The sequence below is a fragment of the Marmota monax genome, unplaced genomic scaffold (genome assembly GCF_021218885.2).
Source record: "Marmota monax isolate L192 unplaced genomic scaffold, Marmota_monax_Labrador192_F-V1.1 WCK01_AAM20220418_F8-fsc00076, whole genome shotgun sequence".
In the NCBI taxonomy this organism is placed as follows: Eukaryota; Metazoa; Chordata; class Mammalia; order Rodentia; family Sciuridae; genus Marmota; species Marmota monax.
The window spans coordinates 2,044,756-2,102,466 of NW_026692843.1; the positions used below are offsets into that span (position 1 = coordinate 2,044,756).

General features: G+C 45.0%; 2 protein-coding genes across 3 annotated transcripts; both read right to left on the reverse strand.

Moving 5' to 3' along the window:
- Positions 1 to 9,314: 9,314 nt before the first annotated feature.
- On the reverse strand, positions 9,315 to 30,144 carry Oat (ornithine aminotransferase). 2 transcript variants are annotated; one of them, XM_046448830.2, is made up of 11 exons: positions 30,059 to 30,135; positions 25,351 to 25,437; positions 22,939 to 23,166; positions 19,010 to 19,234; positions 18,811 to 18,906; positions 16,580 to 16,707; positions 14,659 to 14,781; positions 13,809 to 13,937; positions 12,798 to 12,911; positions 11,829 to 11,973; positions 9,315 to 10,445 (listed from the first exon to the last, which is right to left on the reverse strand). In XM_046448830.2, exons 3-11 carry the CDS (start codon positions 23,135 to 23,137, stop codon positions 10,285 to 10,287), a joined length of 1,320 nt encoding a protein of 439 aa, XP_046304786.1. In that variant the 5' UTR covers positions 23,138 to 23,166; positions 25,351 to 25,437; positions 30,059 to 30,135; the 3' UTR covers positions 9,315 to 10,284. The 2 variants fall into 2 exon arrangements, with proteins under 2 accessions (XP_046304786.1, XP_046304787.1); XM_046448831.2 differs by lacking the exon at positions 25,351 to 25,437 and having other exon boundaries at positions 30,059 to 30,144.
- A 15,241-nt stretch (positions 30,145 to 45,385) lies between these two features.
- On the reverse strand, positions 45,386 to 47,830 carry Nkx1-2 (NK1 homeobox 2). The gene is made up of 2 exons (XM_046448731.1): positions 47,617 to 47,830; positions 45,386 to 46,086 (listed from the first exon to the last, which is right to left on the reverse strand). Exons 1-2 carry the CDS (start codon positions 47,828 to 47,830, stop codon positions 45,386 to 45,388), a joined length of 915 nt encoding a protein of 304 aa, XP_046304687.1.
- Between the last annotated feature and the right edge of the window lie 9,881 nt (positions 47,831 to 57,711).

Consider the following 57,711-nt stretch of genomic DNA (forward strand, 5'->3'; position numbering starts at 1 on the left):
CCCGGTCACCCTCTCTGTCCTGGGCAGGTCCAAGATACATGGCTCAGCCCAGGGCCTAACTAAAGCAGTAGCTGCTCGCCTCTTCAGCCCAGCCCTTGGGACCATTTACCAAACAAGCCCAGGCAAGTGCCACTAAGGGCCGGGCTCCAGGCCAGACACAGAATGGAGTGGGCACAAAGTCCGATGACCTCACATGAGCCTAAGGGTTCCACCAGAACTCATCCAGACCATTCTTTTTCTCTTTCCACGTTTTTTATTGGTGCATTATAGTAGTACATACCAGCGGGATTTGTTGTTACCTATTCGTGCATGCTCACAATATAACAATCGAATTTGGCCAGTGTCACTCCCCAGCCCCAACATCACTTCCCCCTCCCTCCCTATCCCCGACCCCTTGGTTCCTTTTCTCTACTGATCTCCCTTTGATTTTCATGAGGTCCCTGCTCCTCCCCCACCTTTCTTTCCCTTTTCCTCTAGCCTCCACATAGGAGAAAAACATGACCCTTGACCTTCTGAGTTTGGTTCATTTTGCTTAACATCATGCTCTCAAGTTCCACGTGTTTTCCTGCTAATGACATAATTTCATTTTCCTTTATGGCTGAATAAAACTCCGTTGTGTGTGGGGCTGGGGATGTGGCTCAAGCGGTAGCGCGCTCGCCTGGCATGCGCGCGGCCCGGGTTCGATCCCAGCACCACATACAAAGATGTTGTGTCCGCCGAAAAAACTAAAAAATAAATATTAAAATTCTCTCTTTCTCTCTCTATCTCTCTCTCTTAAAAAAAAAAAAAAACTCCATTGTGTGTATAAACACTTTCTTTATCCATTTATCCATTGACGGACACCTAGCCTGGTTTCATAGCTTGGCTATTGAAACCGCTGTAAACATGGGTATGCAGGTGTCACTGGAGTGTGATGACTTTAGTTCTTCAGGATAAACACCCAGGAGTGGAGTAGCTGGATCCTATGGTGGTTCCATGCCTGGTCTGTTGAGGAGCCTCCATACTGATTTCCACAGTGGCTGTACTAACTGACAGTCCCACCACCAGTGGAAAGTGCTCCTTTCCTCCAGCATTTACCACTGTCTGTGTTCCTGATGGCTGCCATTCTGACTGAGTGAGACGAAATCTCAGTGTAGTTTTGATTTGCATTTTCCTAATTGCTAATGCTTTTGAGCATTTTTTCATAAATTTGTTGGCCACTTGCATTTCTTCTTTTGAAAGGTATCTGTTTAATTCATTTGCTCATTTATTAGGCTATTGGGGGGGGGGGTTGGTGTGAAGTTCTTTGAGTTCTTTATATATTCTAGATATTAACCGTGTCAGAAGAGCAGCACAGATTTTCTCCATTCTGTAGTTTCTCTCTTGACATTCCTGATTGCTTCCTTTGCTGTGCAGTAGCTTTTTAGTTTGATGCCATCCCGTTTATTAACTCTTGGCATCATTTCCTGAGCTCTAGGGGTCCTGTGGAGAGGGTATTGCCTGCCCCTATATGCTGGAGTGTTGACCCTACATTTTCTTTTGGCAGTTGCATGGTTTCTGATCTAATTCTTATATATATATATATATATATATATATATATATATATATATATATATATATATATATTAGATGTAGTTGGACACAACACCCCCATTTTATTTATTTATTCCTATGTGATGCTGAGGATCGAACCCGGGGCCCCGCACACGCAAGACGAGCGCTCTACCACTGAGCCACAACCCCAGCCCTGGTCTAATTCTTAAGACTTTAATTTTGAGTTGACTTTTGTGCAGGGTGAGAGATAAGGGTCTAGTTTTATTCTACATACGGGTAACCAGTTTTCTCAACACCATTTGTTAGAAATGCTTTATGTTTGGGGATCCTCTGTAAAGGGTCAGATGACTGTAGATGTGTTGGTATGTCTCTGTGTTTCTATTTCTCCCAGACCATTTCTAAGCAAACAAGCCAATACTGGGAAGGATCTAGAAAGGACTCTCAGCTGCCACCCTTGCCACATGGGACAATGATGTCATGGGCAGGCCTGGATGTGCTACAGAGTAGGTCCCTTTCCCAGAAGCCCAGGGCCCCTCGTGGTCCTGACTTCATGCTATGACTTTAAGGGACTCTCCCTCCCCACAGCCAAGTGACCCCACATGTAAAGGCCATGTGGAGTGGTGGCAAGAGATTATCTGGGCTGTGGCTCTGAGGGAGTCACACAGTCCAATCCCTGGGAGCTTCTCATAGCATCATGTGCATGGGCCCCACTCACCCCCAAGAAACAAAATCCCAGGCCAAGGCTTGTCCCCAGCATGCGTGACCTGTGTGAGCCAGTTAACCCGCCGAGCCTCAGTTTCCTTGACTGTACAGTGGGGATAATAACAGCGCCTTCCAACATGGCACAGGGGACTCATGATGGGGTAAAGGGAGGACCTGAACACACTTACTAGTGTGCTGCACAGGGGGAACGACTGCCTCCAGCCAGCCACAGGAGTTGAGGGGTTCCACTGCAGGCAGCAGGACATTGAGGGGGCGGCAGTGGGAAGGCCGGGTAGGGGTTTGGCATCCGCGAGGTCCCCGCTCAGTGCTGGCTTTGCGGTCTCATCAGGAATCCAGAGAGGGCCTTGCACCACTGACGTGGAGCTCCCAGGGTTCCACAGCAGCTGGTCTGCAGAGCTAGGGGTAAACTTCCAGTTCTGGCTGGTCAGAAGCAGCAGGCTCTCCCCAAGCAGGGTCACTAGCTGCCCCACCCTTCCTGCCCCCTCCTGCAGCCCACACACCACTGGGGTACTCCCTGCCTGATTAGCAGGCGAATCCTGTCCTGGGAGAACTGAATGGGCCCTTCTGCTCCCAGGGCAGCCCTCACAGTGTGGCTTTGTGGCTGGGCAGCCAGGCCAGGCCTCAGCTGTTTACTCTCCCTGCAATTTTGACTTCATCCCCTGGCTCCCACCTTCAAGGCACAGGCAGGGCTGGGGGGTGGGTTCCAGGGTTTTCCTCTGGAAAAGTGGCTGTCCCTGGATGGGGACTGCTCTGGCCACCACAAGCAGACCTCGGCTGGCTGTGCTCAGGGTCATGCGGACCGCAACACACGCTGGAAGGAGGATGCCCAAATGACCCACCAACAGGGAAAGCTCAGTTCTGGCAAATGAGGGCAGAAGCAGCCCAGCCGCTCCCTAGGGAGCCAGAGTCTCCTGTACCCTGGAATGAAGCAGCCTAGAGAAGGAGGTCTCTTCCTCCCTCCAAATGTCCAGCAAGGCAGACACTTCTCCAGGCAGGGGAACATGTCCCTGCCCTAGTACAGAAGAGAACACTGGCCATGCCCACAGGCAAACTGGCAGATCCCCTCTAGAGACAGTGAGCCTCCAGAGCAGGCAGGGTAGAGTCATGGCTCAGGTGGGGCTGGGGCTCTTCCCGTGTGCCAGAAACAGGCGAGGATGGTGAGGGAACCAGAGGAAGAAGATGAGCATCCCTCAGCCCCCTGCCCCACACATGCTGGCCCAGTCCCACCCTCAGCCATACTTACTAAGCCAGTTGGGACACTCTCGGGGTGGAGAATATGAGGCTGGGAGCTCTCTGAGTTCCACAGGACAGACTGCGCTACCTGGGTAATAGCTCCATGACGTGAAGCCTCCGATCCCCACATTAAGACTGTGGCCTGACTGCTACCAACTACTTACTGCTTTGGAGGGCTGATAACCAGCCTCCTGTACTAGGAAGCAAGCTTCTACCTGCAGGAGGAGAAAGAGAAGCACCTTGCTCCTGCCTGGAGAGAGAGGCACCCCTTCAGGACCCCCATCCAAGAAGTCCTGCCCAAGTCTGAGTGTGGGCTGAAGGCACTGGCCTTGGCCTTAGCATTGATAGGGTTCAGGATATGCCACCCCAACAGGTGGCACTTCAGCATCTGAGAAAACAGCTGGAGCAGGAAGTCAGCTCACCTCCAGTCCAACTGCCCTCTTCCTGAAGTAGGCCAAGGGCCTTAAGGAAGGGAAGTCCTCTGAAGACCCAGGGACACAGAAGAACCTGAACCAATGGGCCTTGCTAGGCTCCCCCAGAACATCGCCATCAGATCACAGGCTTCTACCCCCATCACACTTCCCCAAGTCTGTCCACTTCCTTTCCAGGCCTTGTGTAAAAATATACAGTTTCTTTGGGTCTTCATTTCCTTTGAATTCTCCAAGCCCCATAAAAGGTATATGTACACTTTTCTCTTTGTTGCTCTGTCTTCTGCTAAAGAGGCCTGGGCCATGAACCAAGATGGGCAGGATCCACACACCCTGCCAGACCCAGCTGGCCAGGATCATCATTTCAAAGACCCTTGTCCAGAGGTGAGCAAGGCTACACAGACCAAGGCCGGCCACAGCCAAGCCAGCACCAGGCCCCACATCTACCCACTCTGCAGGACGCCCCTCCCCCCCACCAGGACAAGAGTAGTAACCCCACTGTAGGACCACCCCCGCCTTCAGAGCCCTGCAGGCTGCAGATCCCTCCAAGAGCGGTCCCCAACAGCTCTGGGGGACTCTAGAAGGCCCCAGCAAATAGAGATGGAGGGCTGCCCCCAGCCCCTCGGTTGCACAATCGTAGGATGCCCAGTCAGTTCCCCCACACCACCACCACCATCCCCTACCCCGTTCTGAAGAGGGCTCCTCTGCTTGGGGAACCGAGAGGGGGGCAGCGGCAGAGTTGGTTGCGTAGTAGTAGTAGGGCCCAGAGCCCTAAAGCATTAGTAAGCGAGAAAGGCAGGAACCCTGCTCCGAATGGCCACCGCAGCCCGAGGGCTTGTTTCTGCATTTTCAGACTGTTTACGAGGAGGACCTTTAATCATCACAGTAATAAACAACTTGTTAGAGTGCACTGCACTGCAGCGCGGGGGACACCGGTCCTGCAGAGAGAGAGCAAGCTGAAAGCGCAGCAGAAGGGCCCGCCCCCAGGTCCAGAGCCCGCTCCCGGACCCCGGTCCGCCCTGCGCATGCGGCTTTCAGGCCCCGCGTGAAGCAATGCTTTGCCGGCAGCGCCCCCTGCCGTCCCAGTGCCGAGGCTGCGTGGGCCAGAACCCCCTGTGCTGGCAAGTGAATCACCTGGGGGCTACCGGCCTTGAAGACCAATGGCACCTCGAGAAACCCCTGTCATCCTCCCCAGACCCCGAAGCCCCTCTCCGGGAAAATGGGGCCTGTTTTTCCCGGGAATCGCTTTGGAGGAAGCAAAATCACAAGAAGATCTTCAAACCCAAGATGGGGAATGGGAACCTTGCTCACAGAAGGTGGTGGGCAGGTTCTTGTCCTTATGTAAAACCTCCTGCCTGGGCCCTGGGATGGCTTCTCTGTGGGTTCCCAAGGCTGTTGAAAGACCACCTGAGTTGGATGCCCACTGATAGGGGGTTCAGGCTCATGGGGTTAGCCCAGGCCACACCTCCAGAGGCCACTTGACCAGATCACACTAGAGGTACTCCCTGGTTAAGGATGTGGCCCAGTGGTAGAGCGCCTGGCAAGCTAGAGTCCCTGAGTGCGATCCACAGCACATGGGGGGGGGGGGGGAGCAGCACTGGTCTATTTTGACTCCCTTTATGTAAAGAACAGAGAGGCATGGACTTGCCACTTGCATGAGGTCACCCAGCTCCTCCAACAAGAGCAAAACTGAAGCTGCCACCTACCTCCATACTCATGGGCACCTGCCAGGTGCTATCCCAGCAGTGCATCCTTGGGCAAGTCCCTTCCCCCTCTCTGTGTCTGTCCCTGCATGCTCCTCCATGATGCTAGAATTCCTGGGGCAGAAGCAGACCCTCACTCAGGGTTCCTGCCCCCAGGTCACCCCACTGAAGGTGTGCAGCTTTGTGTGTTGTTTGCCTGCATATCATGAAATGACTACAGGGTGATTTTTCCCAGAGTGTTAACAGGTTTAAGACTTGGCCCCCAGGAATCACAAACAGTGGTTTTGTGATGAAAAAGAAGGCACTGGGGTTTGAACCTAGTGGTCTACCACTGAGCCACATCCCCAGCTCTGTTTATTTTGAGACAGGGTCTCACTAAGTTGCCCAGGTTGGCTTCTAACTTGCAGTCCATCAAACCTCTCAGCCTTTGGGGTGGCTGGGGCTAGAGGTGTACCACTCACTGTACCCAGCAGGAGCTGGCATCTCACTAGCACGTTTCAACCCCTACCCCAAGGAAGAAAGCCCTGTAGTGCCAGATTTGTGGAACCCCAATAGATCTCCAGGAACCGAATCCGATGCAATTACACAACAGTCTTTATTGCAAGCTCGAGCCTAGACTCACAACCGTTTCTGACTCAGTGGTCCCAGGGAGTGAGCCCCAGTCCTTTGTTCAGTGAGATTTTATAGGTTTTGGGGGATTTTATAGGTTCTATGTGTCACAACATCACACAGCAAATCATTTCATACCGCGGGAAAAATCAAACAACAACTCTTAACATTGATTAGCACATTCACTGGTGGGAACAAATTGGGTAAGGGTGATTGGTGAGTTCAAGAGGTAGATACATTTGAACTGATTGGTTTAAGCCGGGAGGGGTGTACTGCTAAACTATAGGGTTTCCTAACATGTTATCAATCACCGAAACTACTGGGAGGGTCACCTGGCATTTCAGATATTTTCCCTGTCTCATGCTGATTGGTGGTTACTAGGGTGTTGCTGTGGGTCCTCACCTAGCGAAACTGAGTCAGGGACACCTGGCACTGCAGATCTCTCCTGTTAAACAACTCAGCAGGGTATGTGCCTAGGAGAGCTCTGTGGGTTCTTCCAAGGACAAGGGTCACACCCCCTCCCTCTGGACAGGCCTTAAGGTAGAAGCTGGTTTCTCAAAAATGGAGTCACATCAGTTTCTCACCCCACCCCGCAGGCCTGAGGCAAAGCCACCAAGACCAGCAGGCCCCTACATCCTCCACAGCCCATTTACACAGCAGTACTCATACTGAACCTCTGCTCTGAGCCAGGTTCTGCTCTTGGAGCCCAGAAAATGAAACCCTAAAATATGGTTTGGAGCACGCTAAACAAAGTGAATTGCTTCTGCCCACCCCAGTGTGGAATTCCCTTATCTGCTTTTAAGAGCAGACTGCAAAAGATGCCTTCCATCCCCACCTGAAACCATGTGACTCCATGTCTCAGAAGACTGAGGAATGAACCACACCTGGTCACTCCACGTCTGCCCCCCTGGCTTATTCAGATTCCAAAGAGAAATTTTACAAACTAATTTCTATCCCAGAAACCATTCCCCCCACCCCCAGTAATCATTCACAACCCCTCAAAATTGTCTACATCCCCCATTCTCCCTCTCCCCGGCTTCTGCATAGGGCTGAGGCAGCACACTCCTGTGACTTCTCCCAGAGCTGTGATTCCATTTCTGCACACCTGCTGTCCTATTTAATTTTTGTCAGTTTATTGCAACGAACTTTCACAGGATGAAGGGAAACGACCCTCTGCCCTGACAATGCCCTCCACCCAGGCTCTTCTCCTTAGCTATCATCTGCTCTACACTTAAGTACTGTGATGCAAATTATGAAAACCATATTAGCTCAGCTATTTCATGAACAATTTTTAGGACTGGACTGATGCAAAAAGGGGAAAAAAAAAAAAGTCTCATTTTCAAGTTAATCAAAATAAAGGCCAGTTTAGCCTGCAGCCAGCACAGGCTTCATAAATGAAGGTTCAGCTACATGAGAAATCAAAAAAGGGAGTTTGAATTAAAGAGACAGACTCTAATTACCTTTAAACCAGCTCCAGGACGGCTTCTCCTACCTCCAGCCTCAAGCTACCTATTATAGTAGCGAGGTTTACTGAAGAGGCCTGCGAGAGAGAGAGAGAACACGGCAGGAAGTGGACTTTTATTGGGGAACAAAAAATTCTGGGGAAAATCCCATCCAATGAAGATTAAGGTGGGCAGTGTCCCAAGGTCAGGTGCAACAATTGGGTGTTCAGGGGCAGTGGCCAGACACACCGCCACATGGACAAGCCCTCAGACCTGAGAAGGGTGGGGAAAGCTCTGGACACAAAGATGTGCCTAAGTGCCTCTTGCCCAGCCAGGGAGATAACTCAAATCAAGTGCGAGGATGGCCTCCCATAGGCCAGGGAGCTAATAAAACTCCTCAGAGCCATTATGCATCAAAAGTCCTGAATTATATTTTAAGAATTTTTTCCTAAAAGCAGTAAGCTGTTTTGTGTATTTATTATTCACTCCAATGATTCCCACTAGTATTTTTAAGAATCCCTCCCGAACGTTGGAAAAAATTGAAATGTTTTACACATACCAGGGGCATCTCAGCCATGCTCCAGAGACAAAAGGAGGAGCTAGCCCGAGACACCTTCTGTCTCCCTCAAAAAATTTGTCCTGCCTACCCAGGGCTCTCAGGTAACACCACTTACTATTTCAATGACCTCGGGGAAGTCTGTCCTTCTAAGCCTTGGTTTTCCCATCTGTCAAGGGGGATAACAGTACATAGGGTGAGACTTAACATTTTTGAAATGCCCAGCACAGGCTGTTTTTAAAAAGCTATTTCTTTGAACCACTGCCTATGCTCAGGGCCAGCCCACGTGGTACTCAATAAACAATTTTTCCAATAAATATACCTCCTAACAAGCCCCATGAGGTCAGAACCCATGTGTTTCCACCAATGGAACTGGGCACAGGCTCATGCCTGGCAGGGTAGAGTGGATGACACCCTGTATCTATTCTCAACACCCATTCTACAAAGACAGGGTGCAATACAGTCCCTTGGGAGCATTTACCATACAGACACCAGGGCCCCACCCCCAGAGATTCTGTCCTATTTGATTTGAAGTAGGCCCTGGATATCAACTTTAACTTTTTAAGTAAGAAAGCCAGAAGATTCTAAAAATGCAGCCAGCATGGAGAAGCACAGATCTAAACCTACAAGTGTCCCAGTGGGATGTCCTGTGGGGCTGCACAGCAGAACAGGAGGGGAATTTGAGATTCCTGGCTCAGGCATCCCCAGGAGCTGAGGGGAAACCGACTCAGGTGCATACCCTGAATCAGGCTGCCTTTTAGCACCATTTCAAAGATGGAGGTCCTCGCCCTTGGCTGTACACCTAGCTGGCCCCAGCGCCACCCAACTGCAACTGGCCTCCCTGTAACTGCCCACACGTTTGAACCTCCTCTGAAGTGACAGGACACCACCCAAGAACCAAAGACCCGTTCCCATGCTAGGACCTGAGGGAGGTAAGGAACAATGACACCACTGAACTTTAAAAAGTCCATTCCCTTTGAATATCGAGCACCTTCTAGGGATTTACTCCACAAGAATGCTCACGCCAAAAAGAAAGTCAATAAGATTTAATGAAAAGAAAAAAAACACACACACTATGTGACAACATGAAGTAGTCACAAGCTTTATTTAAGAAGCGAAAAGCCTGTAACAAGCTAAAAGGCCCCAATATGAGATGGAATTGTAACACATCCACACACACAGAATAGATGAATTTATAATGACCAGAAATACAAAACTCTGGGTAAAAAGAAAAATAGTAAAGTTGTAAAACATTACATACAGAAAGGGTAACTTTAAGAAAAATGGTATCTATGCACAGGAAAAAAGCCACTGTTCTGAAAGGGGTATAGGAGAGTCTTGTATTTTCTTTTTCTAATTCCTATCTTTCTACAAGTCACCAAAGAAAGCTGAAATGCTCTTAGAAAACACAGGAATAAAGCAAGGTAAGAACATTCCCCAAGAGGTTGACATTGTAAATAAAAGCTTTATTTTAAATTTAAAGAAATATTTAAAACAAGCAATATTTTTACAAATTATCATCAAGGACTTAAAACATAATTTAGGAATGAATTCTTAATTAGAAATGATGATATCCGTAGAATACTCTGGTGTTGGCCAATATGAAGTTTACTTCAAACTAGTTTTAACATTAATCATCCTAATGTTCAGTGATTACAATGATTCAATGTTATAAAGTCAAGCAAGTCTTTTGTGTAATATCTCAGATAACTTTTTCAAATACAAAACATTTATGCCAGGCAAGGAAATTATAAAACGTATATAAATTATACTGAAGGACTTGATTTGAAGGCTGTCTCTATGCAGATAGATGCAACTCACCTTAGAAAGCACATATGCCTCAGAACACTAAACCACATGTAGATGCCATTCATTCTCTTAGTTGTGCCACAGAGCCACCTGCAGTATCTCTACTAAGTATCAACTGAAAAAAATATATGTCCCAAAACAGTCTCTGAAGGCATGTGGGAGTAGAATGTGCTGGCATTCAGAGCTGGGCTGTCTCAGGACCCCCATCTCCAGCCAGCCCCCAGGAGCCACTAAACAGGTCCCACCCTCAGAAAGACAGGATGGTCTTGTTAATGATCTCCACCGCCTCCAGGATCTCGTCCTCCTTGATCACCAGCGGAGGAGCAAGCCTGATGATGTCGCCATGGGTGGGCTTAGCCAGAAGCCCATTATCTCGAAGCCGCAGACACACCTTCCAAGCATCATAATCTACAAAAAAATAGTCACACACATGTGCTCATCAAAGACAGATGTCTGAACATCCCCTTCATGTACATGGTGACAGCTGGCAAAAGAGAATCCCAGTGCCTACTCAAGAAAGGACGCACCAAGCTGCAAGCTAGCTTTATTCTGATTGTTTAATTTTTGGTGCCAGGGATAGTACCCAAGTGCTCTACCACTGGGCTATACCCGACCCTGCTGTTATTCTTAAAAATTAAGTTACTCCTGGCTGGGTGCGAAGCTCACTTGGCTAGCATGTACAAGGCCCTGAGTTCAGTCCCCAGTACTGTCAAAAAACCAAAACAAAGCAAAAAATTAAAATTACATGAGCAAATAAATTCTTTCCAGGTGTGCTTGCACCCACCTGTACTCACGGTTACTCAGGAGATTGAGACAGGAGGATCAAAAGTTTGACATCAGCTTTGGCAACTCAGCAAGACCCTCAACAAATTAGAAAAAACCCTGCCTCATAATAAAAAGGGCATGAGGTCAAGTGTGGAATTTTCCACCTCTGGTGTCATGCTGGTGCTCAAAACCTTGAAATTCTGGGGCATTTCATATTTTCAGATTAGGAATGCTCAACCTGATTATATAGGAACTAACACCAGAAACCCTGGGTGTGACACGCGAAGTTCACTCAGAACGAGCAATACCCAAAACCCAGTGACCACCACACATCCCTAAAATGAACCTGCTGCCCGAGCTGTGGGATGAGACTCATCCCTTCACGGCATGTTCTGAACCCTGACTGCACATCAAAATCACCAAAGAGCCACTGCTGATGCCAGTGCCCCACCCTGACCCATCAAATTAGAAATCTCTGGGGCGAGGCCAGGCTTTGACTCTTTTTAGAAAGTTCCCCAGGTGACTCTATAAAGTGCAGTCGAGCCTGGAATCACTGCTTTAAAAGGAAATGTTATCACAAGAAAATCCAAAAAGGAGCCCTTGAAGGTTATTACCAACATACTCTGGAACATTGAACCCTCCATTAAGTGACAGCTGGCATTATTTTTATTATCAACACCATCCTCATTGCTATTATCATTTCTGCTCCGACAGGATCTGGGTGAGGGATAAAAGAACAGCAAAGAGGAAACTCCCAAGCACAGTGTTCTGTCCAGACTGACAGAAAATAACTCAGAACCTCCAAGTGCTGTGTGACTCCCTGAAGGCAGAAAAACTGATGCCTCAGAGGAGTGGCGGCAGGTCAGTCAGTTAAATGTGTGCTCGCACTACTCCATCTGGCCAGCGGACAGTTCAAGCAGAGGGTCCCTATACCCAACTACAGTAGCATCCAGCTAACAAGTCACACATACTCTAGGCTCTTCCTTTAAAGAAAAAAAAGAGGAGTAAAATGTGTGCTTGACATACCTTTGGTTTCTCTAATGACAATTGCATTTAATAGCCCTTTCCCTCTCACAGCAGTCACAATATCAGAGGGCAGCTTCATGAGTTCATTTCTCAAGACAATACCCATCTTCTCCGCATTTGCAGTAAGGTTTTCTTCTTCCAAAACCTATAATTAAAGAAAAATTTGAGGAATGTTAAGAATGCCCTTTTCTGGTTGTTGAGGTTGAGGCTCAGGGGTAGAGTACCTGCCTAGCACATGTGAGGCACTGGGTTGATCCTCAGCACCACATAAAAAAGTAAAGTTATAAAAAAAAAAAAAGAATGCCCTTTTCTAATTGTTGCTTGGAGGGCAACATGGACTACAAGCAAAGGAAACATGACTACAGAGTAACTGAGTTTTCTTTTTTTTTTTTTTCATTTGTTGTCTAATTAAACAGACATCATCAGCTCAGAGCTGATGATATCTGTTGTCAATCTGATTTCAAGGCAAAATAAAGATGTATTTCACATAATTTATGATATACTATCATTTGGACACAATAATTTGTTGTTAATTTGAAGACTTTAATTTTTAAATTGCAGAGTTTCCTTTCTTTCCTCCAAAAAATCCATCCTCAAAGACTAGGTAATGATTTTATGCCTAAGTCTAAAAGCACTGAAATTCTACATTTTGTGTATGGAGCTGAGGACTGAGCCCAAGACTTCAGGTATGCTAAGCACGGGCTCTATCTACCTCCAGACCACAAAATCCACACTGGGGGGTACCCTTGCTTGCTAAGCCAAAAGTAGATCAGTAGATTGGCATTCTCTCGGAGGCCCCTGTGACTGGTAACCCAAGGCAACAGGTTAAATTTACCTTTGGAGAATGCTGTGCTCTTGAAATCTTTCCTCTGTACTTCATGTTCTCTAATATTTCACAATCTTATTACATCATGGGCCCAAATTAAAAATCACTTCAACACTACCTAAAGAAGTAGTTAAGTGTTTTACCTCAAGAGCTGCAATGGCCACGCGGCAGCCTAGTGGATTGCCACCGTATGTAGAGCCATGCTCCCCTGGTTTAATGGTCAGCATGATTTCATCATCACACAACACCGCGGACACCTAGAAGACAGTGAGTTCTCCCCGTCATTTCTCAGACTAATAAGTATTCTCATTCTTAGCATACCAGGAACACGAATATTTTTACAAATTTGATATTAAAGATACACAGAACCTTCAACAAACAACAGTTTATATCTGTCACCCTACCACCAGCCGAGTGATAACCGAATACATTGCAAATACACTCGGTGCACTTCAATGGCACAGAACGAGACAACTTTGGAACTAAAAGTGAAAAGCTATTTCTGTAAGATATAACTTAGATCTCCTCCAATTTCAAGGGGAAATGCTCTGTCTGGGTGCTTAGAAAAAAAGCTACACATCCCCTCAGCAAGACAAGCCACCAGTGACTCCTCTCCTCAGAGCCTTCATCTAGACCAACTATTAGTTCTAGAGAGTAAACCCAAAAACTATAACAAAACACTACTGTTTTCAATCTCTGTGTTCATTAGCCATGGTTCTAAACAATTAGTTATACCATATTTCTACACACTGGGAAAAAAGGACAGACATCTACAAAAGGAGGTTTCATGTAAAATGCTTCCATCCAACCAAATGCCATGGCAAATTCCAAGGCATGCTCCACTCTTTAGGCAAAATCAACTAAGACAGAAACAGAAAATGTTTACTACAAATATTCCAGGTGGCCCACAGTGCTGTTGGTAAAACCAACCACCTATCCTAGTAAGTTATATTCCGTGTATGTATAATATGCCAAAATACACTCTACTGTCATGTATGTCCAAAAAGAACAAATAAAAACATTTTAAATTTTTAAAAATTTTAAAACCCCATCATCTGAAAGACACGAATTGCTACAATCAGTAATGTGAAGGTATTTTAGAGGTATGCTTCAGGAGAGCAGAGAATGGAAAGAAAACTCAACACTAAACTTACAGGGTATAAGCCACCAGAAAGGGCCTTTCCAAGAAGAACCAGGTCAGGCCTGACATTTTCATGATCGACAGCCAGCCATCTGCCAGTCCTGGCCAACCCTGTCTGAATCTCATCAGCAATAAACAGGACCTATTGGGAAACAACACAACAGCATTAATTCTCATTTTTCATTTCCACAGAGAAGATAGTGAGAACTTATTTCATTTCCCTCTCCCAGCAAATGTATAATTCCGCATGCCCTCCAATCTGTGAAAATGTCTTAATTACCCACACAACTTCAAGAGTACCCTATGAATCCAACACACACCAGAAGTCTGCGGCAGGGGGCCACTACCTCCCCAGGAGGCCATGGGGTACTGCTCTAAACAGTGGAGAACACTTATGCAAATATGAGAGAGTTGGACGACTTTTCTGGCGGTAGCTACCCTATGGGAAAAAAATCACTTAACTGTCCCATAAACATTCCTCAGATAGCTTCCATGTGACAGAAACTGTCAATGGCAAACAAAATACACTAATATCAGCCTTGGTGGGAGAAGGGGTTGGCCATAACTTCTGGAGCAGAGGGACTCAGCATAGGGTTTGGGAGACATTAAGAGTGCAAGGCTCCTGGGGAAGAGAGGAGGGAAACAGTGAGGGCCTGGAGGTCTGCAGCTCTGCCCACAGCACAGGCTCTGGCCTAGGGTTCCAGAAACTGTCAAAAATTAGCCTCCCATGCAATCTCTAAGTACGTTCCTAAACTCTTGGATTATGTCTCCCTCTAGTGGAAAGGCGATTTAATCTCCACACTTCTCCCAACTGAATTCCACAGAAGTCAGGCAGGAGCCTCTAGATCTGTTAGGGAGACAACCTGGTGCCTGGTGCAGAGTTCTCTCACTCCCACTAGGTAGCCTGGATCAGGAACAACAACGCCAGCTTCACCCTGAATTGGTTCTACCATGAAGGCAGCAACATCGGGATCCTGAAGAGCACGCTACAAAAGAAACAGGAGTAAGTTTTAACAACTTTCTTTCTACCATATTTGGAAATCTAAAAGCATATACTACACATTTTCCTGTCAACAGTTTTAAGTATGCAAATCATGTTATGATCAATATGGATAAAAGAGAGTTCTACTTGGGAAAACCAAATGAACAATGATTATATTTCCAAAACCAAAAAGTAGGAGTCAGATAGGGGCTCGGGTTGTGGCTCAGCAGTGGAGTGCGCTCGCCTAGCACGTGTGGGATGCTGGGTTTGATCCTTAACACCACATAAAAATAACATAAAGATATTGTGTCCAACTACAACTAAAACAAAATATTTTTTTAAAAAAGTAGGATCATTCTCTCTCTGTCTATGGAACAATGTGCCTTTATTTGTCAACTCTGACAAATGAACTCTCATGTGTAAAAAAAAAAAAGTAGAATCAGATGGTCTATGAACAAAACCAAATATCTAAAATTAGGTTCATCTCAGAGAATCAGAGACATATGGCCACAATTCTATGCTAATAAAATATTGCTATCTAAAATGCACCGGGTAATAGGTACGTTCTTCCAGGACAGGACTTACTACCCATTATTAGACTACTGTGAAGGACAAGTAGTATTCTAACTTACTTTTCATTAAATAGGAATACAGGTGACTTCCAGAAGACATCTAGAATTAACACCATTACATATCTCTTCTTGATATTCTTATAGACCTTAAAATCAACTTCTTAGCAGACAAACTCGTCTCATTTTCATTTTTCTTATATTTATTTTATTATTTTTTTAGTTTTTCAGCAGACATGACGTCTTTGTTTTGTATGTGGTGCTGAGGATCGAACCCGGGCCGCACGCATGCCAGGCGAGTGCACTACTGCTTGAGTCACATCCCCAGCCCTCATTTTCATTTTTAAAGCACACAGTATTTAAAGCATAAATTGTACTGATTATATTAGTTATCTAAAAAAAATATGAAAACTAATTAGAATCTGGAGGGAAAAGTGAAAACGATGAGGGAAAGAAAGAATAAAGTATCCAACCTCCAAAGTGAATAAACAGATCAGCCCTTTCAAAAAAAAAAAAAAATTAAGTATGTAAATCAAGGTTTTTTACACTTATATTCTACTTCACAAATGTAACATTTCCCACTGGCGTTCAATTCCCAGACACTCAATAAATACTTCAGATTTAAATTATACTATCCTATATTTTTCCAATATATAAATATATTATAAATAAAACCTACAGCAAATGGCATTTTAAAGCTATTTTAAGGCTTTTTTACTAAAGTACTCCACTTGGGAGCCAGGGATGTGGCTTAGTAGTAGAGCATGTGCTTGGCATGGGTGAGGCCCAGGGTTCGATCTCCAACATCAAAATGAAAAATAAAAAAGACCCTATTTGATGACTTTAAAAAGCTGGCTGAAAACTGAAATTTTATCTAGGAATTAAGCAGGTAATACCCAAGATATTAGGAAAGATACAAACCTGAAGAGGCTGTTTGGTTGGTTGGTCCTAAGGATTAAGACCACAGAACTATTGCAAAGTACTGATCATTACTGAGAATGAGTCTGAAACTTTGACCCAACTTGAATAAGACAAATTTTCACTAAAGTCACATAACTTGTTGATTTGCAGTGCTGAGGATGGAGCCCAGGGCCTCACATATGCTAGGCTAGCACTCTCACTGAGCTATCTTCTCTGCCCTCATAGCATATTTTTAATCCACATATTCAACAGAAAATCATTCAAAATAATTTGTATTCACTATGAGCTAAGCACCATGATACACTGAAGTACCTCAAGTGCAGGAAGATCATTATATGGGATAATTTCAAAACCCGGCATAAAGGGTCCAAAGCCATCATAACTGGTTGGGTCTGTGGAACTGGAGATAGCAGATAATGTTCTACCCCAAAAGTTTCCAGCTAGAAAGGAGAAAGAAACAGTGATTATTCCAAAGAAACTCACAAATTTGATAAGTATTACCCATACAAAATACTTTGGGAATTCTGACTAAAAAAAGAATTCACTTTGGAGAACCTCTGATGAGCTTCTACTATTACAACTAGTCCAATATTAAACACCTTGGTTCATCTGACCTAAGGCTACTAGGTCTGGCCTTGGAATTCCTACTGAATTCCTCCTACTGAGGCCTTCCCCACTGAGCCTCCTGGCTGTCGTATAAAGCCCTAAGGATAAACTCACTCACTTTACCTGGACTCCTCCCAACCCCAATCTGCAGTGCATGTTTTCTAGAGAAGGCACATTTATGATACTGATATGAGAAAGAGAATACCTTCCATAGAGAATCAGTAGTTTACCTTTTAAAACCCTAATACTCCAGGGTAACTACCAACAGAATGCATTTTCAATTTCATTTGTAGAAAAGATCCCAAGGCAACCAATCACTTTCCATTTTGCCTTCCTTGCTATTACAGTACTTTATCATCTAAATGACAGACCACTGCCTTTCTTCAGGACCACTATTCTACCCACTAATAAATGTGACTGAGGACCTACTAGATGTCAGGCACTATTCCAGCAGCAGAGGATGGAGGGAGATCACACTAGCAAGCTCCCTGGCCCTCAGGGAGCTTCCTTTCTAGTAGGGAACTAACACCATAACATATGCCAACAAAGTATCTCACTAGTTAACTTCAGATGGGGTAGAATTCCAGAAGGAAAGGAATGTAGAATAATAGAGAGGTTAGGGGTTCACCTACATTAAGGATGTTTTTATATCTTCCCACCACCTCTGCCAGCAGCAATGCCATTAACTCAGTATTGGATTATTTTCTCAACCCTTCTTGGCATCTCCAAGTGCTACTCTTGCAAGGGCCTCCTCCTCCTCCTCCTCTTGCCCACAAGTAACCGTCTTTTGCTCATCTAAAAACAAGAGTGTTTTGATTCTGACCAGGCTTATGAAAAAATGCACTGATAAGACCGGGAGCCTATCTGTTCTCTGCCTAACCTCAGGTGTCTCATCCTCCACAGCTCACCCTGCAGGTATAGGGGACTTACAGTTGGGGACAGTCTTCCGCTGTCTCTCCACCCCACAGACTCACCAGCTTCTTTCAATACTCGGGTGAAAATATCTTTGCACCCTTTGCTAATATGAAAGAGACTGGAAACAGTCTGTAAGAATGAAAATCACCAAAAATACTATTTTTGTTTGAAAGAGACAGTTATGTTGTCCTACAACTAAGGCATAAGACTTTAAAATGGCAAGTTACAGAGTTATATAAAGATTTTTTTCTTTGGAAATACTAATCTGTCACCTCAAATACCAATTGCCTCTGTCCATCAAATGAACTCTGGCTTATACTGTGTTATGGGGTTTATAATTCAACAGCATGTGTTCACAAGGTAAAATATTAAAGATTTCAATTATTAAGAATTTACACAAGAATAATTTTGACCAGAGTGACAAATCAATATATACTTTTTAAAATTAAAATCAAACCTTAAAAAGTCAAAACCTGTTATTTGAACATCATATAAAGACTCCTAAAGTTAGATGACATCACCTCAATTCACTGTTAGCTTCCCCAACCAGAATTCAAGTTGTTCCTCTCATTCTCAGGAGTGTAATGGGGCAACCCCAGGCCTCCTCTCCCTATAGCGTCTAAGAAGGACGTGACACAATGGTACATCCAATATTAAGACTCAAGAGTCACACAGTACAAAGGATGTGGCCCTGATAACATATCCTCACCCCAAAACATGACAAAACCCCTCCAACATAGGCCATCTAACTGGAAATCTTCTATGGAAAAAAATCTGATATGCAGATGAGAAATTTAATCATAGGGTCACTCACTTGGGGGAGGAAGAGTAGGAATTAAGAAAATCTCATATATGAAGAAATAACTCAAATCCAACAAGAGGAAATTCCTCATTGATTTTTATGAAACATTCAGCAAATAACGTATCATGTACCAAGCAAGTACATTAGAAATATTTCATCAGTAATAAAATGGAAAATGAAATTGTATGTTGAAATCATAACAGCATTCAGTGTTGCATACCTGCGAACACAATCTTGGCCTTGTATTTCTGAATGCCCTTCACAGAGTAGCCCCACCGGCGTGCAAGTTTGCAGGCAGTCTCCCCGGCCTCCACTCCTAGTTGGGGGGAAATGCTCAGATTTAAAAAGGCTTTAAATTATCAGGAATTAAGATGATTTTCTTGGGGATTTCACAAAAAAAAAAAAAGCAAATGCTTTACCTGTATTCATGGGAAGAACTTTGTGGTAATTGAACAGTTTGGTAACATACTCCTCATATTCACCAAGTATGTTATTGTAGAAAGCCCGCGATGTTAAGGTCAGCTTGTCCGCCTGACTCTTCAGAGCATTCACGATCTTGGGGTGACAGTGCCCTTGGTTGACAGCACTGTAAGCACTCAGGAAGTCAAAATATTTTCTTCCTTCTACATCCCACACATAAATACCTAAAATATGTCAGGAAGGAAAACAATTTTAGAAAATGACTACATGACATGAAGTCCAAAAATTAAGACTGCTAGCAAGCCCTCTAATGCCTACGTGAAAACTCTACGTATTTTTTTATTGTTAAAGTTATTTTATTTTATTTTATTTTAAGAGAGAGATTGAGTGAGAGAGAGAGGGGGGAGAGAGAGAATTTTTTAATATTTATTTTTCAGTTCTCGGTGGACACAACATCTTTGTTTGTATGTGGTGCTGAGGATTGAACCCGGGCTGCACGCATGCCAGGCGAGCGCGCTACTGCTTGAGCCACATCCCCAGCCCCAAGTTAAAGTTATTTTAGATCAAGCATAATAAACTTCAGTTTATAAGGAATTATTAAGGATATATTTTATCTATCCAGCTTCAAAATACACATTGAACAAGAACAGCATGAAAAGGTTATGAATTCTGGAGTGATACCTTTACCTAATTTTAACATTTAGCAGGCAAAATTAGGATTTAAGAGTAGAGAAGTTAGCCAGGCATGGTGGCACATGTCTGTAATCCCCATGAGACTAAGGCAGAAGGATAGTGAGTTCAAAGCCAACCTCAGCAATTCAGTGAGGCCCTAAGCAATTCAATGAGACTATTTATAAATAAAATATTTAAAAGGACTGGGGATATGGCTCACTGGTTTAGTGTCCATGGGCTCAATCCCTGTTACTAAAAAATAAAAAAAGTAGAGAAGTTACACATGATAGACAATAATTATTAAGGGACATATAACAACGCATAGGAATGTTTGGCTGGGTTAATTGGTACACACCTGCAATTACAGCAACTCCAGAGGCTAAAGTAGGAGGATCACAAATTTGAGGCCAGCCTCAGAAATTTCATGAAACCCTATCTCAAAATAAAAAGTAAAAAGGGCTGGGGATATGGCTCTGTGGTAAAGTACCCCAGGTTTAAATCTCCAGTACCGAAAGAAAAAAAATAGGGATGTATTTGCAAATCATGTATCGGTAAAGATCTAGTATCCAGAACTCTTTTATACTCAATAACAAAATCCATTAAAAAAAAATAGACAAATAACTTGATAGATATTTCTCCAAAAACAAATGGCCAACTAGCACAGGAAAAGACTCTCAGCATCACGAGCCATTAGGGAAATGCAAATCAGGACCACAATAAGATACTGTTTCATGCTCCCTAGAATGTTGATAATCTTTAAAAAAGAACAAGTTTGGGCAAAGATGTGAAGAATTTGGAATTGTCATATATTGCTTGTAGAAACATAAAATGGTAGAGCTGCTATGAAAAAGTTTGGCAGTTCCTCCACAAGCTAAGCACACAATTATCACATGACCCTGCAATTCCACTCCTAGAGTATACCAGAAAGAACTGGAAGACAGGTGTTCAAACATAAACTTGTATGGCATTCATAGCAGCCCTATTCCATAACAGTCAAAATCTAGAAACAATCCAAATGTCATCAGCTGTTGGATAGTAAACAAAATGTAGTACTTACAATCAAATATTATTCAGCCATGAAAAAGAATGAAATTCTGCCACAAGCTACAACATGGATGAATGAACCTTGAAAACATTAGGCCAAGTGAAAAACTGGACATACAGGGCCACGTAGTATAGATTCCATTTACATGAAACATTCAGAATACACAAATCTATAAAAAGGTGGAAAACAGCTCAGTGGTCACCATCAGCTGTGGGAAGGGGGAAAGGGGATGAATGTTTAATGGATGTGAGCTTTCCTTTGAGGTAATGAAAAAGTTCTGGAATTAGACCAAGGTGGTGGCTACACAACATTGTAAATGACATTTTATGCCACTGGATTGGATGCTTAAAATGGTAAATTTTACATTAGGTGCATTACAGTTTTTTAAAAAAAAAAAAACTTGACTGTAGATATTAATACTCGTCTTTTACCATGTGCCACACTGTGTTATGTGCTTTCACACCTTATCAAAAACCCCCTTATGAGAGTTACCATCTCTATTGTACCTAGAGCTAAACAAATAGAAGCTCATGTCATAACTAGCCTGGGCTGGCACAGGAAACAGGAATTAGAACCCAGGCAGCCAGACTTTCAGGGTCCACACTCTGCTAATGTATGTGAAGAAAATTTTTAATAAATTGTTTCCAAATATGTAATACATAAATCTATATTTTCATTAGTCAAAAGAAAATATGTCTATATTATAGTACTGGTCCCAAATAATACTGGTAATGACAAAATATTTAATATATTTTCATCTTCTGGCACAAAGCCAAATAATAAAGTTTGGTCTAATTTGTTAAGGCAATTATCTGAAAATGCAGATTAAGTCGCCATTTGACAATTATCACTGTAATAGTTTATTTGGACAAGAATCATGGGTGTTAAAATTAGAAGTAAAAGTTTCATGAGTAACAGGATACTTTACAGTCTCAAACTATGTCCCCAGAAAATTCTTAATACAAAGGGAGAAATGTAACTTTGCACTGGAGAAGCCTGGCAGACACCACCTTGTCAAGCGAAGCGATGGAAGTCAACACCGGCAGTAAATGGGCATCTCTTGCCGTGATGCACTGTGAAGGGCAGGACACCACTGCACACAGGTGTCTGACCTGACTGCCATCATAAGCAAACACCAGCACAAACTGCAGTGCACTACAAAATCAGCCAGTGTACTTCAAAACATAACAAGATCAAAAAGATAAATATCGAGGAACTTGTTCTGGATGAAAGACAACTAAACCTGCCAGGCACAGTGGCACACACCTAGGATCCCAGCGACTGGAGAGACTGAGGCCGGAAGAATGCATTCCAGGCCCCCTTAGCAAGGTAGTAAGACCCTGTCTCAAAATTAAAATTAAAAAGAGCAGGCAATGTAGTTAATGGTAGAGTCCCATGGGTTTAATCCCAGGACCAAAAAACAAAAAAGACAATAAACCTGACACCTGGATGTAACTCATAATCCGAAGTTCTTTTGTTATGAAGGACAACTAATGGATCTGGATCTTTTGATTAATAATGGTGTTATACTAGTGTTAATTTCCTGATTTTAGTAATTACACAAGATAAAAGTAAGTCCTATATCTTAGGAAGACACACTAAGTATTCAGGGGTAAAGATACATCGTATCTGCTACTTGCTCTCCAACAGCTCAGGAAAAAATGTACAGTACATAGATAGGTTGGGAGGGGGAAAGAGAGCATTCCAAAAGCAGTAAAATGTTAGCACTCAGGGAATCTGAATAAGAATAAAAGTAAAAGAAAATATTTAGTATTGCTGTTACAACTTTCCTTTATGTCAAAAATTAGACCAAAATCAAAGCTAACAGGGAAAAAAAAGACAGCGATATTATGGTACTTTCCGTATTTCTCCCACATTCCCTCTGGTGAGGCCCACCATGAGGAAGACTAGCTGCTCATTTTTGTGGACCCATGGAGACACTGGATGCCCTGCAAGGCTGAATGAACCTCATCTACAACACGGGCATTCAATGCATCTGGGGAAATAGAGAATATAGAAGCAATTCATTTTTATAAAAAGTTTCAAGCAGGGCTGGGATTGTGTCTCAGTGGTAGAGTACTTGCCTAGCATGTGTGAGGCACTGGGTTCAAGTCTCAGCACCAAATATAAATAAATTAAAAATAAAAATAAAGTCCACTGACAACTAAAAAAAAATATTAAAAAAAAAAAAGTGAACTACTCAATACATACCTCTCCCTTTCTCCAGGGCGACAGGTAAAGGGTGGTAATTATGTGCACCATATTTAGATTCCCGTTCAAAAATATAATCCGAGGATGGAGGTCCTTGGACTGTCTTTTTAGTTGCAACAGATGTGGCAGAAGCCACTGAAGAATGAACTCCACGGCGAAGCACGGCAACAGCCTGCAGATGCGCTAGCTTAGAAAACATTATGTCCTCCAAGTAGGAAAACCACAGACCTGCCAAAGAAAAGACAAGGCATTGAGGACAAGCCTTCCCAGAGTCAGCCTCTGCTCACTGAGCATCTGTTGAGCATCTAAAAAGGGACACAATCAGAGAAGGCTACTAGAGAACACACTGGGGCAGGAGCCAGGGCCCAGAACGATTTTGGGGTTCGGAGGTTTGTCTGTTCTGAGACCTGGCATCATCTGATCTCTCTGTTCCTTGCCTTGGAGGGGGTTGAATTCATGGGCTCAAGTGCTCCTCCCACCTCAGCTTCCAGAGTAGAAGGAATTACAGACCTCAGCTGCCACCACCACCCTCCCCCAGCCCACCCTACTCAGCTGGCTTCTTTTTTGTATCTGACTCTACTTTTCTGTGGGGAGTGAAGCAATTAAGAAAGAATTTAGTTTCTACGAAGATATTAGGGATCATCCTAAAGGAAAACTAAAAAATGTGGAGAGGAAAAGTTGACTTTAGCGGGATGGGAAGAGTTTATACCTAAAGAAAGAAACTACAAAAAGTAAAATTTTTATTAGCCACAAATATATAAAAATTCTGCAGGTCAAATTTATCATAAAACAAAGGTGAAAGGCAAAAAGACTAAGGAAAATATTCTGTAATTTAATTTGTGAAAGTTTTAAACAGCCTTTTATAGTCAGACCAAAAAATAATATAAATGAAGGAGAAAAAGACAATTAGGGCCTAGAAAACATCAAACTACAATTAAGTTAGTTGTTTGAATTTTAGTACTAAAACCTGATCAGGTGCATGATGGCATACTCAGTACCTATATCCCAGTTACTTGAGAGGCTGAAGCAGGAGGATTGCAAATTTGAGGCCAGCCTGAACGACACAGAAAGACCATCTCAAATAAATACATTAACTGAATAAAGCCTTAATAGAGAAAGGGGTACAGCTCAGTGGTCGACATTTGCCTAGCATGAGTTCCTGGGTTCAATTACCCAGCACTATTTTTTAAAAAAAAAGAAAGAAACTCTGAGCATCTCTGAGCACATACTATTCACTCACATGTATTTCTGCATATTTCAGAGTCACGCTACTGTCCATTCCCTACCAGTCCTAGTGTAGTGGCACCCCCTCCTCCACAGAAGATCTTCTTCAGAAATCTTCACCATAATTGATTTTAGGACTATCAGCAAGAGTCTCTACAAAAGAGTTCAATGTAAGCAAACTTCCTATTTTCCTGTTATTCTATTTTACTTGGCCACTGGCCTGGAAGAAATCAGCACTCCAGGTGCTGAATGCCCCTTTACTAGTTTTTCACAAACATTTACCCAGTATAGTAGTTTGTAAAAGTGTGTTTGCAAATGCAAAATGTGATAATAAAAAGACAAATCCTTTAACAAGGCCTCTGGCCTTGAACTGGGCTTCACAGAGATGTCTACATTTCTAAGATAAGAGAAGTTACCAACTGGGCTCCATGGTAACAGCTGGTGTGTGTGTGGGGGGGGGGGGGCAGGAAAGAAAGAGAGAAAAAGCTCTCCCCTTCTCAGGTGTTGTCCTTGAAGGGTTAACTTGCCCAGAACTGTGAAAGAAAAAGCTGCTTTTATGTGAGCTTCTGCAGACTGTGAACTTCTAAGCCCCTCTCCTTATGTGCTGGGTATAAAGTTCTGAAACTACCTGAACTAGGGGTTCAGGGGATTAACTGATTACAGCAAAAGCTGTACCCTCTGAACCTGGCTGCAGCCAAATAAAACTATTTCGTGCTATCTTCGGTGTCCTGTCTCATCTGTCCCCTACAACAGTAATACCAGACCCACCCACCTCTATATACAGTTTACCATTCAGGATTGTGACAAGTCATGAAGTAAAGACTAAGGTACAGAAGAAATTAAGAACAAAAAGGAAATGCAAAAACATGGATAGAGATCATGTCTGGGGGAAGTTTTCAAGATAAACTCAAGATTAGGAGAAAGCTGCCAAAAACTAGGCATACTTAGTATGCCTATACATACTTATTTTTTTAAAGACTGGTTAATTCATGTTTCAACAGAGCCTGTCCATGACAAGTCAAACTATGCACAATCTTACAGCATTCGTGACATGAGCTGCCAAATTAGCAAAACACGATCCTTGGGTTGGCTCACTTCCCTTTCAACTTGGCAGTACCCAGCAAAGCTAGTGTTCAGGAATTTACAAATGGTAAGCAAAATCAGAGGTCTGGTTTGCCAAAGACTCACCAATGATTCTTATTTCTCACTGTTCAGACTAGAATACAGATTTTCCACCTGAGATCCAAGGATGGCTTTCAGAAGGTCCAATAACTCCTAAAACACAATGCAGAATTTTAGGCAGAGGTTTTCATTTTTCTAAGGAGAAGATCTATAACTTTCTCAAAGGGGTCTGTATTAACAACCAAAAAAGTGATATAAGAATCATTAGACTAGAGGTGGCTGCTTACAAAAACATCCACTTGTATGGACAGTACTTCCCAGAACACCACTAAGCCTAAAATGCTCAGTTTCCATTTCTTTATGCAGTTCTTTATGTGCTCCTCAGTACAATTATTTCGCCTACTTGTTTCACCTACTAAAATATTTCAATGACATTAATTTTTGCCTATCAAATTAATAATAAAACAGCAATGTATCCTCTCAAGCAATACTTACTGGCACTCTAAACTTGGTGCAGCTTTCTAAAGAGATCTACAGCCAGAATAAAGCCTTAGGTGTGTTGTTTCATTATGAGGCCATGTTGAGAATGGGGGGACGGGGGCAGAACCACTCTTGGAATGTTAATGTCCCCAAGGCCCAGAGCCCATCCCAAAGAAGTATTAATGAAACAGCTCCCAGCAAACTTGAAGATGCTGACCCAAAAGTCCTTCCTGCCCAGATTACTCCTTTGGCCCACCTGTGCCCCACCCTTAACAGGACAGGAACAAAGGACAGGAATGTGACAGGAATGTGGGAAAGCTAAAAGAAGACCTTAGCTATAAAAAGGGGAATACATTTGCCCTTCCATGGATTTCACCTCTTGGATCCCCTTCTTCCTCGGGAGAAGTCTTTTCTGCTGTCCTTTAATAAAGCCTCTACTTTCCACTCTAAACTTGCCTCGGTGGCATGCTTCTCTTGTGTTATACTTCAACATTGGGGAAGCAAGGACTCGTCACCGGTAGACAACAACATTATCATATACATAAAGTGTAGCCACCTAAAATAAGCATTGGATGGTACATTGGGGTTTCTCACATCAAATGAAGAAAATAAAATCACACATGTGGGATACAAAAGATAAAAGGAAAAAAAGGTCAGGACAGGCACAAAAAGGTCACCGTGGCCAGTTTACACTATTCTGTGCCTTTCACATTTTCTGCAATGACCATGAATTACATTTATAATCAGAAAAAAAAAAAAAAACACTATTGAGAATGAAATTGAATGTCCATCTGGTTTTTACATTAGACAAAGAAAAAGCTTAGGCCACAAACAAAGCTAAACTAGAAGATAGGGTTTCATAAAACTTTGAGAAAACAGCATGGTTAAAAAAAAGGTAGAAGGCACTACTCCTAGGATGTGCAACCTTGATTATAATTAAGTCCAAAGGTTCCTTGGGGACAGGGTCAAATTCTAAGAAACTATGCTATATGATGATTGAGCTACCAATGACGGCAACTGTGACTTTACTAGTAGCAGACAGAGAGGCACTCAAAAACAGGCCAGGGGGGTTAGATGGAGGGGTTGTAATTTACAAAGCATTAAAAACACACTGAACAACATCATTTTTAGTTAACAGACTGCAAGTGAAAAGAATCTTTGTGATTATAGAAATTCCACATTCTTTTGTTATACAACAGTTATCTGTTCAACTAATTCTCAACCGAAATGGGATCAAAAAATCCATTTATGAGCAGAGTTCAGGTAGTTTTATTAAAGGGTAATCATAAATTAGTGACATAACATTAAAATCATCCTTAAAGATGAATTCTGGATTCTTAGTTGGACTGGGAAAGGTCACAGGGCACACACACCATGATATACCAGAATCCTGTAAACACGTTTCTATTAAAGAGCCTTCTGTGTTCAGGTTACTGTGCTTGGCACTATATAAGAAATATTAGAAGAGAATTAAGATGACCTTAAAAATAGCCAACATCAATAATTCCCCCTTCCAAATGAGTCTGGAAAAACCAAAAGAGTCAAATGTCCACAGGTTGGTGACCAGGATTTAAATTCTGTGATTCTGAAGAGTTTCTCTGGGTAATTTTGTCAATCCTTCTAAGCTTCAATTTCCCCATTTGCAAAATGAGGCTGAAGCCATTCAAGGTCACCACTGAGGATTAAGGCGTTCACATGCCAACTCAAAGCCTGGCACAAAATAGCCATTTAGTTCCCTTCTGCCCTAAATTCACAAGGAAACTAGCCAATTTCTACAATATAAGTCAACAATGCCATATTTTAGGTCTTATACTGGATTTTTTTTCCTCTTAAAAAAATAAAATTTTCTTGACAAAAATTTAGAAAACACAGACAAGAAACTTACCTGTAACCCCATATATACGAGACAGCCATTATCTTTTTTTTCTAAAAACACTATATACACATTGTTATTATTGTTTTCTACCATCCCCTACAGAATTTACCACACAAGTCCCTCCAGAAGGGTCCCAGAACTTTGCAGACTTTTGTCACAGGTCCTAACACTTCAGGACACTTGTTTTCATGCCTATTCCCCTGCTGGACTCTTGTTTTTTAAAAGGTCAGTAACGTGTCTTAAAATTTACTTAGCCCAGGTTGGGGCATTCTGTTGGCATTCTCTGCCTGTCAAATGATCCAGGTTATTCCTAAATAGACTCAGCACTCCTAAAGTGGTCAAGATGGCAACAGAAAGTGACTGAGACTACCAAGATGAGACTTAAGTCACCCATCCCTGACCAAGCTGAGGTAACTAAGGAGGCCTTCACTCTCTGCATCTGAAGAAACTAATATTTTCACCAAGAATCCACCCTACTAGATTTAATGGCCTTCGAAGATCAAAATAATGTTACAAACTATTGTTGTGCATTTCATCAACACTCAGAATCTGGAAATGAGAACAAATTACTAATGACAAGCTAAACACTTTTAACACTTCATGGTTTAAGTAATCTGCCTAATTAACACAATCCTTCAGGCTACCATTACTCACTCCCCCTTATCAGCCATTTCATCTACAGTAGATCCTTCCTACAACAGAATTTCCATAAAAGGCCACATTCTGGAGTTAATTTAACCTGCATTATTAAATATGATTTTCTTAAATTACTCTGAAAGAATCATCAAGGTAAAGTCATCAAAAAGCCATTGAAAATATTTACTTTTCTGAGGTAACCATTCACAAACACAGGCCTTTTTTTTTCTTTTTTAAAGTTCTGCCAACAAAAGCTTTTTAATGCAATCGCTATTCTGGCTAAAATTCAACTCAAGTACGTCAATGGCAAACAACTAAAGCATTACTACTGAGAAAAGATTGGGTAAGCCACACCGCACCCTTCACACACCTCCAAAATCCACCCATTCTCTGCTATTTTAAGATGGGACATTCACCATCCTCAAGAAGGCATAAAATGTGCACATAGATAATTGTAGTCAAGACTGTGCAGGAAAAACATATGAAACAGCCTCTTTGAGAAAAAAGTACCTTTTTAAGAATTTTGAGTACTTATGTTGGGAGGAATGCAAAATTAATCTTAAACACCATGAAAAACTGCAAACCCCAAACAATAAGTTCTGTATTTAAATCTTGTTTTTATGAAAAGATTCTACTTCCATCTTCTTCAGAGTCAAGAACTAGATTCTCTACTGCCAGAAGAATCCGGATATTCTAATGAAAAACATCTACAGTTTATTTCAAAGTAATAAGATAAAGATTTGGGATCACAATTTAAAGAACTACTAAGGGTTCAAGTTATGGAACTAATTTACCTACAGAAACTCTTATAACCCCAGTAGGAGAGACTGAGAATGGAGAAACTGGAAGTTAGTAATGTAAGATAAAGCCAGTTCGTTGCAAACTCGCTCTCCCTGTCCCTTAGTTTATCTAAAACACAAAGCTGAACGCCAAGAAGGCAAAATTCAGCAGGCCCAAGGGGACACAGTGTTCACCAGGAGCAAGCGTTCCGCTGAATGCAGCCCGAATGCACCATGCTGAGCAATGTTTGCAAAGGACCCTGAGAATGGGGTCTTCACGCTGAAAGGCCGTTGGCCCCCAGCCCTGGACACCACCCAGCAAACGCGCACGTTACTGCACTGTAACGACCTACTTCCGTAATTCTTATATTTGGACAAAGGCTGAAGGGGGAAAGAACTGAAGAGGGGAGGGATGGGGGGCAGGGTTAGCGGCGGGGCGTGGGGGCTGCTCGAGAGGCGGCGGACCCGCCCGTAGGTTGCGTCAGCGACCCCGCCCGAGACCAAAGTCGCCTGCCGCTTGCGCCGTCGCCGGTACCCACGAAGCACCCTGCTCGTCGCCCGCAGGAGCCCAGGGCGCCCGGGTGCCCGCGCCCCCAACGCCTCCTTCCCGGAAACCTCGAGTCCGAGGGCCCGGGCGCTGGGACCAGGAAGGCGAAGGGCGGAGGCCCGGCCCCCGCGGGCCGCGATCCAGGGCCGGCCGGCTCCGCCCGGTGCCACATCCACAGCGCGCCCAGCCCGCCCAGCCCCCCTGCCTCCCGCCGCCCGGGCCGAGGATGCTCCGGCCGGGTTCCAGGCCGCCGGGTCCGAGCCGCCCGCGACGCCAGCGGGCCGCGGAGGCTGAGCCTGCCCGCCCGCGACGCCAGCGGGCCTCGGAGGCTGAGCCTGCCAGCCCGCGGATGCCCAGCATGCCCGCGGAACCCGGCCCGGAGCCGCTCCGGAGGCGGCCGCACGCCCGGGCCCCGACCTCAGGCTCCACCCCAGCCCCGCGGCACCCGCGCGGTACCTGGGAGGCCGGAGCCGGACACGCGGCAGCGGAGCGGGTCTAGCACAGTAGCGCCGCACCGCGCGTCATCCAGCCTTAAGGCGCGGCGTCCGCCCCGCCCCGGGACGCGCTCGCCGCCCATTGGCTGGGGCCGAGCGCTGGGCACCAATCGCGTGGGCCTCGCCCTCGCCCCGCCTTCCGCTGCCGCTTATTGAGACTGGTCCTCGCTGCGCAGGTTCGAGCTTCGCCTGCATCTGCTGAGAGGGCTCTGGACGCTGAGCATCGCTGCCCGCCCTTGCTGGCAAGAAGACCGAGGCCCGAAGGAAAGGAAAGACTTGCTCTCCGCTGCTCTTGCGCCGCGGAGGGACATGAGGATGGCTGTTGGGTTCTACCTGGCTCCCGGCAGGCTCCCATTCCACACCTCGCGGAGCCTTAACGGGCCACCAACACCAGCTCTGCCCCAGATGCTGGGCCCCATGCCCTGGTGTGCGGCACAGCTGAGTTTTGCTTCTGTACCCTCCTCCAGAATCATCGCTGCGGCCAGCTAAGGCACTGCCCCCCTGTTCACTGCTGATGTTAGAGACTAAACCGATGGCACCGCTGAGCACGAACTGTCCTGCGGGGCCCTTCTCATTCCACATGTGCCATGAAACTCAGAACTCAAAATGGGTCTCCCGAGATACTCTCATGTTGGAATCAGAAGAAATTTGGTTATCGTTTAGTTTACAACATTTGTTGTATACTGGAAGACAAAGGCCCAGAGAGGAGAAGCCAGTTACCCAATAAGTGAGGAGCAGTCCAGTCCTGTGTCTCTCTGAGGGTTGTGGTGACAACTACAGGTGACAAGATTACATGTCAGTACCATGTTCCACTGGCCTACAGTAATCAGTCAGGGTTTCAGTCGCTAACACACAGCACACTCTAATCCAGGAAAAGTTATGTGCATGTGAGAGAGTGAACCTCAGGGGTGGAGTAATCTGGGTCTTATGCACCAGGGAGGGCCATTATCAGTCCTTGAGCTTGTGGGACTAGAAGTAGGGTTTCCAGAACCCAATGAGTGCGGGGAGTGTGAGGAGAGACAACCTGTCTGGGGTGAGGTCACCCATGACCCCACTGGAAGAAACTGAGTGCTAAGCATCCCACCTCTCCTCTTCTGCCAGATTCCATGTGCACAAATCATTTAGCAGCCAGAGGCCTAAGGAGTCCCTTAAGACAATCCCTACCTGTCAGTCTCATGGAAAACAGATCAGGGTGGGAAATGGAAGTAGAGGGGAAAATGGAAAACATTCTTCACATGTAACTGGCTAAGTCTTGGCTGAACAGAAGTCATGCTATCTGGGAAGCTCAGGGAAGTGGTGTGGGCTCAGAGGCAGAGCTGCGAACAGTAGAGCCAACGTCTACAGGTGTACAGAAAAAGACACCAAAAGGAGTTCAGTCTTCCTAGTTCTAATCTGCCCTAGACCAAGGTCACTTGCTTAGATTGTTATGGCTAGTCCCTCTTTGGAATTCATTAGGAGCAGAGCTTTGCCTTTTATTTCTTTGACATTCCTTCCCACCACCAAAAACAGCATGATTAACTTCCTGGAAGCTGGGTCATTCTGCCCCAAGGGTCAGAAAATCATTCTTTTCTCTAGGGGTCCTGCCCTGCAAATCTGGGCCAGTGTGGGAGGCCAACTGCAGTTCTTAGAACTCTTACAGAACCCAGAAACTGAATTCAGGAGAAGGGCTGAGTATAACACCAAAATATGTTGCAATGCTTAGGACTCAGAGATAAGGCACTCTTTAATGAAAAAGCTTTCGTATGCAAGAATCTGCTGAGAATGTCTGGGTTTTATCTCTTCTCTCTTATCAGAAATAGGTACAAAGAACATAATAGTGTTTTATGATTTCTCTGCAGCTGTTGTTATTTTAGCTTAGTTGTAGGCTGGATAGAACAACCCGCACTCAAAAGTTGCTTTTATTCCACCAATAAACAAAACCGCTCTACTCATATGCATTGTTTGTGCAGTGTAGAAATATCCAAGAAAGCAGCGTGCATGATAAAGATGTTTGAGCTTTTGAAACTTAATAGATTCCAGCAATTAAGTCTATAGGAACCATAAAACCTGGAGAGATAAAGACCCACCCTCATAGCAGATACCACCTAAGATCTAAATTACTTCCATCAGTTCATTCAACCAATGTCCCTTGCATGTCCAGGTGCCTGATTCTGCGTGGAGTTTCACATGAGGTGAGACCATGTGAGACTTACAGGAAGAGAGACAATCAGAAAATGTTCCTTCAACAGATGTGAACAAAAATCTTGCAATTTTGACCATCTGAAAAAGCTGCAGATCAAGAATAGACAACAGTCAATTACTGAGGACCAGAAAAATAATTTACAGGTTAAACAGACTTCTTGCTTTTCCTTCATCACCCACCTTGTTGTTATTTGTTATTATCATAGTCTGCATATACTTGGGCTTCGTATTTTTATCATTTAGAAAATCCACACTGACAACCAAGAAGGAAATCTGATAATAAGCCTCAGAAAATAAGTTTTGGTGATTATTTACCCAGTGGGAGCAATTTTGTTTGGCAAAGTATATTCACCCTAAAAATGTTAGGCAGTTATGTCAGGGACAGAGTAAGTCACCTCCAGTCCTCAATGGCAGGGATCTGGCAGGAGCAAGTTAAGCAAAGCGGTGAGGAGAGTGAGAGAGGGACAGCTGGGGCAAGTTCTGAACTGACATCTGGACTAGGAACGGAACTAGACAGACTCAGGAATTTTTCAGTCAAAATACTGTCCTAATAGGAGAATGAACCTTCCAGGAAAATCTGTTTCCTCTTCCCTGAAGCTGAACTTCACCGTAGAAGTCTAGCCACAGCTCTGTCCTTCCCCCTGTGAGACCCGCCCTACTCTGCAGCTGCAGGGTCTCCTCCTTTGCTTCCTCTCTCTGCTTCTGTCCACTTCTCACCTCCTGCCTGCAGTCCTTATTCACCTTCTAATGTCTCTCTAGCTCTATCTACCCACCCGTCTATCTGTGTTTTCTGCCCAACCAGACTGCAGTTTCTTGAAGGGAGAGCCTGTCTTGCAGGATTTTTACAGCCTTCCAATACATCTCTGCGTCACTTCACATAGGAATTGTTATTTTACTCTTGTCACTGTTCATCTTTTTCCCCCTTGGCAGAACAGGTGACTATGGAAGTATGGTCCTTGGATTCTAAAAGCCCAGGCACCCAAAGCCCTCCCAACCCTAGAGAGTAACAGCCATTTAGATCAAAGCCTTAGAGACTTGAAGGAGGTGGATAGTTTTAAAACACTGTTGTCCATTAACATTTCCCTACTTGTCCTTGTTGAATGACTGTCACATGCTGAAAGACTATCATGTGCCAAAAGAATGTCACATGGGCCAGATAAGTTTATAAAGTCGTGTGCTAGAGAGATGACAATGGATGAATTCTTAGCTTGGGGCGTGAGACCTGGAAGAGAGCCTGTGAGAGTCTTGGGAGTTGGGTGGCTATAACTGGAAGACAATATATACCTGGAAGACAGGATAGGGACAGAACAGAAAATTCTAGAAAAGAAAAGGAGGAGGTCAGTTCAGGTCACCAAGCAAGAGGTGAGGCCTATTTGAATCAGTTCAACTGCAACATTTAAAAAGTGATTCAGTTTGTGCAACTGTAAAAGTCAACTACTTCTTAATATTAAATAATATTGAAAAATAATAAATACATTATTCCAAACATGTGCATTAGAGATGTAATTGCAGGGCTTGGGATGTGGCTCAAGTGGTAGCGTGCTCGCCTGGCATGCGTGAGGCACTGGGTTCGATCCTCAGCACCACATAAAAACAAAATAAAGATATTGTGTTCACCTAAAAAACTAAAAAATAAACATTTTTAAAAAATTTTAAAAAGAGAGATGTAATTGCATAATAGATTTTTAAAGCTGAAAAGAACCATAAAGCCCCGACCTCTGCACTAGGGATCAAACGCAAGGCCTAGAACATGCTAGGTAAGGCAAGCACTCTACCACTGAGTTATATCCCCAGCCCTGTTTTCAAAGACAGTGTCTTACTGTGTAGCTCAGGTGGACCTCAAACTTGTGATCCTCCCACTTCAACCTTTGAAGTAGCTGGGATTTCAGGCATGCACCACTGCACCCAATTTAAAGATTTAAGTTTTTTTTTTTTTCCTTTGTAGTGCTGGGGATTGAACCCAGGGGCCTCCTGCGTACTAGGCAAGCCCTCCACCACTGAGCTCTTTAACAGGTATATACCACCACCCATCTTTTTTGGTTTTGTTTTGGTTTTTGGTACTGGGAACTCAGGGCCTCACTATGCTAAGCACATGCTGTTCCACTGAGCTCTACTCCCAGCCCCAGAATCTACCACTTTTAAAAGAAAAGCAAGATTCCAAGATAAAAGGCCCTGCCAGTGCTAGGACAGTTGAGAAGCCAGCTATTCCACTCGTCAGGTTCCATGTTTGAGACAATCCAAAGCAAGAATTTAGACTAAAATTCAAAAAAGTTAAAGAAAAATGATAGACAAAAATTTAAAGTAGTGGGATGCCATGTCTGATGGCACATGCCTCCCAGTGACTGGGGAATGGCTGGATGGCAAGTTGAAGGTCAGCCTCAGCAACTTAGGAGGACCCATACTTAAGAGACCCTGCCTCAAAATAAAAAAAATAAAAAGGTGTGGGAATGTAGCTCAGTGGTAAAGCACCCCTGGTTTAATTGCCAGTACCAAAACAAAAGAAACAGAAAAATAATCAGCAGCAATGTTTATTTAGAAAATATTATATCATTCATTAATTTAAAAATAAGATAAGCTTCAAATACTAGTTAAATATTGACACCCTTATCAGCTTAGGTACTCAGAGGCTCAGAGTATTTTGCAACAATTTTTTATTGATTCCATGAAGTGAAGGCTAACTCTGGATTTGGAAGCTTGGATTACTTTTATTACTTTTCTTTTGAGGATTTTAATTCTGAATCTTTTTAATTGGGACTCTAATTTTTAAAATCTTTTAAATTCCATGATTCATTCATTGAAAATAACTCAGACTTTTTTCCCTCATTAATAAATGTAGTTTTAATATTCTTTTAATTACAAAGTTAAATGTCATTAAATAAATATAATATGGTATTATAAGCCATTTTATCTTTGCTGAAGACGTTTGCAATTTTGTCCTCAGAATTTTTTGTTTGTTGTTTGTTTGTTTGTTACAAGGAATTGAACCCAGAGGTACTATACCACTGAGTTATACCTGAGTCCTCTTTATTTTTTATTTTGAAACAGGGCCTTGCTTAGTTTCCCAGGCTGGCCTCAAACCTACACTACCCCCTGCTTCAGCATCATGAGTCACTGGGATTACAGGTGTGTACCACCACACATGGCTGCTCAGAATTTTGCTGAGTCAATGTACCATTTTACAAAATCATGCCATGGACAGCAAAGCCAGTCCTGATATTTGGGTCACCAATAAGCTCTGCATTTGTGTCTGTCCCATCCTTAATAATGATATGTGTCCTTGTCCTTCTTTTGCCCTGGATTTTCCCCAAAGCATTCAGTGATGAAGACGAATTAAATCATTAAAGATGAGAAATTATATTGTTTCCTGATATCTTGTTTGACTTATTTCATTGATTAAACAAATTACCATGTTTTCTGACTTCTATATTAGTTTAAACATACCATAGAGCACCAGATGATGTCCAATATGTTGATCTCCCCATTTTTAATTCAACTTTGAACTATTTTTACACTGTCTTCCAATTCACTGGGCACTGTGCAGAGCTCCCAGAAGAATCAAAGACACCAAATAAGTTGCAGCTCCTGCCTTGTGAGTTGAGGCAGGTAAATGCTGTGTTCAGCTAGACTGGCATGAGTCTGACTATGGTCAGTATTCTAAGGAAGGTATTGACTAGATGCCAGAGCACTGAACTCCAAGTCTTGTGGTGGTGGGCAAGCAGAGTCTTCAGTCAGATAGTTCTGCTGGGTCACCTGAGATCCTGAGGCTCATGTGCCCTGTAACATGGGTTGTTCTGAAGATCACAATAGATGCAGCACTTCTAAAACACCCAGCCACTTTGGAGCCACCTAGCAGCTCAATCCATGATGCTGTTATTAATTTTATTTATAGTGATGAGTAAAAGTTCTATTGCAAGTCCGCATGAGTATCATCCAATTTTGAATCTTCTTCTACAGAGATTCTTATTGAAATCTCAACATAACATGTATATTTTTAAAAGCTTAAAATGTGCCCCTTAAAAAGGCAATGATGACACACCTATAATCCCAGCAGCTCGGTAGGCTGAGGCAGGAGGATCACAGGTTCAAAGCCAGCCTCAGCCATGGTGAGGCACTGAGCAACTCAATGAGACCCTGTCTCTAAATAAAATACAAAATAGGGCTGCGGATGTGGCTCAGTGGTCGAGTGCCCTGAGTTCAATCCCCTGTACCAAAAAAATGAAAAAATAAAATAAAAAGGCAATGATGTCTTATTACTAGGATCCTGCTGGAGTAATTTTATTTAGAAAATGAAACTGTTTTGATCTGTTGGAGGAAGTGTGGAAAGGGTAGCTCAGGAACCTGCTCCTACGTGGAGTCCCTTCTGCTGCTCCTTGGAGGAGGGAAGTCCACATTGCCAGCTTCACCTCAATTTGGCCTTCTTTTGCTACTGGCCAGATTTTAGTAACACCTGTCTTGTTACCTCCCAAGGAAGCTTGAGTTCCATCTCAGGAGGTAGCCCAGTGCCCCACCGGCCAGATCATCAAAAGAGAGCTGCAGTTCCCTTCCAGATTTCCAAAGGTTGATGCTAGAACATTCTACCTTAAATTCCAGCACCACTTTCCTCTTTGACATTTTCTGTCCCAGGCAACTTTTTCTTTTTGTTTTGTGAATAATACACTTGCTTCCTTCACAAATCAAGGTAAATCAGAAAGCGCACCTGGGAAGTCCCTTCTCTGCTCCAACCCACTCAGTCCACTCTCACCCGCAACCCTTGATATTGTTTTCTTATATCCTTCCAGTGGTTCTTCACGCAAAAGAAATAAATATAGTCATTGTTTTCTTCACCCAAGATAGCAGGTTATGTGTGCTCTTTGTACCTTGCCTTTAATATGCCCGACTCTGTCTGGGTCAATGTGACGAGGAGAACTATCTCGTTTTTGTTTATAGGTATGTTAATAGCCCCAGATTGTTGGACACTTGGGCAATTTCCAATCTTCCTATGACCGTGTCATACTAGGTATCCTTGTCTCTGACATATCGTGCAGGTATATCTATAGGATAAAGTCCTAGAGGGAGAGTGCTGGCTCAAAGAACTGGCCTACAGCCCTGTCAAGGCAAAGACATCTCACGCCAGGGCTGGGAAGACAGCAAAGCTGAGGGCCCAGTGTGTGGCCTGTGGGCGGGGGCCAGCCTCTCAGTGAGATAGTGCAGAAATTGATAGTAGCCATATCTTGTTGTTGTGATGATCATTTTTCTAAATATTTCAATTTTATTGTTTTTTAGTCTAGGGTAACTAAAAGAGATAAATTACTTCTTTTTAAAAAATATTTTTTAGTTGTCAATGTACCTTTACTTTATTTATTTATATGTGGTGCTGAGGATCGAACCCAGTGCCTCACACATGCTAGGCAAGCACTCTACCACTGAGCCCCAGCCCCGGCCCAAGAAATTACTTCTTATTGCTATGCCAAATCCATTCAAAACTGCTCATAAAGGAAGAATGTTTCCAATGTTAAAACAACTTCTTTATTAATGTGGGAGGGTCTTTCAAATGATTTTGAATTCAAAAGATTTATCATCCAGACATGTTGTATTTATTTATTCATTTTGGTACTGGGGATTGAACCCAGGGATGCTAAACCATTAAGCCACATCCCCAGCCTGTTTTGACACAGGGTCTTCCTAAATTGCTTAGGGACTCCCTAAGTTGCTGAGGCTGTCTTTGATCTCATAATTCTCCTGCCTCAGCCTCCTGAGCTGCTAGGATTACAGGTGTGCGCCACCATGCCCAGCCAGACTTTTTTTTTCCCTCTTTTCCCTCCTTTTTTTGTTTTTTAGTTGTGGATGGACACAATATATTTATTTGTTTGTTTGTTTATGTATGTGGTGCTGAGGATTGAACCCAGTGTCTCACATGTGCTCAGCAAGTCCTCTACCACTGAGCTACAACCCCGAGCCTTATCATCAGGACTTTTGAAAACATTGCTGAAGAATAGAACTATCCCTAATATCAAAGAATAAAATGAAATCAGACTAACCAGAAAGTGAAAGCAAATTTCCATCATTTATCAGCCACTGATTGAATACCAGCATACTGGGGAATAAGAGATAACAGACCTGCCAAACACATGGATGAATCTCCAGGGCTGGGGAGATTCCCATGTGGAACAAGGGGACAGCAACACAATACCAATCAGAACAGGTTAGCACCTGGTATGAGCTCTTCACTGCCAGAGATCTGGACTCCCAGGCAGAGAAAAGCCAAGCATCAGGGAATTAGCCTGTCTGCCAGGACACCAATCTCCAAGAAGAGAGGAAGGGGTATAAAGTGAAATATGGATGTGCAAGAAGAAAAGGTTAAAAATTCTACGTATGTGGTATAATCTCAAATTTGCAGTGAGACCATCTGTTAGCACTGTAGTGTATGTATACAGTTTAAATACATACATATCTTGAGGATGAAGGCTCATTATTTTTTATTGCAAAAATATGAGACTAAAAATGCCAAAGAGCCATGGGACTCCATCCACGGGAAGGACCAGAGGGCAAGGACCAGGTTGTTCTTGCTTTCCACTGTGTCCCCAGGGCCTAGCACTGTGCCTGGCACACAGAAAATGAAGAGGATTGTGTGGGCTCTGTCACAGCCCTGAATAAGCACTCACATCTAGGGCCCAGGTGCTGCCACAGGGGTGGTCACTAAGTATTGAAGCTTCTAAAGAGAGAGTCAGGACAAAACACCCTAGCACCTCTGTCCTACCTTGGAGTTCTTACTCCAACACAGTATGCTCATCTTGTTGAATTGAAAAGAAATTCTAAACTAGTGGATCCAATTACGTGGGTTCATATTGCACAGACACATGGAAGCCCACACCCAGGAAGGCAGCGTTCTCTAAACCACTGAAGGTAGTTCCACTTCCTGCCTTTAGGAAACCCTGATAGAAGCCAAGGACTGACAGACAGCGCTGACCTTGTCTTGGCAATAGCTTGAACTCCTTTGTCAGTAATGTTTTGCCAGGCTCTGGGGGCATGAAATGCCGTCGCGACCTTTCCGAACACAAACCAGGTCTGTATGTGACAAACCTGGCAAAGGTGGAAATAGTAGCCCGTTTGTTTCCAGCCTGAATTCCAAATGACATCAGTGCTAAGGACAATGATTCTTTGTACAGAAACAGCTGACAAAAAAAAAAAAAAAAAAAAAAACATGGCACTTTCTTCACACTGGCACCAACTGAGCACCTATCTGTGACCTTCACGCACTTGATTTCTCAGTTGGTGCTCAGGAAATGAGGGAAGGGAGGAGGGGTCTTGGGACCATACACATATTTTAAGGCGCAAAAGAAACAGGGGTGGGGATATAAATGTTTTGGACGTATAAAGGGCTTTTAAAATGCAACAGGACAAATTACCCAATTAGAAGATGACTAAAAGGTCTCCAATGGATTTTCTCCCAAGAAGACAGACAAATGGCCTGAAGCACATGTGAAGACCTCAGAGTCCTCGGTCAATGTGTATGGCAGTTAGCTTTCCATTACTGTAACAAAAACCTGTGGCAATTAACTCAGTAAGGGAACAGGTTTGTGTTGTATCACAGTTTCAGACATAGCAGTCCATGGTCATTTGGCTCCGGCTCTGCTGGACTTGTGGGGACACAGAACATCATAGTGGGAGTATGTGGCCTGTTTCCTCATGGTGGCCAGAAACCAAAATATAAAGCTAAGAGAAAGAAAGGGGAAAGGGTTCGGGTCTCCGTACCCTCTTTAAGAGCACACCCCCGTGATCCAACTTCTTTCTCTGAGGTTGCGCCTCCTAAGGGCTCCACCCCTTCTCAATAAGGCCCCAGGCTGGTGTGCAGATCTTCACAGGTGGGCCTGAGGGGGGCGTTCAAGAGACAAACTGCAGCATTAGGGAAATACAAATCAGAACCACCAGAGGCCACTTCCCATCTGCTAGGATGGTTTTGATTTAATAAAAGGCATAGAGAAAATAGCAGGTGTTGTCAGCATGTGGAGAACTGGAGATCCTCACACACTGCTGGCGGAAAAGACAGGGCAGTACTGCCAAAAACAGCTAGATGGTTCCTCAACATTTTAAACATGGAATTAACACAGAAAGAGCAAACAATGGAATACCCTTTCAATCCAGTACTGATGCTTTGCCTTGGCCACGAAATGCCCAAACGGCTCCTGGATTATTTGAAGATATGTAACCAAATATTTTACATATGATTGGTGGCCCCACACCTAATTTAGATCACCTTGGAGTCACCAGGCCTGGATTTCAGGTTCTGTTCTTTTTCTTACTAGTTGTGCGATCTTGGGCAAATCACTTCCTGTCGAAGAGTCAGTTTATTTTACCAGTAAAGGGATTAGGTAAGACACATGGCCAGACTCTTTACCAAAACAAATACCAAATGGCCCAGAGAACTCTGGAGGTATAGTCAGCATGGTATCTTCCCAGGAAATGAATATTAAAGCCAAATGTGTACTACAGAATCCTCAGAGAGGGCTGGGGCTGCGGATCAGTGGTAGAGTGCTTGCCTAGCATGTGTGAGGCACTGGGTTTCATTCCAAGCCCCGCATATAAATAAGTAAAAAATAAAGGTCCATCGACAACTAAAAAAAGAACTGGCTTGAAAAAAAAATAATCATTGGAGAGAAAGAGGTGGGCAATCCAAAGTGCTGGGAGGGTGCGGAGCACCTGGACTCTCATTCACTGCAGATGGGGATGAAAATTGCTAAAACTGCAATGGAAAAGTGTTTGGTGGTATCTACTAAAGCTAGACTTACATATGCACAGTAATTCCCCTCCTAGGTTTATTACCTGGGGATTATGAAGATGCATTTACCAAAAAGACACCTATAAGACAGTTGAGCTGTAAGAGCCCTGAACCAGAAAATACGCAATTACCCACCAACAGTAGAGTAGATAAATAAGTTGTGTTTTTATGAAATATGAAAAACAGCATTAGTAATTAGAATGAAGAATCTACAACTAAACAAAAGAACAGAGGAAATTCATCAATATGTCAGGCGAAAAAAAGCCAGACACACAAAAAAATAGTATACAGTATATGATCCCAGTTGTAGAATTAAAAGATAAACTAGACACACATACTCTCTGCAGTTGGGAATCAGGAGAGTGGCTGCCTTTGGGAAGGGTAATCATACCTGGGGACACAAGAGACACTGGGGCACTGGTGACACACCATTCCTTGATCTGAATGCTGGTTATACAGGTGTAGCCCAAGTATGAAAAACACACAACTCGGCAGCAGAATACAATAGACACTAGTATGGCAGTATGTAAAAAAGTGGATGTGTAACCAATGTGAATCTGCAATATGTATACGGGGTAAAAATGGGAGTTCATAATCTGCTTGAATCAAATGTATGAAATATGATATGTCAAGAGCTTTGTAATGTTTTGAACAACTAATAATAAAAAAAGTGAAAAAAAAAGAAAAACACACAACGCTGTATACATCTGATATATTCAGTTTTCCGAATGCTTATTATGCTGCAAAATTTTTTTTGTTTGTTTAAGCAAGATTGTTGGGTTACGTAGAGCTTCTTTAAGGTCTTTTCTGGCTTTGGCTGGAATGACAACTACCATCATCCCACTGGACACTAAGCTAAGTGATTTCCATGTAACCTCTCAGGTCCGGTCCATTGTCCTCTGAGGTAGGCCTATGGTGAAGACACTGAGGCACAAGGACATCAGTAACTTGCCAAAGTCATGTATGCCTTGAAGGGTGGAAGAGGCTCGACCAGCCTGGCTGGGGCCAGCCACATTGTGGGCACCACAATCTCCCACCTCAACTTTAATCCTTGTGAACCAGGAAGTGTCGGGGTGTCGCTCAGAGTGAAGCTGCTACCTGACACTAGGGCCTTCACTATCCTGTCCCCTTGTCACCTGAGAAGCTTTCCTCCATGTCTAAGACACTTTTTCTTTCCCTGAATCCATGTCACTGACCATAGGATGAAATTAGAATTTTAAGTGCACCTAGGACTGGGCACAGTGGCACATGCCTATAATCCCAGCCACTTGGGGAGTTGAGGCAAGAGGATTGCAAGTTAGGGGCCAACCTCAGGAACTTAGCAAGGCCCTGTCTCAAAATAAAAAATAGAAAGGGCTGGGGATGCAGCTGAGTGTAAATCATCCCTGGGTTCAATTTCTAGTACCAAATATATAAATAATAAAAATAAATAAATAAATAAATAAATGCATTTGGCATTTATTGAAGTATTTCTTGTATTACTCAAAAATTTAAAAACTAGTCAAATCAGTTCTGAAGAGTTATTTTTAAAATGACAAACATGGTAATCTAATTAAAAAATCTGTGATCTTGCTTTACTTTTGCTACAAAAATGGCCCTAATGCATGTCTGTATAAACTGCATGCAAAAGTAGCTATTCTGTGTGTATCTAGCTGCAGTCCAGAAAGGTGGTTTAAGAAAGAACTCTGTGAGTGCTAGCTGGTGGGAGAGAAGTACATATATAGATCCTCTGATAATAATAATAATAATATTTAATAATCATAAGGTTATTAAATAGTGCCAGGCTTGGTGGAGCATGCCTGTAATCCCAGCTACTCCAGAGGCTGAGGCGGGAGATGGCAAGTTCAAGGCCAGCCTCTGCAACTTAGCAATATCCTGTCTCAAAATTTTAAAAGGAGCAGGAGCAGTGGAGGGGTTGGGGGGATGCCTAGGGATGTAGCTCAGTGATAGGGTGCCTCTGGTTTCAGTCCTCAGTACCTCCAAAAAAGAAGGGAGGGTTTACCAATAGAGAGCAAGAAATAAACAAGAAAGCATTACAAAAAAGAATTTATTAGGCTGACACACCAATAGAATGAGTCTAAGGATTTGATTGCAAAGCCAAACCCTAATGTTAAAGCAGCAGAAGTTGAAAGTCACACACCTCAAGGACCACTCTGTGACCATTTGTGGAAGGGAGAACAGTCTGCACACAGACACACCTCCCTCCCTCTCCACTCCCTCTCTTCAGCTGCAGTCGGATTCTGGTACCTGAGAGGACTGGAATGAAATGCTTCCCACTTATTACAGAAAATACAGATCTGGCCTCCATGTGCTTGAATTGCTGGTTCCTAGGCATGGAATGTTGCTTTTGAGAAGCCAACAAATAGTTATTGGAAGAGCATTTACCCATATGTGAAGTTAATAGAAATTATATTCTCAATTACAGTAATTGCATTTTTAATCTCATCTGGCACCAACTGTCCTTTAGAAAGTCATAATGTTTTGTTTGGGGACATTCTTCTTTAGAATAGAAGGAAAAATCTAATTAGCAAATAACACATAAATAACACAAACTCTCAAATCTCATGAGAGTCTTAATTTAAGTCAGGAAAAAGGGGGAACATTTTCTATCCTTCCTGATAATAATAGAACTAGATATTTCAAGATTATAATATCATGGAGTGAGTGTTCACATTACCAAACAGTGTGCTTTTACTTTGAAGACAGTACTCATTAAATGTAATTACTAGTGGTATAGGCTACCAAGAAATAGCAAGGAATAGTCCCCATACTGATATCAACTGGCCTGAAGCAATCAAAGTGAGAATGAAGAATACATGGCATAGAGCTGGGGCCACCGGGGTTTCTGAGATGTGGCTTCAAGATCATATCACATAGAACACTAATGCAGAGGTATTCCAAACAACACTGGCAAAAATTTTATAGAAAAGGTAATTTTTAAAGGGTGACAATAAAAGCAGCAGTTAGAACGCAGGTATTAAGTCCCTCAGTTGAGTCCTTTACAAACAAGAGATTAGCCTCCATGTAGCCCTTTACACTCAGTAAGTATATATATAAATTTTCCCCAGCCTCTTTTGCTTGGTTCACCATCATGGAGAATCTATTTAGAACAGGAATTATTTTCAAGTCAGAATCTTAGATGAAGATCAAAAAATGTTAAGTTTGTGCTTTAAAAAAAAAACAGTCCACGAGCCAGGCGCGATGGCGCATGCCTGTAATCCCAGCGGCTCGGGAGGCTGAGGCAGGAGGTTTTCGAGTTCAAAGCCAGCCTCTGCAACAGCGAGGTGCTAAGCAACTCAGTGAGACCCTGTCTCTAAATAAAATACAAAACAGGGCTGGAGATGGGGCTCAGTGGTAAAGTGCCCCTGAGTTCAATCCCCAGTAGCAAAAAAATAAAATAAAATAAAAAGACTTAAGTTTGTATCAAACACTGCACATCAAAATAGTCGGACTGACATGGATTTCATGATTTCCGTGGCCCATCATTCCCTTCATTATCCTATTTACGGACCTCTGCTGTGGCTTGTCCAAGCTGTTCTCAAAACCTGCAGTACATGGCAGCCAACCGGTCTTCTTCAGCAGGCAAGTCTAGCCAAAATACTGCAGGACTTTTCCTACCACAGACTTCTGGCCTGCTCAGAAAAATAAAGTACCCATTCTCCCGAAAATAACCTGTGCGGTCTGTTAGAAACAGCGCTATGCCCAAATCCGAATCTCAAATGAAGACCTAGAGATGTTGTTTTATGCATTTTACAAAACAGACCACTCTGCTGCGGCAGTGTGTGCGCCGTGGGCCCCGCTCTCTCCAGCTTTGTTCGGACTCTGGATCTGAGCCAAAACCAAGTATCACGAGGGAAGCACTGAGCTGGGAAGAGGGAAAGCCCCTCCCTGCTGAGTGGGCTGGAACTTAGAAGACTCCATGCTAGGTGTGAGCTATGGCACTGGTAGTCTTCACCCCCTCCCTTCTCCATCTGGCAACTCGGTTAGCCCAGCACCTAATATCCTGACTCTTAAAAGAGAGCCCTTGAACTGCATTAAACCTGACGGAAAGTGAAGAGCAAGGTCTAGAAACGGAGAGATTTTAGGAGTCGGGAAACTTCCCGACCCCTTGGTGGCCCGCGTGTAGTCTGGGGTCTACTTCGCTGGAAGGGCTGCGGCTCGCCGACAAGCAGCTTCTCCCCGCCCTCTGGTGGCAAGTCCCGCAGCTGGAAGGGAAGGGGCGCGCAGACACCTGTGCACCAGGAGGGGGCGGTCCGTGCACGCCCGAGCCCCTCTAAAGTGAGGGGGGGGGCATACCACGATGCCAATCACTCGTGAACCCCTGCCAAACTGCGGGCACTGGAGACTACGGGTTCATAGATGCGGGGCGTAGAATGGGGTCAAGTAGGAGGGCCCCAGAAAGGGCGCGAAGGGGGTCCCGGTGGCGGACAAGGGGAAGGAGGCGGCAGCGGTGGCGGCCGGGAAGAGGACGTTGGCTGCGGAGTAGGAGGGGAAAGTCTGGAAGGAAAGAGTGCCGGGGCCTGGGGGTCCGGGACTGCCTCCTGTACCGCTGCCCCCTGCCGCACCCGGCGTCCCAGGCTGAGGCGCACCGCCGCCCCCTTGCGCCGCGCCGTCGGCGCCCGGGTTCTGCTTCTTCCACTTGGTCCTGCGGTTCTGGAACCAGATTTTGACCTGTGTCTCAGTGAGGCTGAGCGACAGCGCTAGGTTCAGACGCTCGCACACCGACAGGTAGCGCGTGGACCGGAACTTGTTCTCCAAGGCCACCAGCTGCTCGTAGGTGAAGGCGGTGCGCGCTCGCCGCGGCTTGGCGCAGCTGGGCTCAGCTCGCCGGCGCCGAGGCCTCGGGGAACCAGGAGAGCTGGGACAGCCGATGAGGGCGCCTTCGCCGTCCGCTTTGCTCTCTCCACCCGCCAACACCGCCGCCCGGACCTCGTGGGGGCGCGCGGGGCCCACCAGAGCGCGCGCAGGTCCCGAGTCCTCTGCGTCCTCCTCTTCCTCTTCGGCCTCGGAACCCTCAAGGGGGGACGCTGGACCGGCGCCTTGGCCAGTAGTATCTAAGGGAGAAGGGGGAGGTTACCAGAAGCCCGGAACGACCTGGCCCTAAACCTCTTCTTGAGAGCATTCAGCTCTCCCCTTAAAACAACCCCCAGTTCCGTGCCCTTCCACACATCACGCTCCGCTATTCGCGAAAGCACATTCTCATAAGCAGATTTAGGGGTACGGTGTCCTGTTGCCCTTTACAAATCTGCAACCAAGTAAGCATCCAAGAAGTATCTGTTGAATGAATGGCACTCAACCCGCATCAAGAAAGAACAGTGACCTTTTGGGGGAGTGGTTGTACATGAAGACCTCGAGGCGTTGAGGCGTCGAGTGCGTTTAGGGCAGCGTCTCCCCAGTCCCTAGAAGCCTATTTTGGTGCGGGACTCCTAGCAATTAAAGAAGAAGTTATTAAGCCCTCCACCTCCCCCCCCCCCCGCTTTAAGGTGAAATTCCCCCTTTCCCATCTTCTCTCTCCTGCCGTGTTAATAGAGTTTCAGATTTGTGCGGGGCCAGATCGATAGATGTCATCTATTAAAGGTAAGTTTTAATCGAACAATATTAGGATCAGACAGGGAAAGGGGGTTTGAAGTCGGTACCTGCAAGCTGCGGGCAGGAGATATGCAGGCGCCAGTAATAGAATATCGATCAAGGGGATGGGGGAAGGGGAGCTCGGCCCCTCCGAGAGACGATCCGAACAATTACCAGGCCGGTAGCCCGGGCCAAGCGCGGCCGCCAGAGGCGCCAGGGGCCCCAGACAATCACCACCAAACTTGGAGACAGGAGCAGGAGGTTGGGAGGCATTCAGCCTCCTCAGAGACCTGACTGTGGGCATCCCTCCAGGGAATCTCATACCCACGTCCCAGCCAGTACGAGTCTTTCTGTCTTTCCTCCTTCTTTCCACCCACAAACTTTCCTAGACCCTTCCTCAGGTGTCCACCAATGTCAGGGGTTAAATCAAAAAGGGTTTCCAGGAAAAAGTACTAAAAGCTTCCCATCATCGAGGCCCTGCTCCCAGTCCCAGTCCACAGTTGGGTCTGGAGTGTTAAGAAATAGGCGCCTGTTTACTCACTGAGATCCCAGACACAGGCCATGGCCTCAGTTCTCACATCCATAAAATGGGATGATGTTAACGATGCTATCTACCTCAAAGATTTCAAACTTTCATTACCTTAATCCCAGCTCCTAGTCCAGGTTCTAGCACGTGAGGAGCACATTCAATGCCTGTTAAATGAGTGAGCCTGGCAAGGTTAGGTGTTAGTTTTCACTGCAAGCAATCAGAGCTGTGGTGCTCACCCGCTTGACAGGTATACGGGGATAAGGTTTCCAGGTGCCCCCGAATTCAGGTAGCCTCCTCTCGGTCTCAACCGTATTCCGAGGCGGGGATGGGGGGCACACGTCCCACCTGCTCCGGTCCGCCTTCTCTCTTTCAGAAGGCGGGTTAAGGAACCATTCACCAGGCCCTGGCTCTCCAGCCGCCCCACCCCATACCCCGCGACTTACAAGCCCTGTACATCACTTGGGCTGGGATCGCCTCGCATTCTTACCAAAGGTCTCCTGCTGTCGGACCCGGTTCCCAGGTCTGGTGTCCTTCCCGGCTTCGACCTCCGCCAAACTTTTCTTGGCTTCCGGGGGAGCGAGGCGCGCGGCGGGGAGCGCAGTGCGGGTGAACTTCTGCGGGTCCAAAATATCCAGGACCGAGAAGGAGATCTTGTGGTGGGAGGGAGCCGCCTTGGCCCCTCCGTCCTGCCATGCCAGCATACCCGCAGCCCGCGGGCCGCCCGGCGGTGCCGGGTCGGGGATGGTGGTGCTCTGGCTTGCCTTGGCTGTAGCTCGGCCGCAGCTCTCTAAGCGCGAATCCGGTTTGCTTGGCCAAGTGAAGCTGGGGAGGGGAGCGGGGAGGCGGGGCGGGAAGAGAGCCCCGGGGGGCTGCGCGCGGATTGGCACTTGCGCGGCCCAGGCCCCCGCCACGTGCAGGTCGCGCTAGCAGCAGCCTCAGGTCTAGCCCTAGCCACCGGCGCTGCTCCGGGCTAGCCAGAGATGCCGGCGCCGGTGCGCGCGCCCGGCCCGCGAGGATACCGAGCCTCCGCCCCACCCGCGGAGACTTCTGCAAGTGCGCTAGGGAAGCTTTCACCCCGCACATCTCCGCTATTCACACGAACACCTCTGACTTGAAACTGCGCGCTTTCTCCTGTGCACCTGCCTTTGACTTGGAAACGACCCCTCCCGCCCCACCTGTGATCCACAGGAATAACTTCAGACCCATTTGCCTCCTATTTTAAAACCCTTCTGTTCTCACGGTTTACAGTTTACCAAGCCCTTGGACTTTCTAGATCTTTCGATTCCTTGAGAATCCCCGTGAGGTGGGCGTGACCTGGCTCAGACTATCATCCTGTTTTAAAGATGAGGAAATTGAGATCCAAAGTAAGCAGTGATCTATCTGCCCAGGGTCTCCGTTAGTTGATGACAGAGTCTGAGCTAGACCAGTGGGGTTTTTTGTTTGTTTGTTTTTGCTTTTGTTTTTTCAGTAAAATCCTGCACCACAAAAAAAATCGTGTCTTTCCCGTCCACCTAGGGGAGGAACAGGGTAAGAGAGCAGCAAGGGTTTGGGGTAGGGGCCCCTCCTCTGCCAGGCAGGTTGCGGGCTCAGGGCCAGGTGAGACCCTAGTTTATGTGACTGCTAGCACAAGCTTTGATGCCCCCGGTGGGACGCTCTTCCCAGATACCATCATTTGCATCAGAAATTGTGTCTAGGGGAATAGGCTGCTTCGCTGACCCACATCCTCTCCCAGCCCCAAGAAGGGAAAGGTTAAAAAATACCTGTCTGGTTTGAATTTAAGATCAAAGAGAGACTGTTGAAAAGGCCCCCTTCTGCCCCTCAAGCCCCGCCCCGCGGCCGCGGGCTGCAACGCGGAGGGAGGCTTCACCAGCCACACCCTGCTAACATTCCTTCTTTTGTCATTTGCAGTCCCGGAGCACTAGGCATTTATTTCAGCGGCAAATTCTGAGGCTTTCCTAGACCTCCGCCCACAGCTACTTCTAACTCTGCTGCTGCTTTCTTCCCGGCCCCATGCGGTTTCCAAACAATGACTCGGCAATTAATATTGTCTGAGCAGGTAAGAAGTAGGAAGAGGAGGAGAAACCTTCTCATTAAAGTGCTGGGGGCCGCTAATCCCATGTGTTATTGAAGAGGAGTCCAGAGAGGCCCGCTCCTGGTAGCTTTTCTCATTCAAACCTCTCGGCCCCTCCCAGAGGTGGCCACTGTATTCCCTGCGGACTTTAAAGCCCTGCCGAAATTCACGCTCGCTCCAGTCCTGAAGTGCAAATGGATGTGCTTTTAAAGCTCGGGGAAAGGAAGTGCCTTTCCCAAGCCCACGGGCCCACCCCCTGCCAAGGGAACACACACCTCGTGAAACCCAGAGAAAAGACAACCTGGAACTAAAAGGCAGCACCCAGGACCCGTAAACCCAGACCCTTCCCCAATACACATAGGGTACGTTTTCTGTTTAGACAACGCTTTCTCGCCCAATTCTCACTTGTCCTTCCCCCTCTTTTTTCTTGTCCCTCCCCTACTGATCCTGGCCCCTTCTCCCTTTTCGGTCCCCTTATTATATGGATTGTTGTGCTTAGATTCTTCTGAGTAGCTGGGAGACTTAGGAATAGGTCTCCATCAGGTTACTCCAGAATAGAAAGAGTGAATGTGGCTTCCCAGAGTCCCTCCTCTTCCTCTGCCCCTGAAGAAACCCCAAGACAATTTCACAGCATGGTGGTCTGGCATTCCAGACCCAAAGGAGAGGAACCAGGAAGGCCCCAGCCTTCCCAGGGATCCTCTGAGTACATCTTACAAATAGCCTCAAAAATTTTTTCTGAATATTTTATTTGATAAGACTCACCTTGAAGTCTACAGGTGTGGAATATAGGAAAAAAGCCAAAAAAGGAGAAGCAACAAATCAGAGAGGAAGTCAAGAACATATGGAGACCCTAGCCTTTAAATCTGTGAATCCTTAAGAATGCTTTCTTTTCATGATTGTTAAATTCTCCTTGCCCTTAGTTTTTCCAACATTTCTCATGTGTGCTCAGTGGAGCACAAGGCTGTCCTCACCTAATGCTCAGTACTTGGCTTCTGGCAACAGAGGACACACAAGAGACACAGGTGTGTCCCCCACAAACATCAGAGGAATAGAAATGCTCTCTTACTCACCCAGCCTAGAGAGAACCCCACCCCTAATCATAAGGAAGAGTGGAGGCAGAGAGGCTGAGGGGATTCATTTTCTGGCCATCTGCTTTGTAATGGACCAGGAGGCAGTGAGGCCTCCCTTCAGGTATGATTTGGAGAGGTGTCTGACCTTTAGCACCCTTGCACATGTATTTACATCCAGGCGTCCCCAGTAACACACTCATGCACATCCAGTGAGCCACCTTCCATCTGTGCACGGAGTTGATTTGTTTTCTTCAGCATAGGCATTAAAATTCTGCCTGAGTGCTGTCTTTAAATTGCCTTGATGCTAGGTGGGTTCCAACCCTGACCTGTCCTGATGGCAAGTGATGGCTATAACAAGCTTGGGATCAATATTCATAGCGGGTGTCCTGGGCTGATAACACTATCCAAGACAATGTTCGCTATCAGTGTGGACAGCTGAGATATTGTGCCATTAGGGATGTTGTGTTAAATAACCTGATCCATTTCTGGGGCTATTTAATGAATTTCACAGTTTAGATAGTATCTTTAAGGAGAAGGCAAAGGCTATTCCGGAGGCACTGATGCAAATCAATGGTGCCAAGCTTCCCGAGCTATTGCACAAACAAAGTGGCCTATAATTCCAGCAGAGCCTTGAGGAGCTGCTACCCGCACCGGGAGCAGTGCTAACAATGGAAAGCGTGTGCAGTTTATGCCGAGGGAGGGCCATATTATGAGCTTCAGGAAAGCGCCTTAGATAAAATCTTATGTTCCTGAAATAAAACACAACTGGAATTCTCTAGGTAAAACCCCTTGGTTTGAGCTGGCCTTCAGGGCAAGACAGATATGACAAAGTGACAGCTTCATAAGGCACAATTCGGTGACAAGGGGAGGGATATGTAGACGCCTATGGGTGTCCCCTTTACTCAGGGCCTCAGCCAGTTCTCCCCAAAATGGGCTTCACCAACTCCACTCTGTGTATAAAATGGGAGGCACTGGGTGTTAAAAGGGAACTGCTGACAGTGGAATCAGTTGTTTGTTTACTGACTCCAGATCCTTATTGCTGCTACCTTCGTTTACAATTAAAGGCTAGCATTTACCATTTCCCCCCAGAGCTTTGAACCCCAGCCACCAAGCAGAGCAAGTATTCCTTTTAAAAACTCACCCCAGAGACTTTGATTTGTGAAAGCTGAGTTCAAAGTGAAGCCTTCCGTCCTGTCCCCAAACTGCAAACACAATGAAAATGTTAACTCAACATATTTCACTTAAAAAAAAAATCAGTATGTCTTCTTGGAAATCAACATCTTTATCTTAAAAAATCCAGAGGAAGCATCAACGAAGGTGAGGAAGCAATAGGGGCTGTTGATAAGTAGAACACGTGTTCATTGGTCCCAATGAGGATCCGCGTTAATAATAATAGCTGCTCATTCCGGGCAGTTGCTCTGGGACCAGTCCTGGACTCAGCTCTTTCATGTGTTATTCATGAATCCTCCCCACACCCCTCCAGCAGGTCCTATTATCCCCAATTTACAGTTGAGGAAAGGAGCCCAGAAAGGTCAAGAGACATGCCCATACCCCAGAGCTAGAAAATGGTGGAGCTGAGATTTGACCCCAGACAGTGAGATTTCAGAGCCCTTTTCTGGAAAGTTCTTTTTTGGGAAAGTTGAATTCCTGCTTCAGGATAAACCCTACCTGCAGACTCTTATCAAATAGCTTTTCCTTAAAGTTACAGACATAGCTATGTAAGCAATCTCTGAAATAGTTTAGCGAGCCCACACACTGCCTCGAAGTGGACAGTGGGGCCAGCTTTGCTCTTAAATTCAGTGTTTTCTGATGTTTTAAGATATCCCCAGGAGGAGCCTGAGGAAAGGGAATGGCCAGGCAAGTCGAATTGCACTGGTCATCTAGAAAGGTAGAGAAATGTGTGACAGCCAAGGTCCAGACCTGTTTCTGAAACATTTTGAATTCATTGCGAGTGTTTAAAACTTTGCAGATATCACATAACAATCCAGACTTTCTTCTGGCCTGTATGAAGATCTGGCAGTGCTGACTAGCAGACCTCCAAGGTCACTGTCTACCAGTTAGGTAGCAAGCAGCACCCCCTAGTCTGTTAGGGTCCTTGCCCAGCTGGCTTCACTCCTTTAGGACATAGTCTGGCCTTCCGAGGGCTGGGGTCTGCACACCCAAGCAAAGCAAGCGGACTCTGTGGACAGTAAGGCTGCAGGCAGGAAGGCCAGGGAGAAGTGAAGGCCTGGAATCTAGATGCAGATTCAGGGAGCAGAGGGCTTTGACTTCTGCTCAGCCCATCCACTGTTCATGGCATTTCAGTGGCTACTATGGTCCACGGGATGCAGACTACATGCTTCAGCATGGCCCACAAGGTTCTTCAAGATCTGACCCACTGCCTGCACAGCCGTGGTCCCTGGACAGGCCACACTCCAGTGACCATGCATCAGTCCCCGGCCCATGCATGCCATCTTCTCAAAAGCTCTGCCTTAATGTATGTGCCACAGCGCGTGGAGGCACCTGACCACTGGTGGTCTATTCCTGGGCTGCCTAATGACCAGACTGGTATGGTCAGCTCAACCAGAAGAGCTGGACCAGCCAGATGCCTCTCCCAGGAGTCTGGATTAGGGCCCCAGGGCATGTTCCCTGCCACTGGTGGGTGCTTGAGCTCAATGGGTAGGGAAGATGGAGGTGGGGGCCGCTGAGAAGCCTCGTGAGCATGGGAGTTAGGAAGGAGCAGAGACTCAGCAGCAGCGGGGAGAATAGAATGGGTACGTAGAGCAGAGTGGAGAAGCCCCAAGAGACACATCGGTGACTGTGAGTGCCTCCTTGGTTCTCTTTGTCCTGAAGCTGTCTGTTCCGCTGCTTTTGGTGTCATGGTTTGGATCTTTAATGTCCCCTCCACAAAAAAATTCATGTGTTCTGCAACTGAGGAATGTACAGACATGAGATGATCAGATAATGAGAGCCAAAACCTTACCCACGGATTGATTCATTGGATGGATTAATCATTTGAGTGGACTCCTGGTTGTAACTGTAGGCAGGCGGGTGTGGCTGAAGGAAGGAGGCCACTGGGGAGTTCCTTGGGCTGTACCTTGTCCCTGGTTCCTCTCCCACCCTGCTGCCTACTACCATGTTGAGCAGCTTTCCTCCACCAGGCCCTCCTCCACAGTGTTCTGCCACACCTCAGGTCTAGAGCAAAGGAGTCAACCCACCATGGATGGAGACCTCTGAAACTGTGAGCTCAAAATAAATAAACTTTCCCTCCTCAACGTTGTTCTTGTCAGGTATTTTGGTCCCCGTGACAAAAAAAAGTGCATAACACATCCCAGGGTCCCTGTGAACCTCCCTGCATCCCTAACACTCCTCTCCACCAGTTTGTGAGCCACCCCAGAGAGCTCTAGTCCTCACAACTAGAAGAGCCCTAGGGAGCGCTTGCTCCCACACCTATGTCATGTGCCACCAAGCACAGCAGTGCTGTCGTCAGCCCAGATCTACCTGGGAAACTTCTTTTCATTTTCAACTTTCTTCTGTCAAGTGTTACTCCTTCTGTGAGGCCTTTCCTGCCCTCCTCCCCAATTCTATTAGAATTAAAGCAGCCAGAGTCAAAGAACCCTGCCGGCACAGCTTTATCACACTGATAGGACACAGACTTCCTGGTTCTCAGACCATCTTAAAGTAAGAGGTCACAGATCATTTGTCTTTGTACCCACAGACACCCTGGTGTTTAGCAGAGTAGGTTGAAAAGTTGAAAAGAATAAATGGTGGCCCTGTAATATAAACCCAGAACTTCACAGTTTGATTAAGATGGATTGGAAACCCATACCTTAAGAGGGAGTACGGGCCCATGATAAAGGTAGGATTGAGAAATGTTTAGGTATGGCTGTGGGTTCACAATGGATTCAACTTGGGGGAAATGTGCCTCTGAGGAGCACCTGGTGTTTATAAATGGGTCATCCATGCTGGGCAGCCATGATCTTTGCAAAAGAAAAGCACAGGAGAAGGACCATGAATTTCTGATACTCTTGTAGAAATATGTAGTAGTATCTGTTCTCCAAAGAAGACCCCCTGAGTAAGCCACACTGCTCAGTGTGCACACCCTGTGTAGTTCATGTCCATGATGAATCTGGCCTGCCCCTCAGTACCCAGTAAAACATGGCTCATGTGACTCTTTGACTTCTCAGGCAAGGTCACGAGAAGCCTGCAGCCTCCATCTTGTTCCCTGGTACAATGGCTCTTAAGACATTTCCTCTTAGACTCTGGCTATTATGCTGTGAGATACTCAAGACACGCTAGAGGCCATGTGTAGGACTCTCAGGGCCGTCCCCAACCTCCCGAATTCAAGCCTGTGTTCTCAATCTCCAGGTGACTGATTGAGAAGCACTTTTCAATGTTTTTCCAAATTTCCCCCCTGCCTAGCCCATCTCAGTAAGACAGGAGACCCTTTGGACCACATGGACCTCTCCTGGCTTGGCCTCACTTTCCAAGGCAGACAGAATTTTATAACAAGAACAAAGGCCCCTGTGGGTAGTAGGCACCGGCTCCTTCTGCCCATACATGGTTGCGTCCTTCTCGCTCGCGTTACAGTGCCCTGTAATGTTATGGTGGGGGGCTTCCCCCTGCCATTCCATGTGGCCATGATGGGACTGTATAAAGGTGCCCTTGCTCTAGCCCTGATGAGGCATATGAGTCAGGCTGGATCCTAACAATACCACTTTCCTCTGAACACAGTCACGGGGAATAGAGGCACCGACCTAAGGGAGCCAATTAAAGTTCATTCTGGAACTGTCAGACCAACTTGAGGAGAAAGTTCTTCTCCAGGTGGTTTACCTGGGACTCGGTTACCCCAGAGCTGATAACCAGCCATGTCTGAAACCTTCAATTGCTAGACTATCCTATTTTATGAGTCAATATATTCCTTTTAAATTTAAGCCATGTGGAGTTTGGTTTCTGTCACTGACAACTGAAGTGTTGACTAATAAAAATGAATATAAAAGGGCTATACATACCTTGACTACAGCATAGAGAACTGATGGATTCATGTTTGAGCTGAAATTCAGATGTGATTTGTAGAGTTGTCATTGGAATGCAACAGGCCCAAAGCTCTGTTGGTGAAGTGTGCACCCTGCACATTATAGTGTAAATGTGCTATTTGATGAGCTCTGGCACCAAACATGCAAACAAGAATCCATCAGATTAGGATTCTGTGTGCAGTTTTATTTTCCTTCTTCTGGACCTTCCTGCCTGAAAAGCAGAAGTGATGCCAGGGGGTACAGCAGGCATCTTCAGGCCTCAAAGCCTTATGTAAGTGTGATGGTGGCGAGAGATGGAAGCAGCCTACTGCCTGCTGGTCCCAGGAGCTGTGGAACCCTCTCAGGGTTGCCTTCCTCCTAGATTTGTGACACATGAGGAAAAATCAGTATTTGGCTGAGCAACCAGAATTGGGTTTTGGTCATGTATAACCAAATGTGACCCTACCTTGGAGAAGACCCATTGCCCATTACATCTATAGAAATGTCTTGGATTTCTGGATCAGGTCTCAGCTCAACTGTTGTACACTTAGACACTTGCCACCTTGGACCAATGTATCATTTTTCAGGTGAGGGAAATGGGGTTTTATATTTATTCCCTATCATTTCTGTAACAAATACCACCAATTTAGTGGCTCCAAATGACAGATTTATTATCTTACAGTCCTGGAGACCAGAAGTCCTAAAGTCAAGGTACAAGAAGGGTCACATTTCTTTCTAGAAGTTGTGGGGAGAAGCCATTTCTTTGCCTTCCCCAGCTTCTGGAGGTCACCTGTCTTTCCAGGCTCATGGTCCTTCTAAATCAATGCTAGAATTTTCAAATCTCTCTCTCGATCTCTGCTTCTGTTGTCACATTCCCTCTGACTCTCCCTTGCCTCCCTCCTTCCATAAAAAGGACTCCTGTGATTATGTTGGGCCCACTTGGATCATTTCCCCACTAGATCTCAGGCATAATCACATCTGCAAAGTCCCTTTTTGTCATGTTAAGAGAACACACTTACAGGTTCTGGGGACTAGGATGTGGATATCTCAAGGGGACACTTTTCTATCTACCACTGTCCTAGAGATGGAAAGTGAGTTACCCAAGGTCACACAGAACTTGTTGAAAAGAGAAGTACGTATAGGCTCACACCACTGCCTGAAGCACCCCTTAAATGTCCATTTCAGGCTGCCCATGTGCTCAAAAGCCACTGCTGCCCTCCCTAGCCTGCAGAGACTACCTTCTTGGCTGAATCTGTATCACTCATTGGCACACAGCACACACTGGACCAGCAGTCTTGAGGGTATATACCTTGTCTTCTGCTCAATCTTGACTTCTGAAGGTAAAGATCAGATGTTGACCATTTTGCACGCCTGGTGTCCACTGCCCAGAGCAGAGACTCAACATGCGTATGTTTCCTGATGTTTATGGCAGATTCTTCAGACTGACTCAGCTCCTATCCTGCAGTTGCAAGTCTAAAAACTGCATTTCCCAGATTCCCTAGCTGGTTGGACTAGATTCCATTAAACCAGACACAGTGAAAGTGAGGTGGTGGCCACAGGAGGAAAGAATCTTCTGAGGGGAAATGTTGGATGTGTTTGGCTTTTCTGCCACAGTGTGCTGGGGGCTGTACCATTAAGTTCCCGGCATCTTAGAAGCCAAGGAGTGGGGCAGTGCCATTAGGCATTTGTCATAGATGCATGGCTTCTGGCCATTTAGTACTTGAGCTTGGTTCTCCAACCCCTCTAGAAATCTTCATGCTCTTTCACACCCTGCATAAACCCCTCTAGCTGGAGCAGTTTCTACTGTCTGCAACTAAGGACCTTTACATACTGTATATTACTACTCTCTGGCATTGTAAATCTCCTCAGGATAGGAACTACGTTTTATATTTCTCTGGCAAACAGCTTCAAGTAGCTTCTCCAAGAAGATTATCAACAGAATATGCACAATTCACTGGACTGTGTTAAAATTTTGACATTTTGATGAATTCTTTATATATAAATATATATGTATATAAATATATATATATATATATATATATATATATATATAATTTTCTAGTTGTAGATGGACACAATTATACTTATTTTTATGTGGTGCTGAGGGTCGAACCCAGGGCCTCCCACGTTGTGCTAGGCAAGCGATCTACCGCTGAGCCACAACCCCAGCCCCATTTTGATGAATTCTTCATTCTTCCTGTGAAACAAGAGCCTGAAATGAAGTGATAGAATAATATAGTCCCTATCCCTTTAAACCTCAAAGCTAAATCATACCAGAAGTCAGATTTTCTCTCTTTAATTTAATAGATTACTTCAAAAGGGCTTCCAAGGAAGCCATCCCTGTTATTTATTTTTGGTACTGGGGATTTAAAGGAGGGTCACTTTGCCACTGAGCTACATCACCAGCCTTTTTTTTACTTTTTTATTTTGTGACACAGCCTTGCTAA

What these genes read in the sequence shown, in the direction of transcription:
- Oat (XM_046448831.2), bottom strand. Translation starts at nt 23,137, where the DNA reads ATGTTTTCTAAGCTAGCGCATCTGCAGGCTGTTGCCGTGCTTCGCCGT. An exon ending in ATGATCTTCCTGCACTTGAG is followed by an intron (nt 14,782 to 16,579) that starts GTACTTCAGTGT and finishes TTTCTTTTGTAG; the next exon opens with CGTGCTCTTCAGGATCCCGA. An exon ending in TGGCCATTGCAGCTCTTGAG is followed by an intron (nt 11,974 to 12,797) that starts GTAAAACACTTA and finishes CTTTAATTATAG; the next exon opens with GTTTTGGAAGAAGAAAACCT.
- Nkx1-2 (XM_046448731.1), bottom strand. Translation starts at nt 47,830, where the DNA reads ATGCTGGCATGGCAGGACGGAGGGGCCAAGGCGGCTCCCTCCCACCAC. An exon ending in CCGACAGCAGGAGACCTTTG is followed by an intron (nt 46,087 to 47,616) that starts GTAAGAATGCGA and finishes CTTCTCCCTTAG; the next exon opens with ATACTACTGGCCAAGGCGCC.